At 42.1% G+C, this 72,089-nt stretch overlaps 3 protein-coding genes and 1 long non-coding RNA gene across 4 annotated transcripts; all 4 read right to left on the bottom strand.

Annotated features, from left to right (window-relative positions):
- Positions 1-24,550: 24,550 nt before the first annotated feature.
- On the bottom strand, positions 24,551-36,128 carry LOC105017693 (calmodulin-1). Its single transcript, XM_010882512.5, has 6 exons — positions 35,997-36,128; positions 31,551-31,581; positions 29,610-29,753; positions 27,031-27,137; positions 26,485-26,620; positions 24,551-25,171 (listed from the first exon to the last, which is right to left on the bottom strand). The coding sequence occupies exons 1-6, from the start codon at positions 35,997-35,999 to the stop codon at positions 25,143-25,145; spliced, it is 450 nt and encodes a 149-aa protein (XP_010880814.1). The 5' UTR covers positions 36,000-36,128; the 3' UTR covers positions 24,551-25,142.
- A 4,055-nt stretch (positions 36,129-40,183) lies between these two features.
- LOC105017692 (26S proteasome regulatory subunit 4) lies at positions 40,184-49,343 on the bottom strand. The gene is made up of 11 exons (XM_010882510.4): positions 49,237-49,343; positions 47,533-47,586; positions 47,313-47,409; positions 47,018-47,142; positions 46,680-46,865; positions 45,387-45,515; positions 45,162-45,258; positions 44,115-44,304; positions 42,904-43,055; positions 40,925-41,079; positions 40,184-40,496 (listed from the first exon to the last, which is right to left on the bottom strand). The coding sequence occupies exons 1-11, from the start codon at positions 49,237-49,239 to the stop codon at positions 40,362-40,364; spliced, it is 1,323 nt and encodes a 440-aa protein (XP_010880812.1). The 5' UTR covers positions 49,240-49,343; the 3' UTR covers positions 40,184-40,361.
- A 6,962-nt stretch (positions 49,344-56,305) lies between these two features.
- LOC105017691 (potassium channel subfamily K member 13) lies at positions 56,306-64,352 on the bottom strand. The gene is made up of 4 exons (XM_029114403.2): positions 63,869-64,352; positions 60,271-60,818; positions 58,117-58,344; positions 56,306-56,837 (listed from the first exon to the last, which is right to left on the bottom strand). The coding sequence occupies exons 1-4, from the start codon at positions 64,203-64,205 to the stop codon at positions 56,682-56,684; spliced, it is 1,269 nt and encodes a 422-aa protein (XP_028970236.1). The 5' UTR covers positions 64,206-64,352; the 3' UTR covers positions 56,306-56,681.
- A 1,855-nt stretch (positions 64,353-66,207) lies between these two features.
- LOC109616864 lies at positions 66,208-68,838 on the bottom strand. Its single transcript, XR_002198148.2, has 4 exons — positions 68,124-68,838; positions 67,342-67,438; positions 67,086-67,201; positions 66,208-66,970 (listed from the first exon to the last, which is right to left on the bottom strand). It is a non-coding gene; the product is annotated as an uncharacterized LOC109616864 (long non-coding RNA).
- Between the last annotated feature and the right edge of the window lie 3,251 nt (positions 68,839-72,089).

The raw sequence follows: 72,089 nt of genomic DNA, 5'->3' as shown, positions 1-72,089 counted from the left end.
TGCCCTGAAACCAAGGCATTCTATTGGGTATCGGACACTTTGTCCTGTGAGATGCGTAAACCAGCTGGGTCCAGCCTGCCCAGTGCAGTCAACTGTCACCATCGCCCTCCATCTGTCACCTGGGCCGTATTCATTAGGGCACACGGTGGAGAACGTTTTAAACCATTCTGAAATGGAAACTAAAAGTTAGTGTTCCTCATTGGAGAGGTCAGGTAATCCATCCCTGCTTCAGTCTCTATTCTGTTAACAAGGTGCCTAATGAATACAACCCTGGCCTGGTTAAAGACTAGGAAATGTCATGGTAGCTCGAGAAGTGAGCTTGATGGTTACTGTCTATCCTAAGAGGCCTGTTATAGTTTTCAACAAGGTGTAGAGACATGTTAGCATTTTCTACAAGGTGTAGGGATGTGTTAGCGTTTTCAACAAGGTGTAGAGACGTGTTAGCGTTTTAAACAAGGTGTAAAAAACATGTGTTTTCAACAAGGTGTAGAGACGTGTTAGCATTTTCTACCAGGTGTAGGGATGTGTTAGCGTTTTCTACAAGGTGTAGGGATGTGTTAGCATTTTCTACAAGGTGTAGGGATGTGTTAGCATTTTCAACAAGGTGTAGGGATGTGTTAGCATTTTCAACAAGGTGTAGAGACGTGTTAACATTTTCTACAAGGTGTAGGGATGTGTTAGCATTTTCTACAAGGTGTAGGGACGTGTTAGCATTTTCTACAAGGTGTAGGGACGTGTTAGCATTTTCAACAAGGTGTAGAGACGTTAGCGTTTTCCACAAGGTGTAGAGACATGTTAGCGTTCACTGTATATACAGTATTTCTGAGAAAAGGTGTGTCTGCAATGTGGCCTATAATAAATAAAGTGCGACATGTCAGACAATGGCTGTAACCTCCCTATAGAAGGCAGCCAGGGTTTAGCAGGGTGGCAGTAGGATGGGTATTGTGGAATAGACCGGTTTACATTGTAAACGTAGCAAGCTGTTCCCAATGCGACGAGGCACAGAAGCACACCGCAGGGCTGATATGGAAATAGTCACATTTTCAACTGTCATTGGGAGACTTTTTTCCATTTCCAGAGACAAGAGATTGTGTGCGTGTGTGTGTGTGTGTGCGTGTGTGTACAGGTTTTACTATCCTTGTGTAAAAATTGGTGTTTGGATTACAGTCAGGATTCAGATTAGGGTTTTGGGCTTGGATAGGCAAAAAAACGTTTTTCAATGGAAATAAGTGGTATCTCTTTAAAATAATTACACAGTGTTTATAAATAGTTTACATATAGTTTATGAATCATTAAAGAATCTTTACTTCCATATTTTCAATTATTTGTGAGGTTTTCATTGGCTTATTTATAAACCACTTTTAAATTATGAAATGATGATTCATAAAACCTGTTGCGGCGATCTGCTGCAACACTTGACAACACTTGACAAGACCATTCATGAGAGGTCTAGTTTAGGTCTTTCTTTGAATATGTTATTATGGTCATGTTATTATGCTCACGTTGTTGTTACAGTGTGATGTGGCTTAGTGAAATAAAATCGCTGGTCAGAAAATGCCAGCAAGCTTTTTTTGGCAGTGACTTTTCTACCAAAACCAAAGAGCTGTATTGTGATAACATGGTAACGTGCTTGAATTGGGACTTCGGTAGGTTGCGAAATACCCTTGTAAATGGAAACTCTCAGCCAAAGCCCTCTGCTACCTTTCAGATGAATCCATCACATGAGAGGCCCTTCCAAGTTTAAAGACCAACTTTGCCAAATCCTTGAACGTCCAAATAATCAGTGACGATAACCAAAACAATGGACTACTACTGCTGCCGATTAAACTACTGCCAAAACAGCGGCTACTCTTCCACACAAAAGGGTTTTACACACAGAATCTGTCCACGACAGCATAAGCTGTGTTATGTTTTACAAGTTACTTTAGGCCCAGTAAAGTTGCAGAAAATCTAAGGGCTATGAAAAAGGCTGAACCACTCGAAGTGCTTAAATGTGACATCAATCACCTGTCAGTGGTAATGAAGGAATGAATGTCGTGGTGTCTACACTTCATCTCCGCGTCTTATGATTAGTCTGCCGTCTCCGGGTTGACAAATTTACGAGGTGGACAACGTTAGCAAAACGGTCACGTCATGACTCGGTCTCTTGCCGTTGCAACAGTTGTTTCACAACATCCTGTCTCATGTGCTTATTGTTTCACCGTTGATATCTTCTACAGTGTTTGGAGACCTTACGGAGGTTTAGGCTGTGTTGGAATGTCTACCAGTGATGTGGTCCCATGCTTTTTACAATTAGTTTATTACCTGCAATAAACTATGTAAATGTAATTATATTTTATTTGCAGTGACGATGAGAAAAAAATGATACTTCATTGGGAGTAGTTATTATAATGTGGTACCAAATCATGTTTAGAATATTTAAAACTTGAAATATGCTTGTGTGTGTACCAGACACTAAAACACAGACGCAGTGGAGTGACAAGAAAGCTCTACTAATTGGTTGAGTTGACAGGATGCTGACAGTGCATCTCAGACAGGTACTCTGTTCTGTTTCTCTGTTTTCATCTCTCTGATGTGTGTGTGTGTGTGTGTGTGTGTGTGTTCCTGCATGCATTCATGCGTCCATGTGTCTGTGAGAGAGATTTTGAGTATCTCCATCCAGGAATTCCCTACTGTCCTAATTTTCACCATAAAATGCAACACCAGCCTTTCCTTTCCTCTGAAGCGGCCTTTGAAAAAGTACTGCTTTGTTTTTCAGAGTTTTGGCTACAGAGTAGAGGGTTTGAGAGAACAGGCTTCAGTGGAGCCAGCTTTAATGAGATCCTTGTCAGCTTATCAGGCAGTGTGTTTTACTGCACGGTGAACCGGCCAGCCTGAATACACACATACACACACCAATTAGCCCAGATCTTCAGACAAATTGAGCCAGACATTCTGGGCACAGGTAACCAGACTTCCAGATGCACGGTTGGCACATTGGACTGGGACAACACACAGACACACACACAGGCGTACACAGACCTGTGAGGGACAGACTGACCACCATGGGGAGGCCAGTAGAGTGTCCTGGGAGACTGAGCTAAAGAACATTTTCAACTACAACATATAATTTCAAACTGTTTTACTTCCATTTATCTTTGGAGGGAAATGTTTTTATATTTATTCATGAGAGGGCCGATGGTCAATTTGCTGTGGTCACAGGGCCACGTAGGCACCTCTGGTTACTGCCCAGTAGTATAATAGAGTTGAAGGAGCGGGGTCATGCAGGATCTTAAAGACAAGGTTCACACTTAATTTGAATACTGCTTAAAGCTGTCCACACTGAATACATTGTGGATGATGTACAGTGGGGAGAACAAGTATTTGATACACTGCTGATTTTGCAGGTTTTCCTACTTACAAAGCATGTAGAGGTCTGTGATTTTTATCATAGGTACACTTCAACTGTGAGAGACTGAATCTAAAACAAAAGTCCAGAAAATCACATTGTATGATTTTAAAATAATGAATTTGCATTTTATTGCATGACAAGTATTTGATCACCTACCAACCAGTAAGAATTCCAGCTCTCACAGACCTGTTAGTTTTTCTTTAAGAAGCCCTCCTGTTCTCCACTCATTACCTGTATTAACTGCACCTGTTGGAACTCGTTACCTGTATAAAAGACACCTGTCCCCACACTCAATCAAACAGACTTCCACCTGTCCACAATGGCCAAGACCAGAGAGCTGTGTAAGGACCTCAGGGATAGAATTGTAGACCTGCACAAAGCTGGGATGGGCTCTTGGACAATAGGGAAGCAGCTTGGTGAGAAGGCAACAACTGTTGGCGCAATTATTAGAAAATGGAAGAAGTTCAAGATGACGGTCAATCTCCCTCGGTCTGGGGCTCCATGCAAGATCTCACCTCGTGGGGCATCACTGATCATGAGGAAGGTGAGGGATCAGCCCAGAACTACACGGCAGGACCTGGTCAATGACCTGAAGAGAGCTGGGACCACAGCCTCAAAGAAAACCATAAGTAACACACTACGCCGTCATGGATTTAAATCCTGCAGCGCACGCAAGGTCACCCTGCTCAAGCCAGCGTATGTCCAGGCCCGTCTGAAGTTTGCCAATGACCATCTGGATGATCCAGAGGAGGAATGGGAGAAGGTCATGTGGTCTGATGAGACAAAAATAGAGCTTTTTGATCTAAACTCCACTCGCCGTGTTTGGAGGAAAGAGTACAACCCCAAGAACACCATCCCAACCGTGAAGCATGGAGGTGGAAACATCATTCTTTGGGGATGTTTTTCTGCAAAGGGGACAGGACGACTGCACCGTATTGAGGGGAGGATGGATGGGGCCATGTATCGCAAGTTGTTGGCTAACAACCTCCTTCCCTCAGTAAGAGCATTGAAGATGGGTCGTGGCTGGGTCTTCCAGTATGAAGGATCTGGAGAAGGTCTGTATGGAGGAGTGGGCCAAAATCCCTGCTGCAGTGTGTGCAAACCTGGTCAAGAACTACAGGAAACATATGATCTCTGTAATTGCAAACAAAGGTTTCTGTACCAAATAAGTTCTGCTTAAGTTCTGCTTTTCTGATGTATCAAATACTTATGTCATGCAATAAAATGCAAATTAATACTTAAAAATCATACAATGTGATTTTCAGGATTTTTGTTTTAGATTCCGTCACTCACAGTTGAAGAGTAGCTATGAAAAAAATTACAGACATGTTTGTAAGTGGGAAAACCTGCAAAATCAGCAGGTTATCAAATACTTGTGTTCCCCACTGTAAATAATTAAAAGGGGAACAGCAAGTTCTCAAACTGTCGTTGGTGCTTAAAATCCAATAGTTTTAGATGAATGAAAAGGGTTGGATGTTGCATATAGCTTACGTCTTCCTATTTTTTAAAGCATCCTGGATAGATGGTATGCTTCAACACTGTTGTTGCTTGCTCCTTGGGGTTTCTGGCTGGGTGTTTTGTAAAAGCGCTTTGTGACAACTGCTGATGTAGAAAGGGATTTATATATACATTTGATTGTATAGTGTCTAGACATTTAGTCTAAGCAGCCATCTACAATAAAGGTATAAAATTGTTACATTCAGAACAACCATTAAACAGAACACAACCACCTTCAGGTTGAAGGGTTAAAAACAAGACATTCAAAACAACCATTAAACAAAACACAACCACCTTCACGTAGTAGGTTTAAATACATGACATTCAAAACAACCATTAAACAAAACACAACCACCTTCAGGTTGTAGGTTTAAATACATGACATTCCAAACAACCATTAAACAGAACACAACCACCTTCACGTTGTAGATTTAAATACATGACATTCAAAACAACCATTAAACAGAACACAACCACCTTCACGTTGTAGGTTTAAATACATGACATTCAAAACAGTCATTAAACAGAACACAACCACCTTCACGTTGTAGGTTTAAATACATGACATTCAAAACAACCATTAAACAGAACACAACCACCTTCACGTTGTAGGTTTAAATACATGACATTCAAAACAACCATTAAACAGAACACAACCACCTTCACGTTGTAGGTTTAAATACATGACATTCAAAACAACCATTAAACAAAACACAACCACCTTCAGGTTGTAGGTTTAAATACATGACATTCCAAACAACCATTAAACAGAACACAACCACCTTCACGTTGTAGGTTTAAATACATGACATTCAAAACAGTCATTAAACAGAACACAACCACCTTCACGTTGTAGGTTTAAATACATGACATTCCAAACAGCCGTTTCACACGGTTTCAAACCACAAGAGCAGCAGGTGTTTGCAGTCAGAGTTGTCACATGACAGCCAATCTGGAGAAGGCTCCTCAGGTGTACTCGTCTTAAATAGACCCTTAATGATGGTGTGAGGGACTAGGCATGCCAGGCACATTGACAGTGTGCATGTAAAATGAGCTGCATTTGACCAATTGGTAATTCATAATGTCACAACGGTAGTGATTGGTTTGTTAGGTGTTTGCATTACTTTTAGATGGTTGGCTACTGCTCATGACTAGCTTGTGAGAGAACATCTTCGCATGTGTCTGTAGTTAGGCAGCCACCAAAGGAAAGCACTGGACCGTTTCATGTAACATTGGATAGTACACACTTGTTAACTACCTAGTTCTCTGAAGGATTTATATATTAACAAATAAATGGTTAAACCTGATGTCCACTTGCTTCCACTTCAATAAAAACACTTTTTATTGAAGTGGAATGTTTAAGGTGACCTCTGTACGAGCACACTGAAGTTGCCTTTCGTTTAAACAAACTGCAATTTTTTTTTTGAATTCACTGAAGTGTGAATATCAGGTTTGCATTTTTGCAGAATTGCCGATTTTGCTGCCGTTTTCTGACTACCAAATGGCTCCCTATTTTCTGACTACCAAATGGCTCCCTATTCCATAGTGCACTACTTTTGATCAGAGCCTCACCAGAGTAGTACACTATATAGGGAATATGGTGTAGTGTGTTCAACTTTTGTATGCTGACGTCTCAGAGCCTACAGAGGAAGACTTTAGTGGAGGCAGAGTTAAGTGGCTTACACTCATTTACCACTATCTTTCACTCACTGCATCCCTGTTCCCTCTCTCTCTCTCTCTCTTTGCCTCTGTCTCTCCCTTTTTGCCTTTGCTTCTGTCTTTCTCTTCCCAGCTTAGACTCTCTCCTCACTGCTCTTAACCCTCCCTTCACCCCCCCCCCCTCTCTCTCTGGCTCTCTCTCTCACACTCACAACACATCACACTATGTCCTCTCTCAACACACCTCCCCTTACAACACTCCTGCAGCGTGTTTTCACTTCATGCAAGAGTCGATTTATGAAAAAACCTTTGAAGCTTTAAGTGTTACTAATTTACTCACATCTTAGTAAAATACCACATGATGTCCATTTCGTTTGGCATTTTCTCGAGTCCATTTTTCTTTTAATCTAAATCTGTCTTGATAAAGGCCAGGCACAACTTTGTGTAAGATGTTTGGAAAGAAAGAAGACTTGTACGTTTCTATACTTGACCCCCACTCAAGGCTATTTGGGCTAGCTTCTGCTTTCTAAGGTGAATATACAAGTACATTGGAAGAAAAGTGCTAGTTCATGCTTTGTTATCTGTAGCTTTCATTGCTCCCCTAAGCTGCTTCCTTCTGCATTTGTATTCTTCTGATGTTGATACATGCTGTTTTATGTCCACGTTATTATCCCTGAGTCATAACAAATCTCTGACTAAAGTTGTATAATTTCCCAGGCAGTCAACATTTCCAAAGAACAAGGGAAAACTTTGAGCTGAGCCACAGTGATCTTTGCAGGCATTTTGGAGAAGTTAAAGTACCTAAAGAAATCGTTCCCCTTCCGCAAGCTGGTTCAATAATTAACACTTAACATTGGTTGAGCTGTCATGGTTAGCCAACACCTCAAGGCTGCAGGAAGGCCTGGAGGCCCAGCTGAGAGGAGCCACAAGCTCCGGCGTGGAGGGAGTGTGTATTTCTACATATGTACTGCATGTCTGCATATGTACTGCATGTCTACATATGTACTGCATGTCTACCTTTGTACTGCATGTCTACATATGTACTGCATGTCTACATATGTACTGCATGTCTACCTTTGTACTGCATGTTTACATATGTACTGCATGTCTGCATATGTACTGCATGTCTACATATGTACTGCATGTCTACATATGTACTGCATGTCTACCTTTGTACTGCATGTTTACATATGTACTGCATGTCTACATATGTACTGCATGTCTACCTTTGTACTGCATGTCTACATATGTACTGCATGTCTGTCTACCTTTGTACTGCATGTTTACATATGTACTGCATGTCTACCTTTGTACTGCATGCCTACATATGTACTGCATGTCTACCTTTGTACTGCATGTTTACATATGTACTGCATGTTTACATATGTACTGCATGTTTACATATGTACTGCATATCTACCTTTGTACTGCATGTCTACCTTTGTACTGCATGTTTACATCTTTACTGCATGTCTACATTTGTACTGCATGTCTACTTTTGTACTGCATGTTTACATATGTACTGCATGTCTGGAAAGCAGAGAATCACAATCTAAAACACAGTCAGCAGGAAATGGAGCAGTTTTCCAATAATGTTGCCGTTATCTACTGGTACGATATCAGTATCCCAAGAAATTCCCATGATGTGATTTAATGTCTTTGATAAGGCGTGTGCGCGCACACACACGGTCACGTTCACACAGAACACTATGTCAAGCAACAGCCTCTGAGCTCTTTTCATAAATAAGTAAACAGAATAGCTGACTCTGGCTGACCAACCCCCATTTCATTCCTCTCGTCTGTTCTCCGTCACATCTCCCTACAGTGTCGTAATACGCCTTTTGCTTTACATCCCTGTGTTCACCTCCAGCCTGTGGCAGCTCAGCATGGGCTCTATGCATTTCCCTACATCCCTTATGTAACCGGGGGAGAGACCTATTTCTTTATCCCTCCTTCATTTCCTCCCTCCCTCCATCTTTCTTCTTCACTAGCTTCATTGAGCTTTGGTGTCACCGAAGGCTGTGTGTTAGCCTACTGACTGGATCATTCTATATAAGAAGAGTACAGAGAGAGGAGAGAAGGAGAGAAAGGAGAATGTGAGAGAGAGGGAGAGAGACAGAGAGAGGGAAGGCAGAGAGATGACCCATCCATACATGTTTAAAGCTGAATGACTGGGGACAGTCAGAGTATTGGAAGGACGTGGTACTGATGAATGAGAGAAGTGGTCCACGTAGATTTTTAAGGGAAATGTTGTGTTCCCTTTATTCTGTCCTGGACCTAATGCACCGGCCCGTATATGTCTGTTGAAAGAGCTTTTATTGTGAAAGTGCTTTTATTGTGAAATACACAATGATGTAATGGGTTTTGGTACAGACAGAGACAGACAGACTGACCACATACATCAAGCAGACAGAACAACAACCACTAATGGAGTGAGCGAATCAATTTTGGTCCAATACCTTCCTGGCCCGGCCCAATGAGCTTTTATGTTACGACTAGTATTTTCCTTGCTTGTTCGAATTTCCCAGTGAATGACCCTCAGAGTGTATACATGTTGAAGCCTGAATGATTTGATGTTCCCTAGATAGTGTGATTGTCAAGGTTGTCTAGAACAGAGGTCCTCAGTCCTCTCCTCAGGGCCCCTCATCTGTTCCATATATTAGCAGACCTGATTTAATTAGTCGCTTAATCATCTAGCCCATGCTTGAATGAGACGGAAATAGGTGCCAGGGCTCACCGGTGCCCTATATATGTGGGTGCAGGAGCTCCACAATCCTGTTGAGGTAATGTTCTATGAGAGGAACTAGCAGTGAGGTGAGCTTATTCGGGGCAACAATAAAATTGCACACTTCTAGTGTTGGAGAGGAACGTTTGAAAACCCCATGGTCTGGAATATGTGTTCGAAACATCACAGTTTGCTGAGTATATTGGTTTGGTAGATTGGTACACTACTCTGTATCACTGACCTCATCCCTGGTAGTGCCACTTTCAGTACCGGGCACGACGCCCAGGTCCTTCCTCTGGTCACTCTCCCTAACCTTCTCCTGGCCTGGCTATCCTGGACCTGCAGCTGGGCCTCTGACCCCCAGTCAACCAGCCAGAACCCTCTATTATTAAAGAGACGTCTCACAAGACAGCTGACAAACGCTCTGTTATCATTTAGGATCCAGTGTCTCATTACCACTCTGGGTTAAGGAGATTATACCTGAGTGACTTACAGCCATGGTTGGCAAATCAGCCAGCGCTGTTTGTAATCATAAAACCTGTGTTGAAATTAGAGTTCCATGAGGTCATTAATGTGACATTCGCAATATACATGAAGCAAAACATAAATCGGATTTAACTTACTTAGGCAGCCAACTCTTGTGTAGAGCAGAAGCCTCATGATGTAATTCAGAGGCACATTTATACATCGTTCAATCTATAGCACACCAAAGAGGTCAATCTTAAAGGACCCAAGAAGTCTACTTCATGTTTAAATTGTTTTGCCATGGAAGGAAATATTGCAATACTAATAATATTGTCACCATAATTTCAAATTCTAATAATAAATCATTTGGAAAACTTTGCTTGATTGAATTTGCTTGCCTCAAAATAAGAAATACATTGGCTGCTGAAATTTGGGCAAACCTATTTGGTAATCAAGACAGGCTAAAGCAAACACTCAGACCAATTGAAAGAACATCTGAGCCCAGGTCTACTTAGCCAGCCTGTTTGTCATCCATGAAAGTGGCAGGGAGCTGTCGGACTGTATCCAGACGGGGACCAAGCTCGGACGGGTCCCGCTCCAGTGGAAACTGAAGATGGGTCGTTTCAATACATCACTCCGCTCTGAAGCCCTGCTTCTCAGGTTCTTCATCCATGTCGAGTCCCTGTTGTGTCCCTTAGGCAACTCTGGATAGGTCGTCTTTTATTTATCTGTCTGCTTTGGTGCTCACTGGGCGACAGAGAGAGAAAGCAGTGTTGTGTCTGCACGCGGTCGTGCACGCGTACACGTGTGTGTGGAAGTGAAAGAAAGCCGTATACTTAGACAGTTAAAGGAGGACTCTGTAGCCTGGAGATATTTGCAAGGGGAATATATTACTCTATTGGTCTGCCACTCCATATATCTCATGGTAGTAGGTTAGTTGTTGAGCCCCCACTTTAATCTGGCCCTAATGCTCAACAACAGCTAGGCCTTTGAAGACAATTTTGTTTCCGTGGAATGCCTCTATTTTACATGAAGACTTTTGTATAATGCATTGTAACTTATGCGCGTATACTGTACATATGCGCTTTTAAGTTTTTTAATGTAGCTTTAGATATTTAGTAAAATACAGTAAAAGCTGGTTCTTTGAAGTCCAGGCTAACATTGGTAAATAATGACTGATACCTCATCATTAGATGGAAGTCCCTCATTGGAGAGGAACAGCCAATCTAATCCTGCCTGTTTATTTTTCACTCCAATTGCAGGCTGAAGGATTTTGGTATTGTAACAAGAAGTACTTTGTTACAAAAAGGATAATGATATTTATACATCTAATTGATACCGATCTAGTGGATGTTTAGTAGATGCATTAACCCACACTTATGTGTCCCAGTAAGGTTGGAAATGATTGAAACTCCTGATAAAGATGTGCAAATGTTCAATAGTTTTATATAGTGTATATATATAGTTTTATAAAGTGTATATAGTTTTATATAGTTTCATACAGTATATATAGTTTTATATAGTTTTATACAGTATATATAGTTTTATAAAGTGTATATATATAGTTCTATACAGTATATATAGTTTTATACAGTATATATAGTTTTATATATTTTTATATAGTATATATAGTTTTATAAAATGTATATATACAGTCCCTGAAAAAGGTCTTGTTGCTTATCTATTTTGTAGATAGACACCTGCTATTAACCTGACTTTTAATTAATCAATTGGTGTTAGAAATAGCTCATATGAAAAGCTAAAACCCTCCCAAATGATGTTTAATGCACTGAAATAAATTAGTTTCACTGAAAAATGATTTATTATTTAATCAAGACAGAAAGGTCAAATTTTGGCAAGACAAAAGTTTTGTCGCCTATACAGAAATTGAACAAATTCACTGCAAATACAAAAATATGTCAGCAAATTAAGTAGTGGTGCTGTGAGATCCAAATGTAATATCTTGTATGACTTCCATGAGCTTGAAGGACTGCATACATGAGGTTTGGCAAGGATTCATACAATTTATTGATGAAATCATCAGGAATAGCAAAGAAAGCAGTCTTGCATGCCTCCCATTCATCAATATTCTTTGGTTTCGTCTTCCATGCTTCCTCTTTCATCCTACCCCACATATGCTCAATGATGTTCATGTCTGGTGACTGGGCTGGCCAATCCTGGAGCATCTTGATCTTCTTCGCCTTGAGGAACTTTGATGTGGAGATGGAAGTATGCGATGGAGCACCATCCTGCTGCAGAATTTGGCCTCTTTTATGGTTGGGAATATAAGAAGTAGCTAAGATTTCTTGGTATTTTAGACTATTGATGTTGCCTTCCACCCTGCAGATCTCTCGCACACCCCCATACTGGATGTAACCCCAGACCATGATTTTTCCGCCACCAAACTTCACTGTTTTCTGGGTGATTCTCGGATCCATGCGGGCTCCAGTAGGTCTCCTGAAATATTTGCGGCGACTGTGGTGTAATTCAACAGAAGATTCATCTGAAAAATCCACCTTCTTCCACTTTTCCAGCATCCATCCTTTTAGCAGGCTGTGGGCCTTTTGCAAATGCCACACGGTTTTTCAATTGTCTTTTGTTTAGTGCTGGCTTCTGGGCACTGATTCGACCATGGAGGCCATTTCGAGACAGAATCCAACAAACTGTTCTGGTTGACACAGGGACTTCAGGTGACCAGGTCTCGTGGAGCTCTGCTGCAGTGGAAAAAGGGCTGGCCTTGGATTTTCGAGCCAACAAACGGTCCTCTCGAGCAGTTGTCTTGCGGGGTCTGCCTGACCTGGGCTTGTCAAAAACGTCTCCAGTGTCTTCAAATGTTTTTTTTATCCTCTGTACTTGACGCTGAGACACATTGAAGGTGTATGCCACATCAGCAGTGGATCTGATCTTCAGCCTCTTCATAATCGAAACTTTAGTCTCAGGGTGAATCTTAGGCATGTTTGCAGAGGTCTAGTTGCAGTTGATGTGAAGATCTAGTGTACTGGGGTTGTTTTTATACACACCTGAGACCTAATTGATCCATTATTAGTCACAGGTGAAGCTCATATGACAAGGCGACAACACTGATGTCTTTGCAAAAATTGACTCAATGGGCTTTACCAAGCTGTGAATATTAGAATACTTTTTGACAGTTTCGTTTGGCACTGAAACATTATTACAAAAGCTGTTGGGATTAGAATGAGCCATTTCTTGTAAAGACATCTTGATTAGAAATATATTTCAGCGGTACTTCAGGTCAATTTGTACACAAGCGACAAGACTTTTGTCAGGGACTGTATAGTTTTATATAGTTTTATACAGTATATATATAGTTTTATACAGTATATATAGTTTTATATAGTTTTATACAGTATATATAGTTTTATACAGTATATATATAGTTTTATACAGTATATATAGTTTTATACAGTATATATAGTTTCATACAGTATATATATAGTTTTATACAGTATATATAGTTTTATACAGTATATATATAGTTTTATATAGTATATATACGTTTATACAGTACATATATAGTTTTATACAGTATATATAGTTTTATACAGTATATATAGTTTTATACAGTATATATATAGTTTTATATAGTATATATAATTTTATACAGTACATATATAGTTTTATACAGTATATATAGTTTTATACAGTATATATAGTTTTATACAGTATATACAGGTGCTGTATACATTCATTCCACACAGACTGATATATTTCAAGTGCGTTTTCTTTTAATTCTGATGATTATAACTGACAGCTAATGAAAACCCCAAATTCAGTATCTCAGAAAATTTGAATATTGTGAAAAGGTTCAATATTGAAGACACCTGGTGCCACACTCTAATCAGCTAATTAACTCAAAACACTTGCAACGGCCTTCAAATGGTCTCTCAGTCTAGTTCTGTAGGCAACACAATCATGGGGAAGACTGCTGACTTGACAGCTGTCCAAAAGACGACCACTGACACCTTGCACAAGGAGGGCAAGACACAAAAGTTAATTTCTAAATAGGCTGGCTGTTCACAGAGCTCTGTGTCCAAGCACATTAATAGAGAGGCGAAGAGAAGGAAAAGATGTGGTACAAAAAAGTGTACAAGCAATAGGGATAACCGCACCCTGGAGAGGATTGTGAAACAAAACCCATTCAAAAATGTGGGGGAGATTCACAAAGAGTGGACTGTAGCTGGAGTCAGTGCTTCAAGAACCACCACGCACAGACGTATGTAAGACATGGGTTTCAGCTGTCGCATTCCTTGTGTCAAGCCACTCTTGAACAAGACACAGTGCCAGAAGCATGTCGCCTGGGATAAAGACAAAAAAGGCTGGATTGCTGCTTAGTTATGTTCTCTGATGAAAGTAAATTTTGCATTTCCTTTGGAAATCAAGGTCACAGAGTCTGGAGGAAGAGAGGAGAGGCACAGAATCCACGTTGCTTGAAGTCCAGTGTAAAAGTTCCACAGTCAGTGATGGTTTGGGGTGCCATGTCATCTGCTGGTGTTGGTCCACTGTGTTTTCTGAGGTCCAAGGTCAGCGCAGCCATCTTCCAGAAAGTTTTAGAGCACTTCATGCTTTCTGCTGCTGACCAACCTTATGAAGATGCAGATTTCATTTTCCAACAGGACATGGCACCTGCACACAGTGCCAAAGCTACCAGTACCTGGTTTAAGGACCATGGTATCCCTGTTCTTAATTGGCCAGCAAACTCGCCTGACCTTAACCCTATAGAAAATCTATGGGGTATTGTGAAGAGGAAGATGCGATACGCCACACCCAACAATGCAGAAGAGCTGAAGGCCACTATCAGAGCAACCTGGGCTCTCATAACACCTGAGCAGTGCCACAGACTGATCGACTCCATGCCACACCCCATTGCTACAGTAATTCAGGCAAAATGAGCCCCAACTATGTATTGAGTGCTGTACATGCTCATACTTTTCATGTTCATACTTTTCAGTTGGCCAACATGTAATTTCCTAATTTTCTGAGATACTGAATTTGGGATTTTCCTTAGTTGTCAGTTATAATCATCACAATTAAAAGAAATAAACATTTGAAATATATCAGTCAGTGTGCAATGAATGAATATAATATACGTTTCACTTTTTGAATGGAATTACTGAAATAAATCAACTTTTTGATGATATTCTAATTATATGACTAGCACCTGTATAGTTTTATACAGTATATATAGTTTTATACAGTATATATCGTTTTATACAGTATATATAGTTTAAATGATAATAAAAATGTGCTATTTTGACTGATGACATTGAATCATTGGTGAAGGAAAATATATTCTAGTCACTAGATGCCTGCCTGCCTGGCTGTCTGCCTGTCTGTGTGTGTGTGTGCACGTGCATGCATGCATGCGTATTGGGGTGGTGTGGTGTGGTAGGATGTGACACAACAGATACTCGCTGCTCATCAGTGTTGCAATCATTACACAAGTGGCTCTGATGACTTCATGAGCGGCACATCAAGGTCTCATTATAACACATACGTTTTTCAGTGAATCTACAACTGAAATAGCATTCGTTATTTATTTGATACTGTCTTATGTAGCCATACCACCCAGAATAATGTCATTGTCCTAACTTCCTTACAGTCAGAAGAATACTCTGTTACTGTAAACGGTTTGAATGGATTGCTGCCTTGTAGCTGTTGCATTTCCAGAACCTTCCTCTTGCTTGTTGTGTTATGTTGTGTTTGTCACAATATTCGGACCAGCCAGGACACACTTTGTGGGGAGTTGTTCTCTATACTATTTTGCAAAGTTGGCTGAGGTGGAATAAATGTGTCAGATGATGCTCCAGTGTTTTCCCGCCAGTTATATTCTGTTATATGTTAGCTTTCGGAGCTCATTGCCTGTATGATGTTTGTTCTTTTTTATTCAGTGCCTGTTTGAACTGTGTCTCTGTTGCCTGTGGAGAGAAAAGGGCTCTGGCAGTCCTGCAGTCCACTGTCTGTTACCGTAGCTTTGTCTTCACTGGTGCTTGACCTGTCATCTGGGGTACGGGGAGAGGGTGTGCCCTTTTACCACCCCCATCTGTCCATGTGGGTGTCCGAAAGTCCGTCTGTGTGTCTGAAAGACTGTCAGTCTGCGTTTTAACAAACGACACCAGTCAGTCTTCTCGACACCACTGTCGTCTGTTCTCATCCCTTCACACGTCCTTCTCATCCCTCCTCCGACAGTGTGCCTTCACCGACAGCTTTTCCCACAGCCTGAAGAGAATGTGACTGGACTTCAGCTCGTCCGTCACCGCAGAAAACACTGAGTCGACTGGTTGTTGTTGCCAGAGTTGGCACTTAACAGCTCTGTCAATGCCGTCTGAACAGGAGGGGAAAACGTAAAGCAGAATAACGACGCATGAATCAACAACACTGTCACAACTCATTGTGCCGCTAACTGAATCTCCCATGACAGCCGGAAAAAGCGCAGACCATTTTAAGTTGACTTCTATTGAATTATTTAGTATGAACATTATCCAGACCCTTTCAGACTGAAAAGGGGATGGGTGTTGCACCTTGCCTTACACAGACTTACGAGACTAAAATGAGGTTTAGAAAATCGTAAAGGATGGCTATGTTTTTGTACTTATGTTATGAAATCTAGTCTGCGCTAGTAAAGAATGCTAGTATAGGTTGTGTTGAGATGGTTTTTCCGTTTCTGATGATGAAAATGCAGAAGTTGGTTAACTGACCTGTAAGCGTCTTGAATAGGGGACGTTAGGTTTTGAGTGGCTGATCAGTAAAAAAAAAAGTCATAAAATGTCCCCTTAATTAAGTCAACAAATCCGGTAACGTCAGCTAATGGGGTTCTGAATCAAATTGAATCAGTATGCTACGAACGTCCTGAAGGACGGATATTCACGTTTGATTGTTTAATTTAGTTATACAGCACTGCCTACACCCTTCACAATGGTTGGTAAACAGGTCACTTCTAATCAGCGTCACCAAGAAAATCAAATCAAACCAGTCTGCGAGCTGCTCCTCTCATGTATTGCACTGCATTATGTTGCCATTAGCATTCTATTACCTCTGCATTGCCTCTGCAAAACCAGACCGCCTTCCTTACTTTTTCCCCTCCATCCCAGCCCCTCCATCCCAGCCCCTCCATCCCTGTCCCTCCATCCCTGCCCCTCTCTCTGTGCCAGACTGCGGTGGCCAACAGCCGGTGTGTGTGTGTGTGTGTGTGTGTAAGTCAGTCCCAGGACAGATTACGGTGCAGTAAAACAGGGCTGTACATCACAGGAAGGAAATCCCAGGCAGGAGGATCCCAGCTCAGCACTTTCTCTTACACACACACACACACACACGCATACACACATCCTCATGAAGAGCTGCTGACACTGCCGCAATCCTCGGCCACTAAGTCATCCCTCCTCTGTGTGTGTGTGTGTGTGTGTGTGTGTGTGTGTGTGTGTGTGTGTCTTCAGTCAGGGATATTACTTAATGGCAATGGGGGCTTTGTCAGGAGGAATGGGGAAGGGAGAGGGTTAGCAAACTTAACACCGTTATAGATTTGGTCAGCAAGGCTCTGCGATTTATATAATCAGTGAAAGAGCCACATGTTTCCGGTGGCCTACGTATACGGGCCAGCAAGTCACCTTGTGATGGTGGTAGGTAAGGCCGGTGTTGGGCCCCACGGTGGAGTCAGGCCCCACGGTGGAGTTGGGCCCCACGGTGGAGTCCATTGTTCCGATGTACTTAACAATGCATGGACTTTACAGTGGAGGTGGACCCCACATGACATAACCCTCCTGGGGCATGCACCATGAACATCACATACAATTATTCACACTCACACACACACACAGATAGACAAACAGCGCTCGTGGGAGCAGATTGTTCCTGTTCGGCCATTGCATTATTAAATGTTGTTTATATTGCCTGGCCTGGCGTTTGTTTTCTCATTAGACTGAATCTCATATCATGGCCTATGAATATTGCATGAGTTCAGAGGCCCTGTTGTCCTGACACCGTAGTAATATTTCACTGCAACCCAAGACGGATTGTTGTTGTCTCATAGGTACATGGAGGGAGGTAGAATAATTAAATAAAGAACGGACAACACCAGCGTGAAGAGGAAGTAAGTGAAATAAATAGAGAAAAGTGATGGGGGGCCTAAAGCATTGATAAAAAGAATAAATGCAAATGCGCTGTTCAACAAACAGAGAAGGGAGAAGCATTGAGAGAAACAGACCAACAGGGAAGGGAAGCCCATATGAATGAAAATGAAAGGAACTTCTTGTGGTAATGACTAATGTTTAAAGCTGTGAAAATACTGTGCAGCTTCCGGCATGCAAAAGCAAGGAACACTGAAGCTGTGAGCCCAGCTTCCTTGCCAGTCACATTTGACGTGTATATAAAATAGTTGTGAGGGTTTATTTACTTTTCCTTCTAAAATGTCTGGCTAGTTGATATCCTTGCATACTGTAGGTTGGTGTAGGCTACAGAGGAAGAGATGGAGAGAGCCGACGTGCGTAGTTGTTTGATCAGGACTTTGTTTCTTTATGTAGAACTCCCAGGGCACTAACATTATCACAGAAGTGAGTACACCCCTCACATTTTTGTATCTGACACTTAAAAAATGACACTTTGCTACAATGTAAAGTAGTTAGTTTACAGCTTTTATAATAGTGTAAATTTGCTGTCCCCTCAAAATAACACAACACACAGCCATTAATGTCTAAACCGTTGGCAACAAAAGTACACCCCTAAGTTAAAATTTCCAAATTGGGCCCAAGTGTCAATATTTTGTGTGGCCACCATTATTTTCCAGCACTGCCTTAACCCTCTTGGGCATGGAGTTCACCAGAGCTTCACAGGTTGCCACTGGAGTCCTCTTCCACTCCTCCATGATGACATCACGGAGCTGATGGATGTTAGAGACCTTGCGCTCCTCCACCTTCCATTTGAGGATGCCCCACAGATGCTCAATAAGGTTTACGTCTGGAGACATGATTGGCCAGTCCATCACCCCCAGCTTCTTTAGCAAGGCAGTGGTCCTCTTGGAGGTGTGTTTGGGGTCGTTATCGTATTGGACTGCACTGCGGCCCAGTCTCTGAATGGAGGGGATCATGCTCTGCTTCAGTACGTCTCAGTACATGAACCATTCATGGTTCCCTCAATGAACTGTAGCTCCCCAGTGCCGGCAGCACTCATGCAGCCACAGACAATGACACTCCCACCACCATGCTTGACTGTAGGCAAGACACACTTGTCTTTGTACTCCTCGCTTGTTTGCCGCCACACACGCTTGACACCATCTGAACCGTATAAGTTTATCTTGTCTCATCAGACCACAAGAAATGATTCCTGTATTCCATGTCCTTAGTCTGCTTGTCTGCAGCAAACTGTTTGCAGGCTTTCTTGTGCATCATCTATAGAAGAGGCGTCCTTCTGAGACGACAGCCATGCAGACCAATTTGATGCAGTGTGCAGCGTATGGTCTGAGCACTGATAGACTGAACCCCCCACGCCTTCGACCTCTGCAGCAATGCTGGCAGCACTCATACGTCTATTTCCCAAAGACAACCTCTGGATATGACACTGAGCATGTGCACTCAACTTCTTTGGTCGACCATGACGAGGCCTGTTCTGACTGGAACCTGTTCTGTTAAACTGCTGTATGGTCTTGGCCACCATGCTGCAGCTCAGTGGCAATCTTCTTATAGCCTAGGCCATCTTTATGTAGAGCAACAATAATTTTTTTTAGATCCTCAGAGAGTTCTTTGCCATGAGGTGCCATATTGAAGTTCCAGTGACCAGTATAAGAGAGTGTGAGAGCGATAACACCAAATTTAACACACCTGTTCCCCATTCACACTTGAGACACCAGGGAGGGAAAATGGCTAATTGGACACAATTTGGACAGTTTCACTTAGGGGTGTACTCACTTTTGTTGCCAGCGGTTTAGACATTCATGTCTGTCTGTTGTGTTATTTTGAGGGAACAGGAAATTTACACTGTTATACAAGCTGTACACTCACTACTATTGTAGCAAAGTGTCATTTTTTCAGTGTTGTCACATGAAAAGATATAATCAAAATGTAAAAAAATCTGAGGGGTGTACTCACTTTCGTGAGATACTGTACATATTTCAACTAAAAACATTTAGGGAATTTGGAGGCTTTAACAAACGCTTTTTAGCTAATTATCTACATTTGTGCTGTTGCTACTTGTAAACATACAATTAAATGACTGAGATGGCCCCTGTGGCAAATAGCATATTTGCATTTGCATAACTCTACAGTAGCTCTGATTGGCTGTGGTCACAGGTCATTGTAGGTTCAAGACTGACACATTTATATTGATGCAAAGTTACATTTGATATTAACATGGTTTGTTGCCTACTAACAGGGTGAACTCACTGAAGTTTAATCTGTGGTTCAGCGCAGGCTGGTATTTCTTTCAGGGCGGCAGACCTGGATAAGGGAACATTGGTCATAACTCCAGCCTTGCAGTAAGTCACCTCAGAGAGAGCAAAAGAGAGAGATTCAAGCTGTTCCCTGTAATTGAAAAAGCACACAGGAAAAAAAGGGTTCATGTACACAGAGCATGGGTTTTGGAAGTTATGACTAGCGAGGTTCTTTATAGCCAGGTAGTTGACGACCAGAGAACCCAGCGTGACTCACCACTAGACTGCACTACTAATAGGTCAGGAGCCGTTCTGTTCCTCATGGTCAGTTCGCCATGTGAGGAAAACCCATGCAACATTAGCAAGGGCAGTTGATTCTAGGCCTTTCTGTAAGCTTAGAAAGGCTGACGTTATAGCCAGACAACCCTGCCCCCATACACTCGAAGACCCATAATTCATGACCTTTCTCATTGGCGTACCTAGTTTTTCTCCACCAGTAGGAGTAGCAAATGTGATATGTGATCCGTCCCCCACTCCGCCGGTCTCTCTCGGGACAGGGCTTCTTCCCTTACTGCAGTTACCATCGCAGTGTGCTGCTTCATTTACACCTGAAATATTCATGTTCTTAATATAACCCCTTGGGGGGCTCCGGTGTCACACCAGAGAATAGGGGAGGTGTGTGTGTGTGTGTGTGTGCGCGCGCGCGCGCACACAGGACCCACTGCTGTTACAACAGAGGACATGACAGATGAGCTGTCTTTTCGTCTGTCTACTCCCCCTACTCTCCGGCCATGCAGATTTGTGGGATCTGTTCATTGGCTGATGAGGTACTAGCCTTGCCTCATTAAACGTTTTTTAGCAGTAGTTAGGTACTGTTCATTGTCAGTCCCACTAGTTCTATTTAAGGTTCAATAAATACCTCAGCTGTCCACAATTCTGAAGTACTGTGCTTTAGAGATGTGTGTATTCCTGTTTTACTTTATCTGACCTGGGGTTTGCTTTAGGGTTAGAATTAGCCTTAGGATTAAGTTCAAACCTTAAGGATTAGGTTTAGAAGTTAGGGTTAGGTTCAGATTAGGCATAATAGTTGAGGGTTTTAGGTAAGGGTTGGGTTAAAGTTAGAGTTAAGGTTAGAGGTACAAACATCACTTTGATAGTAAAACGTGTATATATATATATGTGTGTGTGTGTGTGTGTGTGTGTACAGAACATTTACAAAAGGATAGTAAAAGAAGGAAAATAACTTCTAGCTTTTTAGGGGTTAAGTTAAAGATTACAATTGAGGTTAGGGTAAGATTAAGGGTTAGGAGTAAGGTATTTGAGGTTATTGTTACAGTTGGATTGAGTGTGAGAAGAAATAGGGTTTTGAATTGGAATACCCTTTTAAGTCCCTTCCAGAACCGACTGTGTGTGTTTTATGTGTAGGCAGGTCTCACAACTGTCATTACATTGACCAGGAGATTGGGTGGCTGACAGACTGTGCAACGCAAACATGAAAGGGGAGGGCTTTGACTACCTGGTCCCCATGGGGTAGAGGTGTTATGTGGCTTGTCTGTGTGAATGACTGCTTCTGTGTTGTTGTAGATCCTGCATGGTAAAAGGGTCCACTGCTTTACTGATGCACCAGTCCTTGGTTCAGTATGTATGTGTATTTGATCATTTCTCATTTAAATACACTTTCTGTTAGGGTATTTACAAATAATGTGGCCTGAATCTAGCCTGGGAATGATTTGGTTTAAGGATCATATTACTTTCTGACCTTTGTCATTATAATATTGCTGGCAAATATCATGGATTACAAATAGTAGAAAGTAAAGTAAACACTTCAGTACCCGGGCTAGCACAGATGTACTGCATCTATTGTATGTATTTATCATATCTGTGATCTTCCTCCGAAAATTTAATATGTAATACAGGATGTTTACCATGCCCGGAGATTACATTTTGCTTTTGAAGCACTCAGAGAGTCCATGCAAAGAGTTGTAGAAGTGATGTTATTAAATTCAATTAATATTACTTATAATAAAAAATATTATTATTACGTATACAGTATATAACAGAATCTAATAATCATATAGGCCTCATCTATATAAAAAAGTGAATCTGTAGGACATATAAAGTATAACCTCTACAATAAAGCATGTTGTAAAATGCCTACGGAAGGTTTACAACCCTATTTCACTTGTTGGCATGTCAGTGCCTCAAGAGTTAATGCATTTCAATCAGAATGTCTTCCCACTTTTCCCCACCGTATTATTATGAAATAAACAATACAAATATCATAATTTGGTGAGTCTCCATTTTCCCTGTAATGTTCAATAAGCTCAGGTGTAACCAATTACGTTTAAAGTCAAACACCAATTAAATTGGCCAACATCTGTGTTACGTTGTAGTGATTCACATGAATTCAGCAGCTTCTGTAGGTTCCCTCTGTTGTGTAGTCAATTGCTAATTTTTTTTTTTTTTCCAAAAGAACTAAGGGACAAAGTTGTGGGAATAAACATGACGGGATTGGTATGAAATAATTTCCAAGGCCTTGTGTATCCATTGGAGTATTAACAAGTGGAATGTGTAATGGCATTACCTCCATACTGGATAACAGAGCAAGTAGTAGCTGGATCACAGAAGCTACAAATCAGTTAATGTCAATGTTGACTGTGTGTAACGGATATGAAATTACTTGTCAATTACTGGTCAGCGGTGACGGTGTTTCAATACATTTCGTCACTCTCTCTGAGACCTTGAAATAGATGTTTCCCACAAGGTCAGCTGCTTCATTGAAGCAATAGTAACAGTGCATTTTGGGGGACTATTATTGTTGTGCTCAGACGATCACTGGTTCAAGCCCTGCACGTCGTGGTCAGAGAGCGGAGGAATTGGGCTAGAACCTTTTAGACATGCTACAAACCTTTTTTGACCACTACTGATCAAAGTGTGCAGGTGACATTAAAATCCCAAACACTAAATAAATGGCCTGTATAGGGTTTAGGGAGGTAAGAAGCCGTTACTCAAGAAAATGTATCTTGAATCTGTAGAAATGTTTGGAATTCAAGTGAAAAAAGTAAACCTTTTGTCCAACATGAAACGCGATACATTCAGTATACAACCAATGTAGCACATAACCAATAAAGCATAATCCCAGGTAGTGGCAACATCATGTTGTGGGGATGTTTCTCATCGTCAGGAACCAGGGGACTTGTCAGGATAGGAAGGAAATCTCAACTTTTAATTTCAGCTGTGAATATAAAGGTGATTCCGCCAAGTATTAAATTAGGGGGTGGAGACTTATCCAATTATGATATTTCAGTTTTGTATTTTAATATATAATTATAATTCACAATGAAACATAATCCCCTTAACAGTGTGGAGTATGGTGAATAAGGTGAAGAGTAATTCTAATTCAAATGCATTAAACCTTTAGGCACTGACATGACAAACTGTCCTCCTCACCAAATATGGTTAAACAATTTCATTGAATCCTAATGGCCAACCCTTTTCCCTAATTAGGGGATTTACCAGGTCAGCCTGGGGATGCCATTACTAACTAGGGACAGGCTGAAGCAACATGGAAGTTTTTCTCCAGCTGAGCCTTATTTAAACTTCCACTCGCCTTTTTCAAACCTCTAACATCCCAGTTACATCATGGAGCTGTTGCATAGCAACGGAACAAAAGCACAGCCATAGATGTGTATGTCTATCTATGGCTCAGTGAGAAAGCAAACTGTTTTTTTTTTTTGTTTCCTTCTCCTAACCTCTCTACTGTAGCAGCAGTTTGCTGACAGAGAGCTGGACTGCTCTGGCTGCGACTATTTTTGCAAATAATAAACTGCTTGATTGGCGGCAAAGAATGACACCGAATTAATACAGCAATGTTGAATAACTGAATAAGCTTGGAGAGCCTTCTTTGTCTTTGAGATATACGTCATTTGTTTTCATTTTTTTCCACAGTTGACATTATGACAAAAAAGATGTAATCTCCGCAGAATGTCATAAATAAACACAAAAAAACAACTTTAAAGTTCATGGTCTTTTTTATTTGAAAAAAAAATAATTAAGACTATCATGTACAACTTGGAATGAATGTAAACTGAACTCAGATGAACAGTTGAGAAGACTATTGTGCTGAAACGGTTTCCTACAGTATGAATACTGCAGATGTCCAATACACAACAACCTCTCCACACTCCTGTCTGAGTGAAGAAAACAGAAGAAAGAAAAACACGAAGGCCAGTGAATCTCACTTTATGCCAAAAAGAGGGTCACTCCATCTCAGCAAAAAACAAAATTCCACCGTAAGACTTTATATCCCTTCCTCTTCAGGGCATGGATGCACAAATACTTAAGTTGGCCATCCAAATAACATTAAAAAAAAAAAAAAAAAAAAAAAAACATGCCAAACATTCTGAAAATGTAAATATTTTTTTACAATATTTTTTTGTTGTATATCTCTTTATCTAGCATACAAGTAAGTTCCATTTCACTTTCAGCTTGAATAAGAACCATATTTCCTTTCATATCATTACGGTTCCTCTCCAAATACAAAAAAAACTGTACCAAATCAACAATACCAACGACACCCCTGTGGAATCAGCACGCTCGGATTGGCTGGAGGGAGTACTCCAGTCACAAGCTGCATGCATGAAGAACAGAAAACAGAGAAGAAGAGAGAGAGATGGCCAGCCCAAACATCACCACTAGCAGATGGATCAAACTTGGAAGGGGTTCCATGTTTCAGGGGTTCCAAACGCCTCGCTTCAGTTTGAAGGTAGTTAATACAGGGTAGTTATATTTCTCTTTAAAGTACTGATGCTAAACTCATCTTTTTGGGACAGGGTCACTAACCATATCATGCAGATATATTTTTATTTATTTTTCTCTGTGTGGACAGAAGGATATTTTATTTAAACATTCAATTATTTTCTATACAGAAACAGTATGAATAAATGAACATTTTTTTCCAAGAGGTAAGTAAAACATTTTAGATTTTTTTTTAATTCTTCTAAGAGGGGACAGGGTAGGTCGAACGAGCTTCACTTTGCAGTCATCATCTGTACAAACTCTGTTGAAGGGAAGAGACAGAGAGAGACAGAGAGACAGAGAGAGACAAAGATTAGGAACATTATATAGCTCATTGGCCAAGTGATAGGCAGGACATCACCTGTTAAATAGCTTATTTTATCAAGTAGTTCAGGAACAGAATTTACATCTTTCTAATTATTGTCCTGTTTCCAAAATGGCTTCTATGTTCATTTAATTACACGTTTTACTAAAAAGTAACTGCAATGTGAATAGAACCCAATGATGCCCATCCAAAATCAAGAAAAGGCTTTCGAACACATATGCAGCACATGTTATTTATGGCACAATGTGGGAGGGATAAGCATAATCTACCACATAACCCAAACTGATTTAGTGAAGGTGCTGGAGGTTTAGTGGACAAAACGGAAGAAAACAAAACTACGTGTGGTGCTTTCCAGCCAAGACATATGGAATGTTTATTGTGTTAATAGCTCCTAGAAAAACAAGCAATGTCTCACAATACATAGTGGGCACAGGAGTGACATTGGAGGGTGACAGAGCGAGTCGGGAGAGAGAGAGCGAGTCGGGAGAGAGAGAGCGAGTCGGGAGAGAGAGAGCGAGTCGGGAGAGAGAGAGCGAGTCGGGAGAGAGAGAGCGAGTCGGGAGAGAGAGAGCGAGTCGGGAGAGAGCGAGTCGGGAGAGAGCGAGTCGGGAGAGAGCGAGTCGAGAGAGAGCGATGTCGAGAGAGAGCGATGTCGAGAGAGAGCGATGTCGAGAGAGAGCGATGTCGAGAGAGAGCGATGTCGAGAGAGAGCGAGTGAGTCGGGAGAGAGAGAAAGTGAGTCGGGAGAGAGAGAAAGTGAGTCGGGAGAGAGAGAAAGTGAGTCGGGAGAGAGAGAAAGTGAGTGTGTCCGGAGAGAGCAAAATTCTGCCTTCAAGCATAATGACGATGATTCATTGGGATGGCCTCCGCATGTCTCCATCTTAGAAAGGTTCCATCTAATATCCACCGTTACATATGTCTTCTCCAGGGCTGCTGGAGGGCTCTACACATGTGTAGTACACAGCTGGTTAAGCCTGCTATGCACTGCTGGAACGTCTGGAAAGACTGCACCCATGGAACCCTGAATGCTAATTGTCTGATAGCTGTGATATGTGAGACTGTATACCGTGGGTATGATAAAATAAATAAATAAAGGTACGTTGGTAACTAGTCTATAAAAGCAATATGGCGTCTTGGGTGTTTGTGCATACGTTTCACTGCTAACCAATGTGCCCAGGTATCCTGCTTGCATATCGCATAAGAGCATGCGGTTGATGAAACGTACAGGGCTGGGTGTCCTGTATTCTTACCTTCATAGTTGACCTGCCCATCTCCGTCAATGTCCGCTTCTCTGATCATCTCGTCCACCTCCTCGTCTGTTAACTTCTCCCCCAGGTTTGTCATGACGTGACGGAGCTCTGCGGCGCTGATGTAGCCGTTGCCGTCCTGGATACACAAGGACACGAGAAATCCCATTGTGTCAGTGTTGACGGAAAAGCCATTTCCACTGGGCCAACCCGAACACTCATTCCCAATGAGCAGACCGGATATAACTTTGACACAAATCCCCATAGGGTTATGATGAGTGGAGGGGTGAATTCCCATTGGACAATATTGAGTGGAGGGATGAATTCCCATTGGACAGTGAACAGACAGTAAAGTCCCCATTCGATGGTTAATGATATATAATGTATATATAGAATCACCATAAGAAGTTTTGATGACAATCTCAAGACAGTCAACTACTTACTTGTTTATTACAAAGCAGATTCTCCTGTTACTAACAAAGTTGTCCTCTGAGGATAAGGTCCTATACTCCCAAGAGTGTGTTTCACAGGAAACATGCAATATTTTACCTTGTCAAATACCCTGAAGGCTTCACGGATCTCCTCCTCACTGTCTGTGTCCTTCATTTTTCTGGCCATCATGGTTAGGAACTCTGGGAAGTCAATTGTGCCATTGCCTATATTGGAGAAATGCCTTGTTTAGTTCATTGCCTGATAAAAGCAAACAAACTTTACAGAAAATAAACTCAGAAAAAACAAAGAGTCTTTTGTTTGTTGACAAGCATTTCCTCATCATGGGACTATAAAGTAAAACTCTGAAAAGTCTGTGTTTGAAAACTTGCGTGACAGCCTTGTTTATACACACAACATACTCCACTTCCTGTCACAAACAGCGTTACCAGCTGACGATCCCAGTAGGAGAGAGTGTCTCCACGGTAGACCTCGTGGTCCCTTGCCTGGGAGAACATTGTACTGGATGTATGGCGTTTGACTAGGGCAATGGAGAACCGAGAGAGAGGGAATCCATTCCGAACGCCGACATCTGCTGGACTGGGCTGGAGCCTGAGCCAGGCTCCATAAATCGCCTCTCATCCCCGTCAGATGGCCTCTCTCCCTGGGTCGGAGAACCTCCTCCCGGCCCTCACACTACCCTCCAAACTGACCTCACAGGGAGCATTAGCCTCATTTGTGGTGGGTGGATACACTGAGAGCGGCGGTGGGGTCTCCCCACACTGGGGGACCGGGGTTGGGGGGGTTCTTCTCCCGTGGAAGGACACAGCCGGTGTCAGCGGAGGGATCTGGGATCAGATCAATAACACGCTGCCTGTTAGGCTGGGATTACCCAGGGATTACAACGGAGCTCCACAGGCTCTACTACTGTAACCAGGCCGGGAGGGGGTTCTTCATCAAGGAGCCAGGCAGGCGTGCCGCATGGACAGGATTGAGACCATACAAATTAAAACGCTGTGATCTGTGGCCTGCTGGGACTGTGGGGAGGTCAGACAGAGGGGTCGGAAAACCCACTGGGGTAACCCTTCATAGATTGTGTGACTGTGGGTGTGTGTTGATTTTGGGATTAAGCAGAGCAGTACCAACAGCAGAGTGGAGAGCCTAATGTGATGGGGCAGATGGTGACCTAATGGCCGTAGGATAGAGATCTAACAACGTGTTAACACACAGACGCACACAGGCCCAAGCACGCACGCACGTACACACACACCGTTGGCTGGGTCTGCAGTTCAGGACAGCAGACATCAAAGGACCTCATGCCACCGGGTAGCCCTTATCAGAGAGAGCCTACGTGTGTGTGTGTGTGTGCACCAACACTAGGCAGTCTGAAAACACAGCACTGGAAGAACAGTGAGGAGGAAGAGGAGGAGGCTGACTGACTCCAGGGCCTGGCGTATGAGAGGGAGACATGGAGTGGGCGGGAGGGACGGAACCAGGGAGAAGAGGAAGCGAGAGAGAACGAGTGGGGGATGGTACAATTATATATTGTATGTATGTGTGTAAGAGCTACTGCTGACGTAAACTATGAGACAGACTAACCCTACACCCCCACAGGACTGTTCCACCTTAGGCTAGTATTTCCCCACAGCATCATCCAGGGCTGTGAAACGTTCCACTGAAACCAACCAATACAAACTGGAGCCCAGCGGGGTGAGGGAGGGATCAAACTTGTACAACCAATCAAAGGCCTGGCGACACAAACCTTCCCCTCCGAGCCTCGTCAACATGCCTCTTCGCCTCTCCTCCCGCAGGGGTCGCCGTGGCAACTCTCTGGGGTAAAGCTACCTCTGTCAGCCACTCTGCTTGTTAAGGAACTAATCTGCGGCCCTGCTGTACACATTACTATGAGTGTTACTGGATGTCCTGGAGAGGGAGCGAAGAGAGATATCCTGAATATATAGAGAGAAAGGCAGAGCAGCAGAGTGATTATGTAAGCCCTTTTATTTTCCATTACTAGCTTCATCGTTGTCTGACCCAGATTGCTTCAGCCAGAGAAAGACCGCTGTGCAGAACAGAATAGAGAAATAGCTTGATCTCAGCTGTGGTAAGATCGGTCAATACGGCTGCAATCAATACTGCCCCCATTTACCAAAACCCTCCTAACAGGTCACCACCATCCACATGAGGCCCAGTCTGATGGCCTAAACGACTGGAAGGTTTCCTTTCCCACCGTGACTGCTGTCACTCGGAACCCGCTCAGTGAATCCAGCACACCCTATGGGGACAGGTTGGTTGTGGTGGTTAGGGTTTCCATTTGGGCCAACGGAAGCACGACGTGTCGCTCCCCATAGTGTCAGCTTCTCAACACGACCTAGGTCTGTGACAGGCCTGACACAAGCCGCCACTGCCCACAGTCAGCGAAGTCACAAGGCATCAAACATGAGGGACAGTTTGACAGGAAGAGAGTGACTGAAAAGCCGGCAGCACGCCCGCCTCTGAAGAAAAAAAAATACTTTTTTTTTTTTTTTAAATCGATGGGCTAGGTTCTAGGGGGGCCAGAACCGGGCCAAACGATTCAACAGCGTTCCAATTAGCCCTGTTTAGGACGTGCAGCTCCCAATCATGTTCCTACTTCCACCAATGAGGCGTGCCTCCCACAGCCGACAGCGACTGTCCCTACTAAACATGGTTCTGCTCACCGTCGGCGTCCACCTCGTTGATCATGTCCTGCAGCTCAGCCTCCGTGGGGTTCTGTCCGAGCGACCTCATCACGGTGCCCAGCTCTTTGGTTGTGATGGTGCCATCGCCGTCCTTGTCGAATAAAGAGAATGCCTCCTTGAACTCTACGAGGAGGACAAGGAGAAACGGGGTTGAATTAGGCCTCGGTCAGAGTGCACCGGTCGCAGGCTCAGTCCGGCCTCCTCGGCGATGTCGTGGCGGAGCGATGGATAACACTTTCCATTCGGCGATCCTTAAGGAAGGTAGTAAAGGCTTTATAGACGGTTAGTTACAAGCGAATGATACATAGCTCAAGAGAGACCTACAGCGGAAGTGTTTGAAATACTTTTATAAAAGCGGTGGTCTTTGATCAATCAACCTGCCGTGTGCTAAACAGAGCTGAGCATTGTAACAGTGAAGGGCAGTAAGAGCCCACCCCAGAAAATGTTTGAAGTGTACCGCTGAAGACAAGCCAGCATTAACCTGGCACCCAGTAGCATTGGCTAATTAGCCACTGAGGAGTTTCACTGTGTAAATCTGGAGCACAGGGTGTAGTCATCACCGGCCCACATCACACTCTATCTAATGACAAGATGCTACATCATTCCACCCTCAGACAAGCCTCAACAACACGGCTGAACAGTCTAACGTGGGAAACCCAAGCTCCTTTATAATGTCCTTGTGACATGAAATATCCTGTACAGTGTATGTATGTGTGCACGCATGTATGTATGTATGCATATATGTACACACGGTACCAGTCAAAGGTTTGGATACACCTACTCTTTCAAGGGTATTTCTTTTTTTTTTTTCAATTTTCCACACTGTAGAATAATAGTAAAGACATATAAGCTATGACATTACATATACTGAATCATGTTGTAACCAAAAAAAGTGTTAAACAGATACATTTTATATAGCAGATTCATGAAGTATCCACCATTTGTCTTGATGACAGCTAGGCACACTCTTGGCATTCTCTTAACCAGCATAATGGGGTAGTCACCTGGAATGCATTTGAACTAACAGGCATGTCTTGTTAAAAGTAAACCTTTTGAATTTCTTTCCTTCTTAACATGTTAGGGTGGGTATACAGAGGACCCTTGTTATGTCTGTACTGTAGTAGTCCTTATTATGACAAGAACAGCTCAAATAAGCAAAGAGAAACAACATCCCATCATTACTTTAAGACATGAAGGTCAGTCAATACAGACAAGGTCAAGAACTTGGAACGTCTCTTCAAAAGCAGTCGCAAAAACCATCAAGCGTTGTTGATGAAACTGCCTCTCATGAGGGCAGCCACAGGAAAGGAAGACTCAGAGTTACCTCTGCTTCAGAGAATAAGTTCATAAGAGTTACCAGCCTCAGAAATCAGCAATTAACTGCACCTCAGATTGCAGCCCAAATAAATGCTTCACAGTGTACAAGTAACAGACAACCCAACATCAACTGTTCAGAGGAGACTGTGTGAAACAGGCATTCAAGGTCAAATTTCTTGAAAGAAACTACAACTGAAGTACAACAATAAGAAGCAGAGATGGTTTAGGATGAGTTGGACAGCAGAGTGAAGAAAAAGCAGCCAACAAATGCTCAGCATGTCAGAACTTCTTCAATACTGTTGGAAATCCATTCCAGGTGACTTCCACATGAAGCTGGTTGAGAGAAAGCAAAGAGTGTGCAAAGCTGTCACCCAGCCAAAGGGTGGGTACTTTGAAGTGTGAACCATATGTGCTATTTTGTAGTTTTGATCTCTTGAATGTGGAAGATAGTAAAAATACAGAAATACCCTTGAATAAGTAGGTGTGTCCAAACTTTTGACTGGTACTGTAAGTTTATACTGTATGGTATATGCTGTCCACTTCAATGACGAGTGAAACATGTTCAAAGCATGCTAGAGAGGGCGATTACTCAGTCATTCATACCTGCAATCTGTTCCTCTGTTAGCTGATCGGCCTGAAGGCGGAAAAAAGGGGAGACAGAAAAACAAACAGCAGTTAGTTACTCAATCGCTAAATCCCAAATAGCATACCACTTACTCATGCTCCCCTGGCAGTCGCCTGACTACATGATGTCCCATAACCGAACAGTGAGGACATTGTTTAGTGCGGAGCTCTTAACAGACCAGGACCCTCCACAGGCTAGGGCCCCCTGGAAACCATTGGGAATGACCCCACCCCTGGTTCAGAGACTAACAAAACAGGACACTAACATGTTTGGGAAACATTATCTTTCCATGGCCCAAGGTAATGTCGTAGACCAGCATCATCGTTTTCAAAACAAGTTCTCCCAACTGAACTATACCCACCTTAAACATGCTGCTCCTGAAAAGAGCCCTGACCTGTTGTAAGCTAACAGAGCTGAACGGGTGTGTTCAGTTTGGTCTGGTTGTCCTGACTCCCTCCTAGTCTCAGCATGTTCCCTGTTAGCTCTCGTTAATGGCTCTGGTGAGTCAGAGAAGTGTGTGTGTGTGTGTGTGTGTGTGTGTGTGTGTGTGTGTGTGTGTGCGTGCGGACGCGTGCGCCTGTATAAATGGCAAATCCCACAGGTGTCCTCTCAGATTGGGAAAACATGCTTATGATTACGGCAACAAAGCACTGATGCAAAGCTGTCGTTTGATGCTGGTGTTTCCGTCTACGCCAATAGCTTTCCACCATTAGGTTTCTAGTGAATTTGTCACACATTATGGCATCCGCTTCAGTTCCGTCCCAAAGGACAAATGTCCTATGAGAAGGTATGTGTGGGCATTATTCAAAAGCTCAGTATCCATACCAAACACAATATACCATGGCGATGACTCCAGGTGTGTCAACAATAGGAATGGTCACACAACACCAAAGGACACTCCTTGTTCTGTAGGGCTATGGTATGAGGGGTGAAGTTTCCTATACTAGCGATAAGGACTCTTCGTTCGGTTAGATCGAACTCCGTGCCTTGGACACAGCCAGGAGATTAAAGCTGAAAGGCCCAGACCTCAAATTACATTCCTTTGTTGGGCGGATGTGCTTTAACTTAGGCCGATAACAAACAAAAAAATACTCTGTACAAGGCCCTGAGGCTATATGAGTGGCCAAGGTCGATATGTCAACACAGTGCAACGGAGAACTTCACCAGACTAAATTACATTAGCCAAAGTGATTCAATTAGCAGAAAACAAAAGTGTTTGCTTTTGCTTCCTCTCCTCCCTCCTCCTCCTCACCTACCCCGTTCTCTCCATCCTGGAGATTACTGTAATGTCTCAAACAAACTATTGTATTCCAAAGGGTGGAGGTTAGAAAATGAACAGAATTCAGCCATAGCAACTCTTATGCCCCTAACTAATAGTATTCTCACCCCTCACTTATGTCATCTTTCAGTCATATCTCTCTCTCTCTCTCTCTCTCTCTCTCTCTCTGATAATCCCTCCCTCCATCTGTAAAGGGTGTTGGATGGGTCAAGTGGCAGAGGTACTGTTGCCGTTTCCTTTACGGTTGGGCCTCACAGTGCTGCAGCACCGCCAGGCCTTCTCGGGCCCTTTCCTTGGCCTGGCTGGTCTGCTTGGAACCACGCCCAACATCGCTACTACAGTCCTTCCCCCTCGTAGTCTCCCTCTCTGACTTAATCTGCCCCTCTCTTTGTTTTGGCTGGCAGGGAAGCAATGGGGGCTGGGCGAATGTAACAGCCTGCTTGTAGGCAGAAAAGTACTGCTGAATTTACACAACACAGAAGCACTCAAAACCGCCACACAGAGACATGTCCGTGCAGAGGAAACTCCCTCCGATTCACCCTAACCCATGTTGTGAAAACATGCATGCCTGCTTTGGGGGAGGGTGTATAATCCTGGCAGGACAGGGACAACCTAACACACTGTCCAACCACAGAACTGTACAAGAGACTGGACTTGTTAGTTCACTAGGCCAACCCAGTCCCCCTCAATTGCACTATGTTACCAGTCAAACGTCCCAAGGTAGCCTACAGTACAAGCTAGTTCAGGCTAGTCAGGCAGTACAACCTCTTCTCCAAACATAATTCACAAGTCAGGCCGGTATTCTGGCTATAGACTGCAGCTGTATAGTTGAGAATAGCCAGGCTTCCTGGTGATTCTGAGGAAGAGACCGTATGTTATGAGGGTACTGGGCGTTGAACTAACAAGGCCAGCAGAGTAGGTAGCATCTGCAACGCACCATATAAGGACTTTGCAAACCAACAGCCTCTTTCACAGAACCTGATTCCCCTAAAGCGTATATGACTCATTACAAAGGAAACCCTTACTCCCCAGGGGAATAACCTACTATATAGACTCACACAAATACTACACATATATATAAATACATATACACACACACACACACACACACACTTTTGTACTCAGGCTTTTGAGCTCATGTGTGCTGAATAATTTTTCTCTTTCATTCTGGACAAAAGATGGCTAGGGGTTGGGGGTGGGCATAACCGTCAACAACACTGTTAGCCAGTCACTACTGGACTGTCTCTTGTGGGCTCAGGACAGGCAACCCTCCTATAGACCTGAGTGGTGGCCCACACCTGGGCTGCATTCATTGGGCCACATCGCAGTAAAACATTTTGCAACAGAAAATGAAAATGTGCATTTCTTGTTGGAAGTGTCCAATTAAAAACTCCCCATTTACAGTCATTTTTCAGTCCATTTGGCACCTAATGAACACAACCCTGATAGCAGTTTACAGGCTGATAGCCTAGACCAGGTTGGGGCCAGCTGCCAAGCAAATAAATTATTCACTGCTCTGGATCCGATGTCCTCAAAGTTACTAAACATGCACCGGCAAACAAGGCCGGAACAAAAACAGGATAGTTCTGCTTACGCACAAACTACTTGTGCTTCGGTCTACAGATGCTCTATTACCACTATAGCAGTTGGGGAGTTTGATAGGCCTAACTAAGGTTTAATCACAGGTGAAAGCATTCAAAAGGGTGACATGCAATTTTAATGCAATTATAATACTGCACTACACTAGATGCAGTGGTTCAATACCATACATGGGATATTTGATTGCACTAAGGACAATTAAGTGTATTGACTCTCTTAGAGCTAAGTGTGCCATAGGGCTGATAATCATATATATGTGTGTGTGTGTGTGTATATATATATACATACACACACACACACACACACACACACACACTGATCGATTTAACAGGTATTTTTCTTGGAATTTAATAAACATTAACAGTAAAAATTACCATTTGGAAATAGAGGGAATAGTGTGATGGATACCGTCAATAAAATTATGTATTTGTAGGAATATGTTACATATCTTTTTTGTAAATTATACCCCAGACTGAACATCTTTTCATGTTCTTGTCTAGGCTGTGTAGTAGGCTTTCTATGTGCCAGAGAGCTTTGACGACTCCATGAAACGACTAGCATCATAGCATTTGCATACCATTGAAAATTTGCAAAAGACAACCAAATCAGTCGGCATTACATTGAGGTAGACGTAGACCGAAGAAGGGAAACATTGGAACTATTGTAGCCTTCTGTAGAATGCAAAAGGGACAAATATAAATTGTTACAATTTGTTAGATTCCCCATATATGACAGGTAGAGGCGATTTCAGTTGCGAATCACAAGCAACACATTGTTACAATTCGCATCCCGGTTGGTCCATCAAGACAGCCAGGACGATGATGCAACGTGGAGAATTGCAGCCAATATCCAGCCATGTAATAGGTTAATTTGCCAAAAAGTGGGTGATTATTTCCTCTATTTATACAAGTGTATTAATGTTATGCGATCACAAATAAATAAAACGTAATATGAATAACTGAGACATATCTGACATCTGTCAAAAATATAATCAGCAGCATTGTTTCTTTATGTCACTCATTATAAGGGTAACACTACCCCGTTTTTACCAATGCGCTTTCCTATTCCATCCTACACACTACTAGTCTCTGGAATTTAATCACTTCAGAATTATGCTATAATCATCTAGCATAGCTTGCTAGTTATCCCAATGCTATTAATCTGATCTAAGAATTAATTCAATCTGCACCGCAGCCTCGAGCCAGCAACATGCCCCCATATAGCCATAGAGCCAACTATACGCCGTAAGAATTGCGCAGTTATCGCGGAGTCCCGCTCCATTTTGTGTTGCATCGCGCTGAAAATGTTCCTCCAAATCGAATCAGATTAACCTATTTAGACTAAATATTACAAATCCTCTGTATTCATGTAATGTGTGCAAAAAACAACATTTTTGATGGCACTAATTTAAATCCAGTTTAAAGAAAATGCCGTCGATATATTCATTAATAATTTCCCAATTTCTTTAACGTTATCGATAACATTTCTTATTTGCAATCATGGCATTACATGCATTGACCAATTAACTAAAAATGAAAATACATACCATGTTTGATGGATCTGAGCTGATTATCTACGAACCAGACTACGAGTGAGCTCGTTCCTTAGATGGAGTTTCCACAAGAGGGATGGAGGTGTGTATAGCCGGCGTGTTAGTAATGGGGACTATGTATCCCTCCGCAACAGTGGCTGAGCCTGTTCACTCACTTCCTTATTTCTCCAACTGCAGATACTGGCTAAGCCCCTCCCTGCAACAGGGCGGAGACACACCAATCACAGGACAGACAGCGCTGCGTCTACTGTAGCCCACCGTAGAGCAGAGGCCTACTATGAACTTTGCAGACCGCAGGCATACCCCAGTTCAATTATGATTTGCGCCATTCTACCTGAATTGCAGCAACAGCCGATACTATAAAAGTCAACAGGATAACTGTCATATGGTCATGTTGTCAGTTTTTTTTAAGGGCATATCAAATATAAGGCCCATTTCATCCAGGTCTAAAGGATCATTTAACTATAAAGTTTTCCTTTAATAATTTATACCTGGGACTCCATAGGTTAACCCAGGCATGATAAGTGATAGGTAAACCTCCCTTTTATGTCATTGGTGCAAGCTCATCATTTATAACAGTTCATAAAGAACACGTGTTTAACAGCAAATTGTAGTATTATTATATTAACAACATATTTAAGTAATTTAGCAGGCTCTTACCCAAAGCAAATTACAGTAGTGAGTGCATACATTTCCATACATTTTCGTTATGGCATTATGTCGTAATGTATGTTTATCTATGATATTTCTACCAGTCTTACAATCAAACTAAACTTAGATATACGTTCTAAAAAGACAGAACATGGACTATTTTCCTGCAGCGGAAGGATACATATGTTGTATAAAGACGTTACCTGGTTGACGCTGGAGAATTTGCAATGCAGCTATGTGACGATTCGTCTGATTGGCTAGAGCAGACCCGCAATATTATACACTATGTATTGGCCGCAATTATTGGCTAGGTCGGAGCTGCATTGCACCAGGCAGTATCGCTTGATGGAAAACCCATAAATATAACAACGTTTAAACAAACGCGATGTAAGGCCGTTGCTTCTCCAAACGGCTTGTTTCAATCTTCCCGTTTTTGTTCTTGACAGATATGTTGTTGTTGTTTACTTTAAGCTCTGGAAATGATTGTGTTTTGAGACAAGAAGAGACAACCGGGCTGACCAGTGCTGCTGAGATTCGATGCTGGGAGGTGCAAGTCTTTCCATTGGACGATAAGCAACCTACTAGAAAGTATTTCTAAATGAACGCGAAATTTAAGAAGAGAGCATGATTCGTTGCGGTAGTATAAATACATGTTATGTGTCACAACCTGCGACATCACTGTCTATCTATGTTTTGCCTCCATAACAGTCAGTATCATATAATGTTTCCTTTGGTGTAAATTCAACATAGGCTAGGCCAGAATGTTGTGGCTTAATATCAAATATTTTTTAGTAAATGTAGGTTAATCACCAGTCTACAATTCTGGAGATGTGTTCAGTTGGAAAAAAAAAAAGTTTTATTATCAGTCCCCCAGTCTGATTCTCGATTTCAGTCTATTTTGTCAGTGCGCTTTTTCATATACAAACAAGGCATTTCAGCGCCCCCTTGTGATGGATGATGAGGATTACCTCTCCCTCTGGCCAACAAATCCAATTCCAAAACTAATCAATTTGTGTATGTCAGAACATTAATTAAAGTATTTTAATAATTTATTAAGTCTTAATGAAGTATCTCCCAGCAATGAAGCTCGTTTGTCAAGCAAATGGCAACGACAGTCTATGACTGAAAATACTTCCTCAGATTTGCCAGAGTTTTGCCTCCTCAGTTGACGACAGCTCAAAGAAAGATCAACCTCCAAATCTACCATTGACTCAATCCTGCAGACGTAGAAAGTGTGAGAGAGGGTGTGCTGAATATAGAGCAATACCCCACACGGTTTCAATCCAACATCTATTCCCACACTCTCAGGCAGAGGGATACTGCATTTTTCATGAATACAACATTTGAATGAATAGGACATGTCAAGAGCTTATCAAACGGCATATTACACAGATTTCATAACACGGTAATAAGCAGTAGTTAGAAACATGTGGCCTGTGCCCACTCAGCCAACATTACCTCAAGCCTGCAGGCGTGGTATGTGTAAGACAGATATTTGTCAGGCCAGTCCCCCCACCCCATCCAATCTCTCAGGCTCCACTACACACTTGATTTAAATGTTTTCTTTTAACTGTTTGTTGACTGTGCTGCGACATGTGCAGCCTGCAGTGGAACTGCACGACTGATTCACCAAGGGCTTGTCGGGACAGCATGCCGCATTCAAGCTCAAATGCATCGGCTATTCAAGTGATCTGCCGAGTACGAAGTCGGACGTGGCCCCTGCGTCAGGAAGAATTAGATCACGTCTCGAATGAACTGTAGCAGCTCGACTGCAAAGAAAAGCGGCTTACTTTGTGTCCTTAAGCTCACTGTACTAGAAAATGGGTGATCACAGAGGAAAACCATAGAAATTTGGGTTAGGAAATGAATAGCTGTTGAGGGGCATGGAAGGATTCCGAGGGGTGAATTTGTTTCATAGCGTCAGAAGTGTGTGTGTGCGTGTAACATATACATATGTAAAATCAATGTAGCCCTGTGTGCCCCCTTATTTATCTAAGACAATCTCATCTCTGATACACAGTAGTAAAATCTTGTGTAATTTGGCAACTTTGGAGATTGTAGAGACCCTAATCAATAGGCAATATTATAAAAACAGGAAAACCACAGTACAAAGTGAAAGAGAACTAAAATGAGGGGCTATTAAGTTGTTTCCATATGACAGCTAATTGCCTAACTATGTCCCTCTAATCAGCTCCATATTTCATTATGACCATCTGAACAAACATCAAATGTGTGTCACTGGAATATGCCTATAATTAGTGGAGGGCCTATTCTAAGGAGTCGTGAGATGGAGAGATAAATTCATTTCAGCATCAGGATATTCACTGCATCCCCCTCAAGCAATTTCTGTATTCTGTTTTTGGAATCACACATAGCTCTGTAACTAAGGGGAATACATACTAAATGGTAATGTATAGATTTGATGAAAAACGCCATATGTGTACACAGCGCAGTCCTAATGTTGTGAAGGGATGAAAGGTTTCTTCATCTCTTAGTTCAGAGAGGCATTTTGTACATCAAAATACGTCTGTCTTCTGGAACAATCATTGAGAAGATTAGAGGCCTCTAGTGGCAAAAAGCAGTTTTGGCATGAACATCACCATTGAAGGCATCCACCATTTTAATGTTGTCAAGTGGGTGGGACTTTCATGATTACTCTGTCAGCTGGGTGAAATCTTTAATTATTTGGTTGATCATTTCAGATGTCCTGGCATCAGGAAGGATGAAGTTGGAAGTCCCACCCACTTGACATCTAAATGGATTATATTTACAATGCCAATGGCCCCACATGAGAAGACAACTTCACTTGAAAAATTCAAACAGGAGAATCCTCAAAAATCCTAAAATGAGGAACGCCCACCATAAGTCTACTCAGATTCTCATGGATGTTAAATCTACTTTTGTGGTGCCATGCCTGTGCTTTTTAGGGCCCACGTAGCCACTCTACATGACTGTACTCTCTTCAAGGTGATATCACCCACAATCTGGATCACTGTCGTTCCAATGGCAATACCTCAGATACTTAACTTGACATGGTGAGTTAGTTCTAGTTCAGGGATATACATAGTGTACAGCAGAATGTTTAAGATTCAATGAAATTATTATATCAGGAACAGTTCTCTGAAAAGAGCTTTTGAACACCATTTCAGTTGTATTTTGACCTTATAGCGAGGGAAAAAAAAATGTAACCTAGTTTTTTGATTACACAGGGCCAATAATTAATGGTTAAGACTACATTCGGAAATGGCTGGGGGTGTCAGAGAGGTTTGAGAACCACAGCTCTAACCTTGATGTGAACAGCCGGCTCCTGTGTGATGCTAAATGAATTAATTTGATAAGTAATGAGCTACATTTTCTGCTAAATTAACATATGAATAAAATTACTTAAGTTAATGAACCAGTTATTGAATTCTACCGCTAGTGGGAATGATGCTGACTATATGCCAATTAACACTACTCACTCCAGGCTATATTTCCAGGTTCTCCAATGCCGGCCATGTTCAGTGGGGCAACAAATAACAATACTTCTGTCACATTCAAATTCTTGTATTTATTATCAGAGTACATAAAGTAGACAATGGGAAGTGAAGCCAAACATAACATGCAACAAAATATATCAGAACTCTCTACTCTTTGATGAGACAGCTTACTCCTCTTTCAAACTGTGGATAGGGTACAGGTCAGGGGTTAAAGGTTGGCAGTCAGAAATTACAGGTACAAGCCCTCTGGTGTGCCCTCTTGCTTTTTGTACAGCACGTTCTCCTTGGATTTCTTGAAATCCTCATTGGTGACTTTCATCCTGCGCTCCCTCAGGGCCATGAGGCCTGCCTCGGTACAGATGGCCTGAAGGGAGAGAAATGAGCAGAATGCCAAGTCAGCCGCTAAATTAAATAAAAAATGAAGCATATAAGGCATTTTGTCAATAGCCGAACAAAGCTGGGAACTATAATTATTTCAGCATATACTTTTGAAGATTAAATAAGAACTGCCACTAGAGGACAGTACAATCAAGAAAGAAGACAGTTTGTCATATTTTCCTAGATTGCCTGAAAATAAAACAAGCAAAGCAACAAGTACAATCCCAGTACAGGTAATGCATTTGTGGAACAGACAATGCCAAACGGGCACTCGACCACCATAACAGTTATAAGGCAGTGGTTCTCTGATTTGGTAACTGTATTACCATGGTCTATGTAATGACTGTTCCTAAAAACCTTGGTGTGGATGGACAAGTTACCCACTGTGATAGATGTAGACCCAGACACCCATACCTTGATGTCAGCCCCTGACAGGTCATCCTTGGCCAGGATCAGGTCGTCCAAGGTGACGTCATCGGCCACTGTCATCCTGCTGGTGTGGATGTTGAAGATCCTCCTCTTGGTCTTCTCATCGGGCAGAGGGAACTCAATCTTCCTGTCAATACGCCCTGGGAGAACATAACCAGAGAGTGAAGGCCAGGGCACACCACCGGGAGAAGGGCTTTTTGGTTTCACGCCTTCTGATTCTAGAACATTCTACTTGACATCGACTCAAAAGTGTGGGAAGAAAAAAAGGCTGTTGGCTCAAATGACTTTGGTGAATGTTGTTGCTTTCAGTAGGATTTGTGTAAAGAGTTGAGAGCTCCATCTGTTGTTTACTAATAAGGCCATGAGTAGACCTGGTATACCATACCTTTGGATATTTACACAGACACCAAATTACATTTCAGCTACCCTTTGATATACATAAAGCCAATATTTGTAATAACTTTTTAAGTAAATACCTGCTGTCAACCTGCAAAATCATAGGATGAAGCAGATCTTTTTTTTTTTTATTTACTATGAAGACTGCAAAATCAGTGTTGTCTCTGCGTCGTTTGGTTTAACGTGTTATTTAGGCGAGTGGGTGGATGAATTAAGGAGACAGCGTCATAGCGACCTGATGTGTTTGGAGAAGTTCCCTGTAAAGTGGTTCTTTTCCCCCTCTGTGCTCCGGCCGTCTGCTCACTCAGGGCCATGTGCATAATGACTCTTTACTGACTGACATGTTTTCTGGGTTACAAGTGAAAGTAGCTTGCTACCACCTATAATTGAGGAACTTTATGAGCGGGACTGTCTCTGCAATTATTTGTGGTGCATCATCTGTCTGGGACCATGTTGACCGTTGCCCTGTGTTAGGGCAGACCCGGCATTGCCCTGTGTTAGGGCAGACCCGGCATTGCCCTGTGTTAGGGCAGACCCGGCATTGCCCTGTGTTAGGGCAGACCCGGCCTTGCCCTGTGTTAGGGCAGACCCGGCCTTGCCCTGTGTTAGGGCAGACCCGGCCTTGCCCTGTGTTAGGGCAGACCCGGCCTTGCCCTGTGTTAGGGCAGACCCGGCCTTGCCCTGTGTTAGGGCAGACCCGGCCTTGCCCTGTGTTAGGGCAGACCCGGCATTGCCCTGTGTTAGGGCAGACCCGGCATTGCCCTGTGTTAGGGCAGACCCGGCATTGCCCTGTGTTAGGGCAGACCCGGCATTGCCCTGTGTTAGGGCAGACTCGGCATTGCCCTGTGTTAGGGCAGACTCGGCATTGCCCTGTGTTAGGGCAGACTCGGCATTGCCCTGTGTTAGGGCAGACCCGGCATTGCCCTGTGTTAGGGCAGACCCGGCATTGCCCTGTGTTAGGGCAGACCCGGCATTGCCCTGTGTTAGGGCAGAATCATCTTCCTTAATCAGACATCAACTGAGGTCATTTTATCTCAGATGATGAGCGCCCTGGTTGTCGTTATAAAACCATTTTTCAACCTACGTTAAGATTATACATAAACCAATTTGTTTACAATCAACCACAGAGGTACCTTAACCAGAACAATAATAGGCTATAACCTATCATTTCATGGATCCCTTTCATACCAGTCTAGGAAATCACACTGCCTTTAGTATTAAGCTGTGGGATGAAGAGAGATGTGACATTCTGGGAAACATTTGACAATATTCCTGAGGAAGTATGGATGCATACCAAGTTGGCAATCGGCCCTTAAAGCTGCAGTAACGGTTCTTTCCAATACTAAAACCTCTGAATACAAGTAGGCTGTAGGACTGCTACTTCCGGACCTCCTAATCACAGGTTACATTTAAGCAGTGATGGTGTGTACGTGTGTGTGTGTTGGCGTCGGTGTGTCCCACAGGTAACGTTAGGGGAGTAACACACAACCTGTTAAAGACCTGTTAAAGTGTGGTGATATTTAATCATGCAGTGTGTATTGGTCAGGGACGAGGGGAAAGCATCTTACCCGGTCTGATGAGAGCAGGGTCCAGGGTCTCTATCCTGTTGGTGGCCATGATCACCTTGACATCTCCTCTGGAGTCAAACCCATCCAGCTGGTTGAGCAGCTCCAACATGGTCCTCTGGATCTCACGCTCTCCTCCAGAGTTAGAGTCATATCTGTACAAGTAGACAAAGAAACACCACACCTCGGTCACATCAGAGAAACACAGCCGTTGTTTGCCATCTCCCAAATTAATCACATAGCTGGTATCAAATACAAAAGATTGAAAAGAGATTAAATTGCTGGAAAAACTGTAGCTTAAAAGTACTAAATTTTCCTTTTGTTCAATGACATTGTGCAACAGGAAATCAGCACATGTTTCTATATATTAAGAAGAGGGTTGTGTCAAAGTGGGGTTGCATGGGCTATCGTATTTGAGGATTCTTGGCAAATTGTTATCTGTATTCACTTGACACAAGCAAAAATGAAAGTTCCACCAAGCCTATCAAAGGGTGAGATGCAGCCAGTAAAGAACCTCGCCACTAAGGTTTCTATAACAGCAAGGCCCAGTTTAGGAAAAAATTAATCTTTTCCTGTGTTTTCTATATTAACCAACTGCTCTTTTCACTTTAAGTTTAAACATTTCATCAAAGTTACAGTAATAATAATAATAATAATAATATTTGCTATTTATACAAAGGTACTCAGAATCATGTATATGCTGACACGTTAATCTTCAAAAATGTGAAGTGGAATAGTTCAGTGCAACAAAGCTAGTAGAACACCCTCACACCGATCCAATAAGCACATTACTTTTCCTGCCTAATATTCTAAACACATTAAGATGTCTAAGTGGGAATTGGATGTTTTACATTATTGTATTACTAGGTAATTGGCCGTTTCTTTAGGTATGCAAGTGCCGTGTCCTGGAACCTAGTCTTACATGAAATCAACATTTATCCAAAACCCAAGTGTTGGATTCTGAATACAGTTTGAGGTGGACATAATGACACCTTCCGTGTTTAGAAATGTTTCTAGGGGCAATAGTTGTGTTTCTGTGTGCGGATACAAGAAACAAAATGGATGCTGCCATATTTGACCATCCTCTTCAGAAATAAATGGGAATTTAATGACTGAATGCGGTAGGAATAATGGAATAGATGAGCAAAACATTATTTGATATGGCTAAAACCAGAAAAGGATGCGTTGGGTGTTTTTAGCGGAGGTCATAGTACCGTTTAGTGCCAATGGCGTCTATCTCATCTATAAAGACAATAGATGGAGCGTGTTCCTCTGCCACTCTGAACAGCTCTCGGACCAGCTTGGGCCCATCTCCCAGGTACTTCTGGATCAGCTCAGAACCAACCACACGCAGGAACGTAGCCGACGTCTGATTGGCCACCGCCTTGGCCAGAAGGGTTTTTCCTAAAACAGAGACAAGGGTACTCAGAAATGAGGAGACATCTTAAAATCCCCAGCCTCCTCTCCATACGGCTCCTTACTAATGGCATTTTAAGAACTTGTTTCTTTATGTTTCTTGTTGTATACAATGTGTCTTACACATACCATTCCTATGATCAACATTTAAAGGCTTGAACTAGCGCACACCCAAGAGGAGGTGCTGACTAACGGACAGTAAACAGCAGGCTAGGAAAACTAAAAATTGCATACGATGGCGCCATACTTGCAAACATGGGAAAATGTAAGCACCTTCCTATTAAAATTGTTGATGTAGTTGCACATGATCAAAGGCTACAAGTTATCTTTTCCCATCACATCAGGATGCAGATTCAGCTTCGTGCTAACATCAGCAGTCTTTATTATGGATTAATTATGTCCGGTAACAAATCTCTATCGGCCAATTAACGCTGCAGATTGGACGTGTTCCAACAATGGTTCATTGTAGTTTCCTTAGCCTCCCTCAGTCTAACAGGATGTTCTGCTCTTCATAGGTATCGGACTGGCTGGTCAGATGGTTCCTGTAGCTCCAAATGACTGTTGCAGATAGAGGTAAGGGAACCATGCTTACATGGATCTTAAATGCCTTAGAAGATCACAGCACCAAGTGAAGAGTAAATTACATGAGCTATTTGGAAGGCCCAATGTCATAACACTTATTCCCACCCATTTTACATTTGTTGCACTTGTATCTGTTCCATCCCTGACCATCTCATGCAATCCCACGTGTTCCAAAATCAACACACACAGTCCACTACAGTGTTTCATAAAGTCACTTTGAGATTTCCACTTGACTGACCAGAAACATGTTCCTGGTAACTCACCAGTGCCAGGTGCTCCATAGAGGATAACTCCTTTGGGAGGCTTAATGCCCATCTCCTCATAGTACTCAGGGTGGGTGAGGGGCAGTTCCACTGACTCCTTTTGAGAAACAACATAACAGCACAGGGAAATCAGCATCACTGGTAACCGACTCAGCGGTGTCCAGAGAGTCAACCTGGTGTGGCGGTTTTCATTTTATTGTTGTGTCTGAGACTTGGTCCATGTACCTTGATCTCCTGGATCTGGCTGTCCAGTCCTCCAATATCAGCGTAGGTCTCCTGAGGCGCCTTCTCAACCTTCATAACTGTGACCAGGGGATCAGTGTCGTCCATCAGGACACCAATCACCGCATGGACCTATAGGACAGGCGGGGATGGGGGCGGAGACAGGCGGGGTCGGGGGAGGAGGGACAGGCGGGGTCGGTGGGGGGGGGGGGACAGGCGGGGTCGGGGGGGCATGGACCAGGTAACACGGACAGAGTCAGTCAATGTCAGTCACTATTCAACCCACATAATAATAGACATACATTTTACCACAGACTAATGAAATGTGCCTCTGGCTTGACACAATGCCCACCATCAGATAGGATTTCATTTAGCAGATGCTTTCATCCAAAGCGACTTAAAGTTGCTGCATGAAAACGTAAACCCTTTTTCATTTATGTCCTATGGTGCCCAGCAAAGCAAATCAATGCTGATGCTTTACTTATGCTGGAGGCGAAAACAACCCAGCTCAGCTTTTAACCAGCTCAGTTGTGTGAAAGCCCAAAGAACTAGGTATTTGAGTACTTTATGGCTGAGTAGTAAAAACAAGACAACTCCAATAATTTATTGTCAAGGAGTGTGTGCAAGTCAAGCCTTTAAACACTCACTGTGTTACTGTCAGAAGGAAATAGGGTCTGGCAGCCAAAAACAATGTATATCAACAGAACCAGTGGTCATCTCTGTACTCATCAGAACCAGTGGTCATCTCTGTACTCATCAGAACCAGTGGTCACCTCTGTACTCATCAGAACCAGTGGTCACCTCTGTACTCACCAGAACCAGTGGTCACCTCTGTTCACACCAGAACCAGTGGTCACCTCTGTTCACACCAGAACCAGTGGTCACCTCTGTTCACACCAGAACCAGTGGTCACCTCTGTTCACACCAGAACCAGTGGTCATCTCTGTACTCATTAGAACCAGTGGTCATCTCTGTACTCATTAGAACCAGTGGTCATCTCTGTACTCATTAGAACCAGTGGTCATCTCTGTTCATATTAGAACCAGTGGTCATATCTGTTCATATCAGAACCAGTGGTCATCTTCGTCTACCATAACCAAGCAAAGTAACAGACATATGGCCATGAGGGGAACCATAACCCAATAGAGGTTTATTCAAACGTAAAATTACAAATGTTTTCAAAATCGCAAACCAAGTGTGTCGATGTTCAGACAGACAGCCTTTTCCTCCGGCCCTAGCCAAATTAGTGACTAGACGGTGAATGTTTAATATGAACATCTTTGAATGGGCTGGTACCTTGTGGTTGAGCAGAACGGAGCAGCCGGGCTCCAGCAGGTCTTTGTCTACGAAGGAGAGGATGCTGACGTAGTGTTCAGAGCCCACTGACGTAGACACGATGGCGTGGTTATCGTCGATGATCTCCTCCAGGTTCCCCACTGACATGGGAGTTCCTCGCAGGTCATCCACCTTGGACCTCTCCTCCTGGAGAAGAACAGACAGGATGTGAATGTTATAAAAACAACTAGGAGTAAATAGTGCACAGGGATTATTATGGGAAAATAACTGAACAGACAGACATCACAACACAATGGTCAAACATTGCACTTCCTCGGTCCTACAGAATGTCTGTCTACCTCCTGTTTCTCCTCTAGGGGCTTCATTTGTTCCTGGTTCCTGATGAACTCCTCCTCCATCAGGAGGTAGTCTTTGATCCTCTCCTGCTTCAGCAGCTTCAGCCTGCAGTGGGTGTGAGGGGTGACTGCAGGAGTAGATGGACATACATCATCAAAAAAATAAAATCCTCAAAAAGCAAGTCAGCGAGGAGTGACATGAATTAATGTGGTCAGCTATAAAATCACCCATACTGGGTTTATGGACAATTTCAAAAGAGAAACTCCTTTTGCCTGTGAGAGGATATTGATATGTTACCTAAAGGTAGTTTGCTGGCTGCATCTGGTCCCTTGCTCTTCCTCTTCCTCTTTCCAACTCGGGTGGGGATAGGAGGCTCATACTTCTTCTTCTTATCCTGTAGACAAGTACATTTAGAGGCAGCTGAATAAAGCACACCCAAACAGACAATGAAAAACCCAGGAGATAGTTATTAGGGGACCCTGTTGTCAGAAGCTCAGGTTGTTGCCATGTCACTCACCTTGTCATCCTTCTTGCCTCCTCCAGGTCCATGGCCCCCACTCTGACTTTGACCCTGAACACAAACCGTGGATATGTTAGTTAGCTAACTATACACCGATCAGCCATAACATCATGACCACCTGCCTAATATTGTGCAGGTTCCCCTTTTGCTGACCCATTGAGGCGTGTGCTGTGTTATCTGGCAACAAGACGTTAGCAGCAGACCCCTTTAAGTCCTGTAAGTTGCGAGGTGGGGCCGCCATGGATCTGACCTGTTTTGGAAGCCCAGTCAACACCTTGAACTCATTGTTGTGTTCCTCAAACAATTCCTGAACCATTTTTGCTTTGTGGCAGGGCGGAATACCATTGCCATGAAAGGGTTCACATGAAAGGGTCTGCAACAATACTTGGTAGGTGGTATGTGTCAAAGTAACATCCACATGAATGGCAGGACCAAAGGTTTCCCAGCAGAACATTGCCCAAAGCATCACACTACCCCTGCTGTCTTGCCTCCTTCCCAAAGTGCATCCTGGTGCCATGTGTTCTCCAGGTAAGCGACGCACACGCACCTGGCCATCCATGTGATGTAAAAGAAAACGTGATTGATCATACAAGGCCACCTTGTTCCATTACTCCGCGGTGCAGTTCTGATGCTCACGTGTCCATTGTAGGCGCTTTCAGCAGTGGACAGGGGTCAGCATGGGCACCCTGACTGGTCTGTGGCTACGCAGCCCCAAGCACAACAAACTGTGATGCACTTTGTGTTCTGACACCTTTCTATCAGTACCAGAATTATCCTTTTCAAAAATGTCAGCTACATTAGCTCGTCTGTAGGATCATACCACACAGGCCAGCCTTCGCTCTCCACATGCATCAATATGCCTTGGCTGCCCATGACCCTGTTGCCGGTTCACCGCTTTTCATTCCTTGGACCACTTTTGATAAGTACTGACCACTGTAGACCATGAACACCCCACAAGTTCTGCAGTTTTGGACATGCTCTGACCCAGTCGCCTAGCGATCACACTTTGCTCTTGTCAAAGTCGCTCAGATCATTTTTTCTGCTTCTAACACATCAGCTTTGAAGACAGAAGGTTCATTTGCTGCCTAGTATATCCCACCCACTGACAGGTGCCATGTATAACGAGATGATCAGTGTTATTCAATTCACCTATAAGTGGTCATAATGTTATGGCTGAACGGAGTTTATCCAGAGTAAAAATGAATTGATAAAGATTGAACAAAACGCAATGTTTTTTTGGTAGACATTTCCTTGTTAGGCTGATGATAGGTAATTAATGTTAACGTTACAATAGCTAATTCGTATTGGCTAGCTAGTACAGTTGCTAACATCTGCCATTCGAGTTCGCTGCAGACCGAATATCGAGCGCTTGTTAAATATTTAGATTACGATTAGCTGTCAGCGCTATTCATTTCTTTATTGGGGTATCAACATGAAAGATAGCCTCAAGGCATATATATAACTATAACATTATTCAGTGGAAGCGATAGCTAGCTACCAGCTAACATTACATAGCTATGGTTAGCTAACAATAAAGAGGGTTTAATATACCAAATTAGTTTCGATATTTAACAATTACACACAGTATTCTTTCATGTGAAAACAAAACTGACATGGCCCTAATATATAGTTACAACATGTGAAATATTTGTCTTATTTAATCAAAACATAAGACAGACCGAAATTTGCTTGCTCACTCACCATTGTTGCTTGTCCCTCTAAATTGACGTCACTAGAGTAAGCAACGTGGGACAATCTAAACGAAAAGAAACCAGAGAAAAAGACGAGTTCGTTAACCTGCCGGTCTACTATGGGTTATGTCTGTCAGAATACGAAACATAAAAATTTAACAACAGGTAATTTAGTGATAATAATTGGTCAATGGGCACTATGGTGGCAACTCGTCATCATTATCAGCGTGTGGCCTTTGGTAAATCTAATTTATAAGGACGGGAATAACGTTTTACTTCATACTAAATTAACTAATTAAGCAGATTGTTTGCAGACTGCCAGAGTAGAGAAAGAAGAGTGAGAGCATTGTAAGGCAACCTGGTGTTTTGAAGAAATGCTTAGTAAGTACGAAAATCCCTTCCTGATTAATTACTTATTAATTAATCAGGCAGTGTGTCATCCACCTTACTTAACAGAAAGGTGGATGGCATAGTTAGATTCTCAGTTTAGAATTATTGCTTTGTCTTGGCCAGGTCTTGATTTGGAGGAAAGGCTTGATGTGCCTAATTCACACTCTCGTCATCATTGGATTGTGGTTTTTATGAAGATAATTTTTACAACAATTTATGTTAGTCATCACCTCATGTAAACGTGTCTGGTGTGATGTGAGAGCCTTGTTAAGGCCTTGTTTACTTAATGACTAGTAACTATATAAGGCTCTGAATAGCCGATGTACTGTACCTAGCATGTCAACACCTTTTTTCTCTGTTGTTGTTACAATTTCATAATCCCATTACCTTAAAATCTCCAGACTCTTGCTTTTCAATACTTCATCATTATAAGACTCTCTGTTCATCCCTGTCATCATTTTGACTGATTTCTATGTATGTCACAGGTGTTTATCCAGTGTGGACACAGTTTTGTCAGGAATGGACTAAGACAAATCTGCAGTTGGAGTGGTTCCATAACTATATAGCTTAAAATAGCGCAATGTATTACAGCTCCTTTCACTCTCTAGTTTCTTGGGGCGGCAAATACCCTAATGGTAAAGCATCGGGCCAGTAAGAAAAAAGTTGCTAGTTTAAACAAATTGGACTACCAGACAATTATTTTTTACTCCATCCATTGTCTAGGGTTGGTGAATGTGTGCCTACTGGAGCCATTTCTACATGTGTTGTGCAGATTGGAGTTGGAGTCAGTGCAATAGCCCATCAGAGACCGCGGACAAAAAGTTGTGCCTTTTCAAGATGTGATTCTGCACTCCACTGATGTTCTGAGCCGTTATTTGCCTGTTTGTGGCTGCCCTATTAGCTAGCTCAATTCTTGCAATATTCCATCTATCTCTCTCATCAACAAACAATTTTCACAGAAAGGACTGCTGCAGACGAGATGTTTGTCTGACCATTGTCTATTAACTCTATACACTGTCGTGTGTGAAAATCCCAGGGCATCAGCTTCTGAGTTTCTGAGATATTGTAACCAGCACCTGGCAGTTACAATCGTTACTCGTTTGCCCTTTCTGATGTTTAATAGAACATGGTACAGAATTCCTTGGTGCCTTTCTGCCTGCTTTATATAGCATGCCATTGCCAAGTGACTGACTATAGATGTGAGGCATTTTCGTGAATGGGGTGGTGTATCTGTTAAACTGGTCACTGAGGGTATGTGGTTAGTCTGTTCATTTAATAATTGATCTGTTTTACAGAAGCCTTTCTGCCAGATTTGTGGGTCATGATGGTGACTAGTGTCAATCAATCAAATGTATTTTTTAAAGACCTTTTTACATCAGCAGTTGTCACAAAGTGCTTATACAGATACCCAGGCTAAAACCCCAATAAGGATAGTGGCTTGGAAAATGATTGCCACCTGGGAAGAAACCTAGAGAGGAGCCAGACATTGATGGCTGTGCCAGATGAGGATTATAAAAGTACATGTACTTTTTTGGGCCATTTCAAAACTTTTAGATAACCTGTAAATACCTGAATCATTTCTTTGATGAGGTGGAAAGAGTGTGGTGGGAGTGGTTGTTGTGACCTGAAGATGGTCTCCTCTCAGGTCTTGATCAGAACATGTCCCAGCCTCTGCATCAGCTGGCCCAGCAACTGGGGCCCCTCTGACAGCAATTTTTCTTATGTTGATTTTAGCAAATTGTCTTTAGTTTTCTTGGTTAGTTCTCTTCTAGTTATATCTTTGTTTTGCTGGTATCTTTTGGGTTTGTAAAAAATGAGGTGAGGACAGGCAGGGTGTCTTTTCCCACATTAGGGCTGATGGAAAAGATGAAGAGTTTGGCAGTTAAAATTGTTGTGTTTGGTATCTTCCACGATGAGCATGCAGTCATTATTTTCTGCCAGAGTATAGATTTGTTTTTCTGAGCATGCTTTTGTGGGTGGAGTGTGGTGTGTGCGTTTAAAATTACTCTTGCTGCTATGTAGTTGTTGTTGAGCTCTTCCTTAATGAGATAAAAAACACTGTATTCAGTTCCTTTTAAAAGCAATGCCACACAAACTCCTTTTGAGCATTTCAGTTTTAGCAGCAGAATCCCAGTATGTGGTTGTCTAAAGATGTTTTTTTTATAGAAGCAATGATCACATTTTTGCTTAATAATTTGATTAGCTCTATTTTATTGCCTCTTATGTACCTTTTGATGTTGAGGTGTTAAATCACAGCTGAAAGACCCAATCATGGGTCTCATTAAAAGGCACATAAGAAGCAATAAAATAGAGCTAATCAAATTATTATAAGCAAAAATGTGATCATTGCTTCTATAAAAAAAAAATATCTTTAGACAACCACATACTATAATTTTTACCTGTTTGTCCATTTAAAGGCAATACAAATGTGTGATGAATTAGAACCGGTAACACTTTCTTGAAAACCTGTATTAGAAATATCTGTACCCTTCAACTGAGAAAATAATTTGTAGTCTGTGACTTTAAACCCCATTCCCTAAAAAGTTGGGACACTGTAAAATGTAAAGAAAAACAGAATGCAATGATGTGCAAATTTAAAGCCTTTAAAATCTTGTGCATTTTTAAAGCCTATATTCAATAGAAAATAGTACAAATACAACATAGCAAATGTTGAAACTGAGAAATGTTATTATTCTTATAAAATATATGCCCACTTTGAATTTGATGCCAGCAACACATTTAAAAAAAGCTGGGATAGGGGCAAATGACTGGAAAATGTGTGTAATAAAAAAAAAACTGGTGGAACTTCTCACAACTAATGGCAACAGGTCAGTAACATGATTGGATCTTTCAGAAATAAAGATAGGGAGGGATTCAGCACTCTAAGAAAGGCTGCACAGGAAAATAGTGCAACAATTGAAGAGAAGAAGAAAAAAACTTAAAATTGCAGAGTTTGGGGATCTCGTCATCTACGATACATAGTATCTTTAAAAGATTAATAGAATCCGGAGAAATCTCTGTACGCAAGGGACATGGGTGAAAACCAATATCGGATGGCCGTGTTCTTTGGGCCCTCAGGTGGCACTGCATTAAAAACAGACATGATTCTGTAGTGGATATCACTGCATGGGCACAGGAACACTTCCGAAAACCATTGTATCTGAACACAGTATGTTACAGCATCCACAAATGCAAGTTAAAACAATACCTTGCAAATGAGAAACTACATATTAACAAGATCTAGAAATACTTCTGCCTTCTCTGGGCCAAAGCTCATTTAAGATTGACTGAGGTCGGTGGAAAAAGTGGAAAACTGTCCTGTGGTCTGATGAATAAAGATTCTAAATAATGTTTTGGGAATCATGGATGCCGCGTCCTCCCGGCTAAAGAGGAGAGGGTCCATCTGGCTTGTTATCAGTGCACAGTTCAAAAGCCAGCATCTGTGATGGTAAGGGGGTGCATTAGTGCACATGGCATGGGTGACTTGCACTTCTGTGAAGGCACCATTAACAATATATACAGGTTTTGGAGCAACATATGCTGCCATTCAGACAATGTATTTTTTAGGGAAGGCCTTGCTCATGTCAGCAAGACAATGCCAAACTACATTTTGCACATATTGCAACAGCATGGCTCCATAGTCAAGAGTCCGGGTGCTAAACTGGCCTGCCTGCAGTCCAGACCTCCCACCCATTGAAAAAATTTGACACATTATGAAACGTAAAATATGACAACGGAGACCCCCATTGAGCAGCTGAAATCCTGTATCAAGCAAGAATGGGAAAACATTTCATTTTCAAAACTACAGCAATTGGTCTCCTCACTTCCCAAACGCTTACAGAGTGTTGTTGAAAGATAAGTTGATGCAGCACAGGGGTAAACATGCCCCTCTCCCAACTTTTTAAAAACATATTATATTGGTATTTTTGTAAGATTATTTGCACGTCAATGGATCCTGTTTTTATTTGGATTTTATGCAGCGTCCTAACTTTTTTGTAAACAGGGTTGTACATTTGTCTGTCACAGATGGATATTGGAAGGGGAAATTACAAAACAATATCAAAACGGTTTGTAGCATAGCATTCTACTGTAAACTATAACAGTTGATAGACAACACCGCACAATTAAGGGATTATTCAGATTGTAGCACTGTGTTCTACAGTATACTACAGTTTATTACCGAATACGAGATCAATCTCTATTAAGTATTTCTGTATTTTTTGGTAAACTGTTTTATGTGTGCGGAATAAGCCATCTAGCCATTGGTGAAATTGGTGAAGTAAAGCAACACACTGTCTGTACTGTACTTACATGACACACAGTCGTGTTTATTCAATTTGTATGAGGTTACGCAACCCAATTCCTTAATGTGTGAAGATCAAGGACCACAGCAGTGGCACTGGAGCCAGTTTAAACGTAGCCTGTTCAATCTCATCCCAAAGATGCTCTGGTGGGTCAAGTCCATAGACCAAACAGGCCACTAAAAGAAACCAGACTGGAATGAATTGGACCACTAGACAATGGTTAACTGCTCATTCATTGTCTAGTGTTGGCAAATGCGTGCTCACTGGAGCAGTTTTTATTTGTATTTTTACTGATCGGAGTGGAACCCGATGTTCTCGTCTGCTGCATTACCCCATCCAAGAAAAGAATGACTTGTGCTTTTTGTTCAAATCTGATTAATATCCCCCCACGCCCTCAAAGAAATAATAAACTGTAAAAACAACTACAACAATATACATGGTAATGGTTTTCTGCGATCTATAGTTGTAATTTATTTTTCAGCAGTATACTCACCTGGTCGTACATAGTTTATTTATTTTATGGATGAACTGACATAGTAACAAAACAATCTCCTAGTGACAGTACATAGCAGAGGGATTTCATTTGCTCTGTAATATACTCTACAACCGCTTTCTACCGTCAAATAACGTAAGATCATCTTTCGGTACAAAAATATCACAGCATGTTAATTTGCTTAACTCTACTGTGAGCTTGTTAATTTGCTTAACTCTACTGTGAGCTATGCTGTGTTCAGACTGCTGTACAGCCTCATTGTACAGTATCTCTGGTGTGTTGTTACTGGGGCAACAGGGAAGACATGATCCGTTGTTTTTTCTGTTCTCTGCTTTCTCTTTTGAATAGGTAGTTATTGAGACATTCATCACTACAGCTTGCTGTTAGGTAACAACTAGGGAATCTGTAGAAGTCTCTCAGCATCAACCCGTAATATAAGCATCTTCTCCAGTTCATTCAACAAGGCCTTTGGAGAGGCGTATTTCAACCCTACTTTAACACAATGCATAATGTAGTACGTGATCTGAACAGTTGGTCTGTTCTTTCATCTCCATTCCTTTCACCCACATATCATCGTTTCACTGATCTATCTTTTTCTGGTTTTCTTTTTCCCTCTTGTCACTCAAATTCTTTTTTAATATTTTCAGAATAGAACAGGGACATAACACCTCATTCACTGAAATAATTAACTAAAAGCACCTCATATTAGAGAGAATCGTTTTGCATTAGATATGAACACAAGCTTAACGGACCCAAACAGATATGGACAAAAGACGGACACGCGCTTATTAGTCCGTAGGATGCTACATTGCGGTACTTCAATTATGATATGTTCCTTGGATAATGTGCAGTTGGTCTCTATTTTTTTGTAATGGTGCTGCTATACTGAGTGCTATTGTACATTGCAGTATGTCTCTGAAAGATAATGCACGAGAGCAGTGTCAGAGTGAACTCACAGCTGATGACCATAAATCCATCTGTTCTTCTGTAGCTTCGGTCCATTCAGGGAGAAACGTGATATTCAGTTGTTACAGTCTGTCACATTCTAGTGAGTCAAACAGATATGTATAGGCCAGGGGTTTTACCACCACGTCTTTCTGTCTTTATTAATTTATTAATTTGTTTTTTGTACCGCCCTATTTTCTCCATTCCCCAATTTCGTTATATCAATTAAACCTACATCCTAGACTCATCACAATTACTCCCAACAGATTCTGAAAAGTTGAAGAATGCAGCTTTCCTTCTAGGCATCCCCACCAAGCCTTTATTCCCCAGACTGCTCTACCAACGATGAATTCCCACTGGTCAGTGTTGTGAAGACCTGCTCACACATCTGACCACGTTTAGCTCGGCAGGAACCCAATCCACCTGAGGGAGTCACTAGAGCGCAATGGTATCAGGATATCCCTGCTGACGATGCTCCCTCTTCTCCCTCTCCCTGGGCTATGCTGGACAGTTTGCATCACCTGTCGTGTCTCCCATTGGTCAGCGAAATAGGGCCTTAGACCACTGTGCAGTCTGGGAAAAGTGTTTTCACTGGAAAGCAATGGGTCTACTGGGTCAGGAGAAAAGGCATTTGTGGTTGTGGCGATGAGTTGTTGGCTAATTGTTATTCACTGGTGATATGATAAATACCATTGGTGTTTTAAATCCCTGAACTGCAAGGATTTTGGGTAGCTTTATGTAACTGTGTTCATGTAGTTATTATCACCATGGAAACTGCCTGGGTAACCGTAACCACCATGGTGTAGCTACATCTGGTCCTGATCTAGATTTCGGTGTGGGTGGGGGCAGGCAGAGGTTTCTAACAATGAGACCTAACCTTTGTACATGTTGGTACATAAGATCAATAACTCTCCTGCTTTGGATAGCTTGATGCAGTAGAGCATTGTCTCTATAGTTAAGCGGCTAACTTTTTTGCACACTGAATACCACTGCATTTCAACAGCTTTGTAGGATGTGCTAGATGAATACATTATGGTAATATTAATATATTATATATTCTGAATTGATGTGGTCTGGTCAGGCTGTAATCCATGAAGTCAAATATTTTCCTGGAAGAGAGAGCTGGAGGATTGGTTAATTTATTTGACTGTGTGTCATTGAGACCAATATCTTTTCTGAAGGTGCTTTCTCTGGCCAGCCTGTCTGTCGTGACCGTCTATCCATCCGACTGGTGCTGTATGTCCATTGTGCTGGTCTGGCCAGTGTACCTTTCCCCATTGGTCTCTCCGTCAGGCCAGTCTGTCTCTGGTCAGTCTGTCTGGCCTATCTGTCTACACTGGTCTCTGCCAGGCGGTTGTTCATGATGCCCAGGGCGCCCACCCCTTCGGAGAACCCGTTGTGGCGGGAGCTGGTGCCTGACTGGCGAGGGTGACCATTCGCCATCTCTGACAGCTGCTTCTGCATTATGGCTAAATTCACCTGAAGGACAGAGAGAGACAAATGATTTACCATTGATTCATATAGAAATGTAGAACAAGAGGCGATTAATGCAATGCAGTAGTAAAAATAAACCATCAATAGCCCTTTTCTTCCGGTACTGTCCATCGTTGATTGAATCAGGTACAGGAATGGTTGATATGTCGTAATATCAGGGTTTGGTTGGACTTGCAATCTGTATTGTTGTGGCATTTGAAGGACCAATGTCAGCAAATAGGAAATATCATTGTCCTCTTTAGAAGTTTTCGTAAATATTTTAGATGGGGGGGTTGATGTCACTAGTGAGACACTGTGGTAGAACAGAAGGATAAATTGCATATGGAATAAATACTTTAATAAACTGATGGATCATATACTCGTTTGGCACCCGGTGAGGTCATCTCAGTTTAGTGGATGCTACTCCTTGTGTTTATATGTTTGTTATTTTTTAAGGTGACAAAAATACAGATTTCTTTCACCCAAAACAAAGTACTGAATATTACACCCAAATTACCAGCTGGTGTTTGTCCAAAAATTCTACATTGACAATCACTGGCAATTTTAACCAAAAACAGGACGGTAAGCTGGAAAGCCTGTGTAACACTGCAGACATGGACTGACAAGTCCTTGGGGGATTCACTGTTCTGACACCACCGATGATAAGGACATATTCAAGGACAAATTTGCCAACATACAAGACTACACTGACAGGGTCACATCCTAAATCAATGTACATGAGGAAATCATTGCACTGCATCCAAATGCCATGTTTCACTGGTGAGTTTAGGAGCGCCCACTGTACAAAGAAACAAGCCCACAGGGCTCTCTTCTCTGCCACATAGAAGCCCCAGGACAAATACAGATCCCTCTTTAGCTCTCAAACTCAAATCTGGACCTTGAGGCTAGTTCCACTTCATACCAGGCGAGGAGGAATTGGGGGGAAATGAAGTGACATTTTGAATGAAAAGCTTTTGTCAAATCTGCAGTAAAACTAGTTAAATTTCTTTAGCCGTGCTGGGTCGTGTCAGCATGAATGTGTGTTTTACAGTACATCTAATGATGCAGAGTTAACGTTTCCTGGGTTGACCTGTCAAACAGGGACCCATTGTCCCCGGTTTCTCTTCATGCTTTATAATGCAGTTGATGGAGAGAATCAGTGTACCAAAGTTTCTGCAAGAGAAGGATCTGATTGAATCTGTGAACACGGCTAAATTACCACGTCTGACTTGGGTGTAAACCAGAAGCAGTGGACGAACACGTTTTCGTGTCTGTCTCTCCCCACCTTATTGGCAGCCAGAAAATCTCTCATGGATATCATCTCGCCAGACATCCTCCGTCCATCCGCCTCACTCTCGTTCACCGTGTCTGTCTCGATGGAGAGGTCCCGTCTGGCCCTGAGGTGTCCGGGTACCACCACATTCCTCCGGGGTTGTCTGTGGTGTGGGTGGTGGGCCACCCGACCTGGGCAACAACATGGGCGCTCCAGGCTCCTCAACAGCCAGTTCAGCACCTAAAAGTCCCAGTATAAATGATCAATGGAAATTTAATAAGAAGTCTCGCATATAGGCTTACAATAATATTTCTAATTGCAAAACATTTATTTTCCAAGCATAAAATGTCTACAATAATATGTTGTATATATTATAAGTGCTTTTCAAAAAAACATTTTTTTTAAGCACGTCTCATAAGCAGCATCAACCCGGGGTCCAAGCTTTTTCAACCGTTTGCCCTTATACCTGGATCTAGTTTTTAACCGTGTCTTGGCCTGCTTATGTAGTCCATCCCAAATGAACCCCTCCATCTGCCCTCCATTTGTGCCTTCACGGGCACCTCTTCATGGAACCCCTAGCCGATTGGTGGAAATCACCCTTGGAGTTTAGTCAGCAACATGTGACCATGGAGGGCACTCCAAGCAAATGTGCATGGGATAGGGGTTGGTTTGAGATTCAGTGCCTCAATATACAGGTCTTTCACCCGGGTCTCAAAACGTATGTGTTTCGGGGTCTGGATCTCAAGGGATCTGGTTACACCCCTGGCTCTTACACTAATGTTCTACTTGGGTAAACCATATGAGTATAGTACAAATTCGGAAAACATTTCAGAGTTTTGAGATGCATGGCCGGGAGGCCGCTCTATTCCATTCAAGAACAACCAAATACATTCCGAACCCCACTTAACCTTATTGGCTAACAGAACGTACTAATCTTAATGTATTTAAGTTTAGTACGATTGTGTGGTATATAGAGGCTATGCAACAATGTCTTTCCCAAATAGTGGTTGACCTGGTATAGTAAAGTCTAGGTACAGTTTCCTTAAGATAGAGTAACACATGCACCAAATTCATACACAGTTGCTCAAATTAGGTCAATTGTTGTTATAGCACCACCATTTGGCCACGTTGTGTAGTAGAATGTATTGTATGTAAGCTGATAATGAAAATCTGTAATGAGGCTGGTTTTGTTAGTGTGATGAACCTGTAAGAATATAATAATGTACCAGTTTGACGACGATTGAGATGTTGTTGAATATAATAATATACCTGTTTGACGACGATTGAGATGATGTTGAATATAATAATATACCTGTTTGACGACGATTGAGATAATGTTGAATATAATAATATACCTGTTTGACGACGATTGAGATGACGTTGAATATAATAATATACCTGTTTGACGACGATTGAGATAATGTTGAATATAATAATATACCTGTTTGACGACGATTGAGATGATGTTGAATATAATAATATACCTGTTTGACGACGATTGAGATAATGTTGAATATAATAATATACCTGTTTGACGACGATTGAGATGACGTTGAATATAATAATATACCTGTTTGACGACGATTGAGATGACGTTGAATATAATAATATACCTGTTTGATGACAATGGAGATGACGTTGAATATAATATACCTGTTTGACAACGATTGAGATTACGTTGAATATAATAATATACCTGTTTGACGACAATTGAGATGACGTTGAATATAATAATATACCTGTTTGATGACAATGAAGATGATGTTGAATATAATAATATACCTGTTTGACGACGATTGAGATGCTGTTGAATATAATATACCTGTTTGACGACGATTGAGATGACGTTGAATATAATAATATACCTGTTTGATGACGATTGAGATGACGTTGAATATAATAATATACCTGTTTGACGACGATTCAGATGACGTTGAATATAATAATATACCTGTTTGACGACGATTGAGATGACGTTGAATATAATAATATACCTGTTTGATGACGATTGAGATGACGTTGAATATAATAATATACTTGTTTGACGACGATTGAGATGACATTGAATATAATAATATACCTGTTTGACGACGATTGAGATGACGTTGAATATAATAATATAGCTGTTTGATGACAATGGAGATGACGTTGAATATAATAATATACCTGTTTGATGACAATGGAGATGACGTTGAAAAGGGAGTAGATACAGCAGACTCCTGTCAGGATGAACAGGAAGTTGCCCAGCCGATACGCTGTCTGGTTCTCGTTTCCCTCGCCATACGCTGACCTCTGGCTGCTCACCATGTCCCCAAAGCCAATGGTGCTGAATGCCACAAAGCAATAGTAGAGCGAGTCGAGGTACCCCCAGCCTTCGACGGCAGAGTACATGGCGGACGCACAGCAGGAGACCAAGATGGCGGCAGCACCCAGGATCAACATCACACAGTATACCGAAGGCTTCCACCCGGCCAGCCCCTCCCCTCTACTGCCTCCGCCGCCTCCCTCGTAGAAGCGCCGGCCGCCATTTTGAGGAAGCACGGCCTTGTGGAGGTGACGTCGCTCATGGCAGGACTTGAGGACGAGGGCGATGACGGTGATGACACGCTCCAGGAAAAGGTTGAAGAACAAGATTGTGGCAGCGCAGCCAATCAGGCCGTAGAAAATGAGGAAGATCTTGCCACCGTTGGTCGCTGGCGTGGTCATTCCAAACCCTGAGGAGAATTAAAATGGAGGGAGATGTTAAAATAAAGGAAAGCAAAACAAAACTGTGTTGGTCGAACTAGAAATATTGGTTTTGGTTGAATTTACTAGCTATTAAATTGCATGTCTGTGATAATTACGTGATTGTGGATAGTGGAAACATTACCGTTAAACGACAACAGTGTGCCAACCAATACTGAATCACAGTGAAAGTCTTTTATCTTTCAATTCCTGTCTATTTACAATTATACACCAGTAGGTCTGAACATGTGTACTGTCAGCTTCCACAGACAGGGAGAAAAGCATGATGAGTTTGAACAAGGCTCACACGAGACAGGCTTAAAATAGAGGTGTCAAACACACACACACACAGAAGTTTGTATGGCTCTCCTCATGTGGACCAGAAAATAGAAATTGCAGGCTCCCTAATCTTAACCCTAAACCTAACCTTAACCTAACCTTAATCTAACCTTAACCGCAATAAAGTAACATTTATGCTTAAACTTGACCTGGATTGAATGCCTAACCTAAACCCTAAATGTAACCAACAATGCCTGGACCTTAAAAAAAACTCTAAAATGAATTGTAAGTTGGACCCTAAACCCTGAGCCGGATATTGACTTTTTACCTTTTGCCGGTCCCCATGAGTCAAATTTTTTCTGGTTTTACTAAATGTCCCCATGAGTATAGTTGGACCTAAAACGCACACACAGTTACTGGAGTGTTCTGCGCTAGCTCTGGCTTTTGGACTGTTCAGCATGTGCACGTATCCTCCTCCCCTCTGCGCGTCAGTCACATGAGCCCAGTGCCTCCTCTACCATTTACTGACACACCCACTAACCTAAAGGGTTGCTAATGGTGACAAAAAGTATTCTTGATTCTTATCTCTCTCTTTTTCTTCTGTTTATTTCTCTCACAGTTCACCCTTGCTTTGAATTGATCTTCTCCGTTACATTTCTAAATTATTTTACGTTACTCTCCATTTCACTTCTCTCATTCCCAACGCACTTCTACATAGTACAGGAATGTTTGCTTTAAGCCAAATGCCAAAAGCCAAATGCCAAGAATCAATACAATCGTTTCAATGCCATACATTTGTTCTTTGCTCTGATGATTCATTTGTAGATTATTATATTGGAATTTGAACAAGAACACTTGATTGGCTATGTGGATTAAACACAGCAGCCGTTTTCATATCCAGTCTTCACGGCCGACATGAACACTGAATTCTGAAATGTCATTCTCTGTCCTATGTAATGCGCTAGTTTCAACGAGAGGCCCTATTATTTGGCTCAGGTTGGCTCTTTATGCGTTTGCTTTATTGATTATGTTCACATTAAAGCAGACAATGTCACAGGTGTGTCTTGAGGCTTGTGTTTTTGGTCACACAGTGCCTCTGGAAAGTATTCAAGACACTTCCAAAAGCTAAGCCGTCTGGTCAAACTAAGTAACCAGACAAGAAAGGCCTTGGTCATTGGGGTGTCCAGGGATCCATTGGCCCTATTTACAGAGCTTCAGTTTCTTGGCAATGATGAGAGAACCGAAGGACAACCATTTAAGGACAAGTGCTACCCCTAGTAAAAACAAGGTACCGCTTGTCATCTGGCTACCACCGTCCGTATGGTGAAGAGTGGATGTATGAGCATCTTCCTACGGGGACGCTCCCGGTGGGGGTTTGGGAAGTATGGGTCCTGGAATCTTCCTCGCTTTTGGCCTCGGCTCGGAGCTGCTCCCTGGGAGCCCTCAAATACCTCCGCAGACCAGGTCCTAATAGGAGGCAGGTGTGTAGGGGCGGGCCTGCCCAGCTGGTACCTTCCGTAATCTTCCGGAAGCTTCCAGCAGATTTTGTTGGGGCACTCGGTGCAATGCTGATTTGCAGGGGGATTGCGCGTTTTGCGCCACAATATCAATCCAAGTCGAACTGTGCTAAAATACACAAGTAAACAAGATAAATGGACAGTAACATGTCACTTTCCGTTATATCCGATTTACTTTGTATTTTAGCAGCATGCAAGTCTGATACCTACAAGCCATTTATATTGTCAATTTATAAATAATAGGATTAGGGTATATTTTCTATTACATAGACTGTGAGTGTTTCTGTCCTGAGCCTGTCTGTCCTGTGCCCATCATTTAGTGCCTCCAGTCTTTATTGATCAGCTGCATTCACATCTCAGCATCCACTCTAGCCCTTGACTGCTCTGTCTGTTCCAAGGGCCTTTTTCACTCCTCATTTAACAATTTAACAACAGGCAACCATGGGATCAAATGGGCTGTCTGTACTTCCATTCACTGGCTCTGCAGTTTGCAGTGTAGAGCATTTGCCATAAGCTTTGTAAAGGCGCAGTACTTACTTCCGGGACCTTTTCTGACAATGCACAGTTAAAAAGAGAGATAAGAATGGATAATAATTTGTTTTTGAAATGAACATAAATTGTTGTATTTAGTATCTCTATACTGAATACAACGCATTGTTGCACAAAACCCATTGTTGACAACACCGGTCTTTTGGCTGTGTTGCTTAGCTACAAAAGACCTGAGATAAGACTAGCTCCCTGCCATAAACATCCCCTTTACACCAGGGTGTTTTTTGGCAACACAGGCAGGGCCTTATATCATTAAGGAGTTACCTAGTAGTTGACTCCAACGCTACAAAATCTAAAGGGGTTTCATATTCAAACCAATTATGAGACACAATTAGATTCATCAAAACTCAATGGAAGTCCATATTGAAGCATTCTTGGTTGGTTCATATTGTTCTAGTTGTGGGGAAACCGATGGTATGCATAAGCACATCATATTCGTATATCACACTGCTAAGAACTATACATTTAAGAACTATACATTTTGGAAAGCTGAAAAACCTATATATTTGGGATTTTTGAATTGGGTTGTTTAAATACAACACCTACTGATTATCTCTGACAACTGTACATTTTATTTTAATTGCTATGGAGTATTGTTCCAAATGATATGATTAATGCATATTTGTTCATGGTGTTCGATAAGGATATTACATTTGTCAAAGGAAACCTATTGGCTAGGCTAAAGCATATCTCACCGATGGTCGAGACCACGGTCCCAACGAAGTAGAATGCGCCGGTGAAGTCCCACCGAGGTCTGATAGTGTCCACACGGATCCCAGCCACGTTCGCCTCCTCGTAGTTCCTCAAGAAGTTGTCTAGCTCTTTCTTGCTTAGGTTATACTTTAGACTGAACTGTTCAAATCGTTGTACCCAGCGTTCTTTCGCCTCCTCTTCCATTGGCTGTTCCAGTGCTGAAAAGACAGCGGCACCGCAGAAGAGGTAAAGGACTATGAATACCGCTAACATCAGGAACCTTGCGTTGTCTTCGTTAAAAGGACCGAAGCCACAACAGCAGCCGCTCCGGCAAGCCATAATGCAGTATAATCACCGTTCAACAAGTGTTGGGGACACACCGCATCGTTTCATTATGGACCACGTTACACATTCCTTATCATCCATCTTTAAGGATATCGTGTAAAACAACAGCTTCAGTGAAAAACCTCTGAAATATAGTTAGAGTTCGCGGGGGGATGGAAAGCAGAGAGAGCCATAGTGGAAAAAGACAGTTTTCCACGGAAATTCAACTTCTGTTCACCTGTCTCCCAGGAGACGCCCGTATCCAAGAGCGCGTTGCCAAGACTCTTTTGAATAGCTCACAGAAAAGAATGTGTCATCGAACCGTGAACTTTGTATAAAACCTACGACAACTGAAACTACACTCAACAGTAAAATGTAATGTCTGCAACCGCTCGGTTCTTACTGTCCTTCACTTAGACGAGGCTGCATTCCACGATCAAACCTCACTTACAAACCAACACCCACCTCCTCTGTTCAGGTCAAGACAGTGGAATAGAATTGAACTGAACCAAACTATGTACACTTTTAAAATACCTTAATACCTATTCGGATGAAATCAACACCAAGCAATAAACGTATACCGTGTTTCTAATATATATATATATATATATATATATATATATATATATATATATATATATATATATATATATATATATATATATATATATATATATATATATATATATATTAAATTAGTTATATTAGTTAATATATATTTTATTAGTCTGTTTCAAACTACTTAACTAACATGAATAACTGTGATGTTAAAGTAACATACATCTATCATCATTTATTTACCAACCAAAAGGAAGTGTGGTTACTTTTAAATGGATATTGTCTGGCCACCATGTAACTTCAGCATTCACAACAATGCCAAGCATGATTCCAACATTTGGGCAGTGTACTGCCGTTGTACCCAGAGCATTAGAGAATGGCACTCTCGTAGATCAATAAGATGTGACCTTTTAGATTCAAGTCTGAACATTCATGTGTTTGCACATGGACATCCAGAGACAAGCCTAGCAAATGTCACTCTAAAAATGCACTCTGCACATCTGATTAAGATGGACAACAAAAGGCTATTTTTAAAATCTCAGAACATAAATCATGTTTTGAAAGGCTAGTTTGATGAATCAAAACTAGTGTATCTGGTTCAAGTTTGGCTCACAATTTGAGGGTCAGAGAGCATTTCGGCACCAAGAACAGCTAATATCGGGACATAAATGTACCTGTGAGGACTCTTAAATCAAACCTCTTACTTCCCTAATCTTTGAATGCCTATTGGCAAAAGAGACTTCAAGGGAAGGATATTCAAGACTAGTACTCAGACCTCAATGAGATTTGGTTCCAGATGTTAAATGTACAGGCAGATTTGCAGTAACATTGGTGTTGGGTGGCCCAGCATGGCTGTTTCAGCAAAATTAAGAGAGAGAGATGTATTGTTAGAAGGAGCATGTCTAAGATCCAACCAGATAAAGGAGGAATTCCACAAGGAAAGTACATAAACTATTGCAGCATAGATCCTCTGTACTGAGGCAGGGGTGTTTGGGGACACTGTGGCCTCATCTAAAGATATCTCCGGACAGGACCAAGCAGGAAAGAAGGAGCCTCATCCACCTATTTTTCAAATTATTTTTCCACAGCTTTTCTTGATGCTAGATATATTTCAGTAACATAGAGCTTGTATTTTATTTTATTTCTTGCAATAAGGTCAATATGCAGGGTAAGGTAACATAAAAAAAACTATAAAAAATGGGTCAACCTTTAAAATATCTAAACCTGTCCGGTCTTTAGTGTAAAGCAACCTGTTATGCCAACATTGTGTCCATGGTAACAGTAAAAGTGTTAGCAATAAAATTGGACTTAAAAACATGAACCAGAGGAAATCTTTTATTGCAAAGACAATATTTTGTTTATTACTTCCATCTCGCCTTGTCTCTTTCTCCCACTCTATCTTTCTCCACAACAACCCCCCCCCCCCCAATAAATAGAACAATGTATTGAATGATGACTCCATCCATAGACTGTAGAACCACAGAAGGCCCATACCAATTTCCAGGGGAAATATTGTACAGCTCATTATATTAAAGGGGAAACTGGATATCCAAAGATTACAAGTTCAAAAAAATCCGGTCTGGTTTGTCATCCATTGGATGTAATAGGAAGGAGTAAACCACACTTACACATACACACACACACACACACACACCCACACAATGAGCAGGACAGCATATCGTATGCACGAGATTAGACATCTCATCCTGCTCGTCCTGCTTTGTGTTCACTTTCTGATGTTGGTTCCATGGGGTCAGGGATTTGTGTGTGTGCGTCTATGCTTCTGTTGCTGTTGCTCCCATGCTTTGAAGTCCACCGCCTAAAGCCCCATTGGGTTGTGGTAAGTGAGACGTTGTGCATCTGTGATGCTTTGAAGCCCATCCCAGTCATAATATCTAAGCCAGGCGTAATTAGGCTGGGGGTATAATCAGGGCTGTTTGAGAAAGTGATAGCAGGGATGGAAGAGTCGTCATGTGATGGGCCAACTAACTGGTTTGAACCCACACAGTTTCCTCCCCTGTTGTGTCAAGAAACTCATTTACTCCTCCAAGGGTTGACATATTACTTGTTGGCCACAGCTCAGAAGGTGTTACGTCTCAAGTAAATCCATTTGAATTCAATCTTTTTTCTGCAACAACCTTTTTTGAGCTGAACCTTTCATGCCAATTTGCCAATTGTGGAAGTCCTCTGAACTCCTCAGGATCAGAACAGACTTTCTGGATCTGAAAGTCAAAATGGACATAAACATCAGTAACTTGATTTGTATGTGGTAGCCAAGAGGAACAAACAGTTTTATAATTGGGAAGAAAGATAACAATGCTGTGTGTATGTACATACAGTGATCTAATAGTGTGTAATCTCAAATTCTGTCCTAGACTGTGTTTTCAATGGTATATCCAGATTCTGCGATAGATTAGCATCCTGTCCTGGGGGCTTACAGCAAACTGCCTAACCTTACAGAAACAGAAGAAAGGACATATGGGCTGTTATGGCTCAGACAAGGCTGGTTACTGTATGTAACGTTTACATAAGGTATGCGCAGATGGACATTATCTAAGATATAATGAAGAAACATTGATTTTAAAACTCTAACCTGTGTGGATGACATTATGCGAGGTGTTGCATAATACATTTCTCAGTGCCACTTCCTTAGCCTCCAGCAGCTCTCCTGATTAAGCAACCAGATTCATCTGTAGAGAACTGGATATTTAATTTCAACAGCAGACGACAGCCATATCATTATGCATTATAGTAGAGCTAGGTGACTAGATTTAGCTGGAGGACATTCTTTGACAGAGCGGGTTGCTGGAGCCTCTAAACATTATTATAATGAATTGAACAGTGTACTTTAGATTAACAACACAACTCAAACATTGAGAGGTTTAATTTGAAAATATCTACCTATACGATTACGTAAGTATTTTTCTTTTGTTTCAATACTTCAGATTTGTTAAAGTAAACAGAATTATAGCAACATTGTTAATTTTACAGCCTGACTACTTTTATTTGTTAATAGTTTTTGCTGTTACTAACCTCTGCAGTATTGGAAGCGCTATTTGAACTTCCACCAGTTACAACATCAAGTTATGACGGCCCTCCGAAGCAGTTTATTAACATATGGATTTGACATAAAATATGTTTCTGTAGCGAGACTTGTGATAGGCTTTGTGGTTTAGGGTAGATTGGTTGCTGTGAATAGGTGTGATTGGTTTGTGATTTTCCAAGAATTGTGCCAAGTGCCAAGTACAGAGTTTCCTAGCAAAGGTTGTACAGTAATGTGCCTCCTTCAGAATGGTTTGACATTTCCTGAGATGGAATCAATAAGCCTTATGCCTTGCCATGATTGTGTTGAATAAGGTAAATGACCAAACTCACCCATTTCCATCAAGCATTATGAGAAACAGTGCATCGATGTATTGATGCTGTCTGTGTGTGAGCTGGGGATTGTTGCTATGGCTCTTGGTAATACCTCTGAAACAAGATCTGGCACACAATGATTACATGTCTACACAGCTGTCGACGAAAAGACCAGACCTCTCTTAAAAGTTACCTATCCAATGGACTGCCTTCTATCGGGACCTTGTCAAGAGAGGTATTTACGGGCTCCCAATGAGCAGCTCCGGGGAGTTGCTGGGAGAAAACCCAAGGGAGAAGATGCCCCAGGAGTCAGGCAACAGAGGTCAGAAGGAGGGTCACCCCGAGCCGTTGCTTGGCCCCAGTGACATGATGGGAGCCCAAGAGGAAGAAAGACTGTATTGGGAACAAGGGTGGAGAGGTCATCGGGACCGTCCTCCCAAACCACCTCCAGGAGGCCACCCAAGGGACAACGCCACCTCCCCATAACAGCGGTTTGTTTTCTGTTGGCTGGTCATCCCCTCACCCCCTCCTCTAGCACTTCCTGTTTTAATGAAACGTCCACCAGGGCCCTAAAAAACATACTGCGTCTGTTCCTTGTGCCTAACTTTCAAGTAATCCAGCCTTCTCTTGGAAAAAGTTCAGTTGCTTTTCATAGAAAAACCTAGAGGAAGAGAGAGAAACGTACTGTGGTCAGCTTGTTGTCGGAAAACGCTGTCACGAGCGAAGACGTGAAAACGATACGAAGACAGTAACCACTGCAGGATGTGTGGCTGTGTTTTCAAAGATTACTCAGAAGCCTCAGTGTGCTTCTGCGCCACGCGCACGTGCTCCCGCGCATACGTGTGACTCAGCTCCATCCATGGCATGGTCCTTGTCCTTGTTGTCAGAGCAGTGCTGCTCATACACCAATTAAGCATTCCAGGCCCATCCCACCAGCAAGGAGAGGAAGCATCTGGAACAGCCCCGGCAGGGAATAGTTGAGGACAGAGGACGCGGATTAAAAAAAATAAAAACAGAGATGTTTTGAGGCATTCACGAATCCTTGGCATTTCGCGTAAATGACAGTGAACCGAAATACTTTGAAACAGAGACTTCTCAATGCTGTGTGAGCCGTGGCAGAGCCACGACAATGAGACTCAGAATGTGCAGCGTCGAATGCGTAACGAACTCAGACCGCTACATTGCAGTCAAACAATGCAACAACAAACATGTCAGACCACGCAAATTGTGTGCCGACCTTGGAACCATCAGGGTAGTTTTGTAAGGGCGAGAAATTTGGTCAGCCGGAATGCTTTTATTTTTTATTTTAGTCAGAAGGGTTAGATGGGGCTTGGATCCAGAGCAGTTTACAGTTAGTGACATTAGTCACCCGTGTTTAGTGAAAACGGTGCCCTTGGGAATTGTTTATTGGCCCCTGCAAGCTGGTCCTTTGAATGAGAGTCCTTACACGCTGATCTCCAAATGTTCATATTTCAACCATGAACAAAAGTATTTGCTTAATTTCAGAAGAGTAGATTGTAATTTTTTTTATATATTCCACAAACTTTCTGACAAATTCGTTTTTCTGGTTCATAGAAATGGGCAGAGATATCAGGAAAGTAAATGTATTTCTGTCGCTGCTATTCCATCGATGCCCATCTGCAAGAGCCTGAATGCTGCAGATGACAGGTGAACCTTGATGGCAGAATATGACTGAAATATTTCATCTCTTTTTTATCACCCAAAACATGAACAGCTTGTCTGACAAACTGCCAAACATCTTTAGGAACCGAAAAAACGAATAGTCACTTTCCAAGTTCACTGGTTGTCATCATGACACCAGCAGAAAAATGAGAAATACTTTGCTTTGCATCTATGCTGCGTTAACTATCAGCGTTTTGTTGCAACCTTCCAACAAAACCTTATTTTCCATCCAAGGGCTATTTATTTGAGGTCCGGGAGGACCAGGGAGGACAGAGACACTTCTGGTTTTAATAATTTTTCTTGTAATCACACTGTAATCAGGAAGTGGGAAATTCATGTGAGGGACACCGAGTGAATGCAACACACTGACACACATACACACGCACACACACACACCCCAACTACCTCAAGTGGATAAGAGAGGCCCTTAGGGGCCTTCTGACATCAGAAAATTGACATAACATTCACATACACTCATACTGAAATCCTGCTACAGACTGTATGAACACACCACATTCGTCAGAGGATGTGAATACCTCTGGCGTTACAAAACACAGATGAACGTATATATTCAAATTGTATTCATATTAACCCCTTTCCTCTTCTTCCTTCCTCTAGGCCAACACAAACACTGTAGCACTGAATCAATCCTGGGAACTGGAGTATGTTTTACATACAGGGTTGGAGACCCCTAGTGATATCAATAAACCCTGACTGAAAAAGTACACACCATGGAAAATAACCTTTTTGTTTTTACATATTTGGACACAAGGATATCTGAGTTGAATTCCAACCATACTCATTGATGAAGGCAACCCAATGCAAAAAATCACACCCAAAATGTAACTTTTATGCAATTAAAATCAACAGAAATGACATTTCCAAATGTAGAAAGTTAGTACTGCGTTTACAATACCATAAAATGGCTGAAATTAGAATCAGTTGCACCAAAACTGGTTCAAATGATTAGAACATTACAGAGTAAGTTGGGAGAGTCCAGCCTTTCATTAATATTATAAACTTTGTCTGGTTTGGCCTTAACCATAGGGTGTTTGGAAACACATCATGCCAAGATCAAAAGACCTAACCGAGGACCAAAGAAGAAAGATTATTGAGGCCAAAGCCATTTACAAGTACTTTCCAACCATTCCACTCTCTGACGAATTCCAGACCACTGGCAATCTACATAGGACAGGCTGTCCCGCCAAATTCACCCCAAATGGCTGACTGAAAGATGCGCATAGAAGTCTCTTACAATCCAGGGTCAACAGTCAGAACGAGACCTGGCCAACTTGCCGTCACCATGAATTCCGTATTGTACCTGAGAATTCTTGAGGAACATGTGAGGCCATCTGTCAAAAAACTGAAGCTGAACAAGGATCCAAAAAACACAAGCAAAGCTACAGCAGAATTATTTAATGTGAGTTTTAACATGGCCATTACCTAACCCTCCATTTCTTTCTTTTTGATCTGCTGTGGGGGTTTGAAGCTTGCTGTGCATGCAAAAAAGCCCTCAACCATGATACATACTCTACGTGTATATACCTTTTCACATGACAGTGGATTGAACATCTGCATCATTAACTTTTTCATATGCGTGCACTCACTACACACTCACTCACACACTCTCACGCTGTCACACACACACACACCTGCACAGATAGTTTTTCTCAATTGGCCTCGCCAACTTAATTGAGACAATCTGTCTCTCCAGTTTTTTCCTTTTAATTCAAAATGGCTCTAACAGCAGAGCTATTATTGTGATAAGCATGACGTAAACAATAAAACATTTGTCATTTCAAGAGGAAGCAAAAAGAAAATAAGACACATTATTCTTGAGGATCCATGTATTTTCTTCAAGTTAATTGTTTGTTGTTGTTATATAATGGATGAAAGAGGTTTTCTGTGTATGTAAATGTGAAAATGTACATTGAGGAATATGCACATTAATGTATGTGCGCCTAGCAGAAAAGAAAAAAATTGTTAGGGACTAGAACAGACTAGATGTGGGCATTGGTCAATCAGTAGGTAGGTTTAGGGACTAGAACAGACTAGATATGAGCGTTGTTCAGTCAGTAGGTAGGGTTAGGGACTAGAACAGACTAGATGTGGGCATTTGTCAGTCAGTAGGTAGGGTTAGGGACTAGAACAGACTAGATGTGAGCGTTTGTCAGTCAGTAGGTAGGGTTAGGGACTAGAACAGACTAGATGTGGGCGTTGGTCAGTCAGTAGGTAGGGTTAGGGACTAGAACAGACTAGATGTGAGCGTTGGTCAGTCAGTGGGTAGGGTTAGGGACTAGA

This window comes from Esox lucius, chromosome 18 (genome assembly GCF_011004845.1).
Source record: "Esox lucius isolate fEsoLuc1 chromosome 18, fEsoLuc1.pri, whole genome shotgun sequence".
In the NCBI taxonomy this organism is placed as follows: Eukaryota; Metazoa; Chordata; class Actinopteri; order Esociformes; family Esocidae; genus Esox; species Esox lucius.
The sequence above is the reverse complement of the archived record's forward strand: the minus strand, read 5'-3'. Positions and strand labels throughout refer to the sequence as shown.

Coding starts and splice junctions, on each gene's coding strand:
- LOC105017691 (XM_029114403.2), bottom strand. CDS start 64,205: ATGGCTTGCCGGAGCGGCTGCTGTTGTGGCTTCGGTCCTTTTAACGAA. Junction 58,345..60,270: donor TCTCCATTGTCATCAAACAG/GTATATTATTAT, acceptor TGGGACTTTTAG/GTGCTGAACTGGCTGTTGAG. Junction 56,838..58,116: donor ATTTTCTGGCTGCCAATAAG/GTGGGGAGAGAC, acceptor TCTGTCCTTCAG/GTGAATTTAGCCATAATGCA.
- LOC105017692 (XM_010882510.4), bottom strand. Junction 45,516..46,679: donor CCGTTCTGCTCAACCACAAG/GTACCAGCCCAT, acceptor CCTGTCCTATAG/GTCCATGCGGTGATTGGTGT. Junction 45,259..45,386: donor GCCAGATCCAGGAGATCAAG/GTACATGGACCA, acceptor GTTTCTCAAAAG/GAGTCAGTGGAACTGCCCCT.
- LOC105017693 (XM_010882512.5), bottom strand. Junction 26,621..27,030: donor CCTTCAGGGTATTTGACAAG/GTAAAATATTGC, acceptor TTGTGTATCCAG/GACGGCAACGGCTACATCAG. Junction 25,172..26,484: donor TGGGCAGGTCAACTATGAAG/GTAAGAATACAG, acceptor TCCCTTCAACAG/AGTTTGTACAGATGATGACT.